General features: G+C 44.1%; 1 protein-coding gene across 5 annotated transcripts; it reads left to right on the forward strand.

The window, feature by feature from the left end:
* Positions 1-27,637: 27,637 nt before the first annotated feature.
* On the forward strand, positions 27,638-60,676 carry prox1a (prospero homeobox 1a). Of its 5 annotated transcripts, none has more exons than XM_071479225.1 (5): positions 27,638-27,865; positions 35,893-37,968; positions 41,902-42,009; positions 47,171-47,365; positions 59,586-60,676. In XM_071479225.1, exons 2-5 carry the CDS (start codon positions 35,959-35,961, stop codon positions 59,769-59,771), a joined length of 2,499 nt encoding a protein of 832 aa, XP_071335326.1. In that variant the 5' UTR covers positions 27,638-27,865; positions 35,893-35,958; the 3' UTR covers positions 59,772-60,676. The 5 variants fall into 5 exon arrangements, with proteins under 5 accessions (XP_071335326.1, XP_071335324.1, XP_071335328.1 ...); XM_071479223.1 differs by lacking the exon at positions 27,638-27,865 and adding an exon at positions 32,324-32,976; XM_071479227.1 differs by lacking the exon at positions 27,638-27,865 and adding an exon at positions 32,324-32,500.
* The last annotated feature ends 11,026 nt before the right edge of the window (positions 60,677-71,702 follow it).

Consider the following 71,702-nt stretch of genomic DNA (forward strand, 5'->3'; position numbering starts at 1 on the left):
CTACTGCTCACAGAGACATATGGCCTCCATGATTTTTGGTGAAAACAAAGATCCCTCAAAATTGCTTTAAATTTGTAAGATGCAAAGTAAAGGTAAAATAAAGCTGTGAGAACAGAGTGTGGAAGGAACAACAATGTTAACCTGTTTCACTCTTTTGTTGTGAAGTTAGTATTTAGCAAAGGCTTAGCATGTAATCGTACGCTGTTTAAAACTCTCATCAACCTGCTGTGTCTTTTACATTTGTGGTGGCATGACCTGCTCTTCCATCTTGCAGCCTGTTTCCAGGATTTGCTGTCCCCTCACCGTGGCGACAGTGATATTTTTGCCCTACTTAAGCTCCAGATGCTGAGAGGCTCCTTGTACTGGCACTGCTGCAAGAGGGCCAAAGAGGTTAATGCACCCAGGGAGGGAGAAGCAACCAGCTGTTGGCCTTCTAATGTTTAAAACCTCCTCCCCTCCATCCATCCGTCCCTACTCCCTTCCATCTATCCTATTCTTTTTCCCTCCCTCTACCCCTCAAAGGAAGAAAGCTCAGGCAATAAAAAGCGTTCAAATGGTGAAACATCTGCTAGGAGCATTTCAGTGCGGCCAAGAGCGTCTTAACTCCTCCTGAGCAACAATATGAGGTCATTTTCTGGGCAAGGGCGACAGGGACTTAGAAAGAGATAAGAGGAGATAATGGCTGGATGGAGGACTTGGGGGCTGCAAATGTACAATCAGGAGGTCCACACAGAGATGGGGTTGGGTAGGGAGGGACAGGGACAGGAGGGAGAGAAGGAGGGAGGAGGAGGCTCTAGGAGGCCAGAGGAAAGTGGTTTGGTAAACAATGCCTCCGCATTAGCATGATAATCTGAAACATGCCTTTATTTAGATAAAGATGTAGGTTATACTGGGGGGGTAGTGCGTGCTTTGCAAGTGTCTGTGTATTTCTGTGTGCAGGAGTGTGTGTATCTGTATAAATCTATACGACTGTGTCTCCACATACATGTGTATGTGCACTTCAGACATGAGAAATGTGTAATAAAGGAGCACTTGTTCATGGATGCATGGACATACAGTTGCAACATAGCCAGTCTGAACGCTAAGCAGCTTATGTTGGGCTGTTACAGCCTGTCTGCATTACACTGTTTTACCATTCAACATTTATGACTGACTTGAAATGCCCTCTGTGTGGTTCAAAACCTGGATTAAAGCAGGATGACAATGTAACTTTTGAAAACATAGCTCCTGAAATAGCACCGTCTTCCTACAAATTAAATACCCGTGTCATTTGATCCGGGTGTGAATGCCAATTGCACCCTTTTCCATTGCCGACAAAAGCCCGATGTTAGCAGGTCTTAATGGGTTTTTTGACCAGTGGAAAAGGGGCTTTGGTCTGGTATGACTATTAACTTATAGTGGCAAATTTTGGGTAAGAGTTAGTTAAACAGTGCTGTGTAATTGACATTACTCAGTTTACAGACTTTGACTGCTCTACTTGTGCTACTTTTACATCACGTTTTCAAAGATAAACATTTTCATGATTTTATTACAAAAACTAGATGTCAGCACGCCACTCTCTACAAAGAAGCATGTTTCATATACCCTGTTAATTGAGAATCTACTGTTCATTACAGCTATACTGTTTGTAATACTGTGCAGTATAACAAATATACAACACATTAAAGTAGGATTATAAAACCCAAAATGTGAGAATCCATGATCAATTGGCAGAATTATGAGATTTTTGATGATGGGTAAATTTGCCTTTAAGTATATGCAGTTGAATGTTGGACATTTGTCTCATTACTACTGTCAAACATGAACATTTTTCTTTGTCAGACTTTCTAACTTTTACTGTTCATTTTACTCATTACTACTTAATCTGATCACCTTGTAGACCCTGTAGGTTTAGTTTTAATAATGTTTTGATGCTGTGCACATTAATGTATTGTTGTGTTTGGAGTGAGGGAAGGCATGTGGTGTCACTCTAATTAACTTGGATAGATATGTTAATGTGCTTCCAAACACCAGTGGATGTTGTAGACTGAGACAGAAAAGGAAAAGTAAGAAGAAAGTAATGGAGTCAGTGTGTGTGTGATAAGACGACACACACACACACACACACACAGAAAATGTGGTTGCGTGCGCGCATGCACCGCTGTTGCATGTCCTCATCACATGCTCTTGTCATGTACTCTAAAAGTGAGAAGTAGCAGCAGCTGGGATCACCACTACGTCTGGACAGGCAAGACGGACCTCGAAGTGTGTGTGTGTGTGTGTGTTTGTCCTTGAGTGTGTTTTTGCTTTTTTATGATAATGATATCTTGGCCATCTACTAACATGCCTGCACAGTGTGTGTGTGTGAGTGTGTGTGTGCATGTGTGTGTGTATGTGTGGCTACAGTCTCATTTAATGCATTGATATGGCACATGAATATGTGAGTGGTGTGAAAAATGTGTGTGTGTGTGTGTGTGTGTGTGTGTGTGTCAGTCCAGGCGCCACTTGCCCTGATAAAAGCCCTTTGACACTCAGCTGTTTAACAGCTCAAACTGTCTTTGCTCAGTGGATTAATCACACATAGACACACTCCCACACACACAGCTTCAATGACCTCCCCGGCACCTCCAGCACACTCTCCCCAATTTAACAAGGAATAACTTGTGAGTATGTGCGTGTGTTTATAAATGTTGCATGCAAATTGAAGCATTTACACACATATCCAGTGGCCTGCTGAGGGCGTCCTACTCCATACGGCCCCTCTCTTCTGCATTTTAACACTGTGACAGGTGCTGGTCCAAGAGACAATGGAGCTCCTCCAGAGCTGGCAGCAGCACACCAGACAGAGAGACACACAAAAAGAAGAGGCTTTTGTAACTGTGATCAGACAGAAGAGAGAGACTTTCCAAATCTATTCTTCCTCCCAAGTTTTGCCTAAATTCAAAGGTGAGAATAAGTGGTTTGAAAAAAAAAAAAAGCAAGAAAGGAGTGTGAGATACTGTAGAAATGAGAAATGGAGACTGAGTAAGTGAACTTGAGTGCCACAGAGAAAAGGAGAGGTAAATAAAAAAGGAGCATGAAAGATGTGGAGCTACACCCTGCTCACAGCTCTTTCAGCTCAAAAGGAGACTAAAAAGACTGTTGAAAGTTTTCAGCGAGCCTTTGATTCCACCAGTTTGCAATGTGACTCCTCGCAAGCACAAAGACTAGATGTCAGAGCACTTCTGTCTTTTGCACCAGCCGCACAATACAAACCCTGGCTGCCAAATTGGATTCTGTGGCTCTGATTCAACATGTTTGGTGGTTTCTGGCAGTGTATTTTTAGTAAGAGTGTGATGTATGTTTCCTGGGTGAGAGCATATACAAATAAAAAGCTCCCTCTGGCCTGTAGCCTGCTTCTGAATAAAGTTCATCTTTGGCAAGCAAACACACACATCGATATCAACGCCCCTCTTTGAATTCTTAGAAAGCATTGCCCATCACTGGTGCAGTCAGTATGTGGTTGTGTTTACATGTGACAGACTTTAACTCCCACAGGGGTGAGTAAGCATTTTCACACATTCTAAGGCTGATAGATGTGTCACTATTCAATTATTATTTTCTATTTCATTATCATAACTCCTTCAGAGATGGACCCAGCTTTGACCTCTGACACTGTTTCCCTCCTCTCACGTGCTTTCACCACCAGCTGTTGAGTTTTATTTCTGTCCAAAGCCAAAAGCCAAAATCACTTTTGCAAGTAGTGTCCAGAACACAGAGATATACCAAACATTATTGGTTACTTTGGTAAGTTCGCTGGAGTTTTTCATCACTAGTATGACTAGTATACCTCATAAAGCAGTACACAGTATTACAGCAGTTTTTGGACTTTTCTTTTTTTTATCATAGAACCCTGTCTTAAAGGTGCTGTGAAGACTGAAGCTGTTTAAAGTCCCCAGTATACATCACACAAAGTCAGTGTCTGAAACCCCCATCCCTTCACCCCTCCAAAATCAGAAGTGGAGGAATGCGCCTGCTTATTTTTGCAATTTTCCATAATTGACAATCCAACAATGTGCGGAGATGAGAAATTATGAGGGTTCGAACATCTCTCTCATTATCTCTTTTTTTCCATCCTTTATACTGCCACCTACAACAGAGTGCAAAACAATAAATGCATTTGAAGATAAAGAGTATAGCATTATCTACATTTGTGTAATTAATCATGTCTGTCTCATGTCTGTCTGTCTCTACGACAGGAGGCTTTTAGGCCCGTTTTTGAACTTCTGACGTCACTTCAAACTAACTAGTTTGGCCTTTATGGGTGTAACCTGTCATTGGGTGGAACTAAACAACCACAGTTTGGCATGTATAAAGAAATATGAAAGGAAGAGTAACTCAGAGAACAAATAAAATCTATCAACTGTGTCATTAATGGCTGTCTTAAAATTTGAAGGTCAGCTAGGTGGCCATCTAGTTGTCATTTTCTTTCTTTCAGCCTTCATGAAATATCTGTGTAACAAACAGTGGTAATACTTTATTTTACATGTCTAGAATTTCAGAATCATGTCCTAGGTGGTTTCCTGAAAAGAAATATGTAAATTGGTACAAAAATAGAGAAATGTTCCATTTATACCAAAGTAAATATTCATTCCTTATTCATTTAGTTTGTTGGCAGCTTGATTAGGAAATTACTAACATGTAAAATAAACCATTGCCTAAAATATCTGCACTTCAGCATCAAACATTACCAGTGTATAATGCACATATAAGAGTGTAAGTAGCTACTAACAACTGTGTTGTTAACAGCTACTTACTGCTATTGCTGCTTTAATCCACCCCACCAGTCTACTTATAGTGTGGTGGCATATGTTGCACATTTTATGCTTAATGTTTTGTTCCGTCCTTGTGTCAGTGGTGCAAGTTTGCGTGTGTGTGTGTGTGGTTGGGGAGGGTACCAAAGTGTGTGTACTTGGCATGTCGCTGGGGCCAGGTGCAGGGCTGGGTTGTAATCACGAGTATGGGTTCTGCTCAGGATAAACAGGGTCTCTTTCTCATCTCTCCAGGGGCCACCATTTCCTGGTACTCTTTGTAATGGGAGGAACACGACATCACAACAGCAGAAAAGATCAAACAGTGGTCGTTCGCTGAGTCAGGGTTAAGAAAAACCTTCAGTCGACTCAAAAACATGCGTGACTGATGGAGGAAAATCACCGGCGATGGGTGGTGGAGGCATCGAGCTTCCAAAAGGTAGCAAATCACGCAAAGCAGGTGTCATAAGTATCTTACAAGTTCATTTTCAAGTTGGCACAACTGGTTCACATGTTAACCGGTTCTTTTTTTTTTTGCTCATATCTGGGATGTGTAACATTTCCTGTTGCTTTTTATTTCCATTATACACCATTTGTTGTTATGGTGTTTGTTTCCATCACAACAGCACTGAAAAACCCTTAGATAAGATCTGATTCAGTGTGTCTGACCTTATTTTCAATCCTTCATCGAACCCCGGAGCACAAAAGTCTTTATTCTTTCTCTTCAGAATTCCCCCTTCAGCCTGTGATAACCTGCTGTCCATCCCCACCCCCCTCCCTCTGCCTTGTGGGGCAGGAAGCGGAGCAGCTCAGACGTACTGTACGGTCCCTCGCGTCTGGGCCGGAACCAGGATGTGTTGCTAGGCGCAGGGATGATTGTGTCAGCACTTGCTGGCCGCTTCGTTTCCTTACAGGTGATCTCCTGAATGGACAATGACAGATATACGTTTCCTGCTATTTTTCACTTCTGCAGGAGGGGATCAGAAAAACACAGGACTCTGTGACCACGGGGCCACCACCTCTGCAAGCAGGCTCCCAAAGTTAGCAGAGCTTCAGACCGGGTGAGGCAAAGACACATTTAGTCGGTCAGCCACAAGGACCTCACAGTGACCCCTCACCTCAGTCTGGAGGTGGGTGTAGGGCTCAGTCAGTGGTGGCTACAAATCCGGGAGACGGTGGGGGTGGTTGGATGATGAGGAAATATTGAGGAAGCCACTCTTGATTTCTGACGCGTTTGATGAACTCTGATGGATAGAAGGTCGAGGAGGATGAGAGGGTGATGGCGTGGCAGGAGGGGAGACAGCGAGGAGGGGAGTGGGCGATGGCGTGTGGCAGGATAGCGGAGGTCGTTCTTTTGATTTATGGTTTTTCAACTTTTTCTAACTGTGGAGACTGTGGAGTGTATGCACGGCAGGGGAGGGGAAGGTGGGGGGAGAGGGGATGGGAAGTGAAGGAGGGATGCAGCGGGGTGTTGAAGTGGAGGGGTGGTCACACTCTTTTGATTTATGACTGAGGTGATTAATGCCCAAGGATATTACCCCTTGGAAAAACTGCTGGCCCCTTGACTGAAGTTGTGTTTTGCTACATGTCTGACAGGCAGGAGCGATTTGGCCTCCTTTTGTTTAGTGACGACAATATGAAGAGGGGTCATCTCTTGTTCACAAGTCAGGAAATATCTTTATGATCAGTTTATAATGAGTATGAACCATGAGGATTAAACTGGTTAGACTGATGAAGATTACATTTTATTGAGGAAACACATCTGTTTTTTCTGCTACTGTCATCAGAGCTGAAAATGTGTTATTCTGTTTTGAAGAGATCAGCAATAAATTTGCTTTTGAAAGGAAATGACATAACACCTGAACGTGTTTGAAAATGCTTCCCACAGTGATATCACATGAATGGCTGCTCCTTAAGTCATTGAAATTATATTAAATGCACAACACACAACTAAATATAAACTGCTTTCCATATATAAACAGTTTCCTCTCATTCACACTGCAGCTCTCTGGGCTAGACAGTCAGTCTGGAGTCTGCACATACGAACAGTGCACCAGATCTTAGGATTTCTTGTCTTAACATGATAGATGTTTGTATGTGTAAACTTATTGGATCACTTATTACTTTTTTCTATTCTTCTTTGACACCTTTACTAGTCTAGTCTATGTTTACACTTCAGGACAAATGTAATGTATGTCCAAACCTTTATGTTCTTCAATGTGCATATTTTATTTCTGCCTATCCCCCGCAGAGCAACAACACACACACACACACACACACACACACACACACACACACACACACACACACACACACACACACACACAAGGAGATGACAGGAAACACTGAGGTCAGCCATGGTCTGGGACCTCTGCACAGCCATCTTGTTTTTAGAAGACATAAATCACATGAAATCCACCGGTTCCTCTCCTCTTCAAAGGCTTTTGTTTCACAGCCTCGGCACAGAGGTTATCAGTGGGGCAGCAGCAACAGTGTGTATAATAGTCCCACTTACACTGCCTGATAAGATGCATTGAGAGTCCGCGACTCTCACTTTAGGCTGTCAATAAAACAAGCGAATCAGAGTGTTTTTACAGGCTTTGAATTATATCACATCAATGTGACAGCGGCACCATTTTTTGACGCAGACTTGTCTGCCAATATAAACCGTGGAAGAATTGTTTGGGTTCCTGTCTGTGGGTTTCTACGAGTGACCCTGTCTGGGTGATTAAATGGCTCTTTGCTGCGGGTTTCAGCGCCATCATCCCCGGCTGGATCAGAAGGTTATACACACAGCGGCATACAGTAGATATTGATGTCGTCAATAAAAGTGTCTTGGAGTTATGTCAGCCGACTAGACGCTCCAAGGTTAAGCGGTGCTAAGCACACCTTCTCCTCCTCGTTAGACACTGTTTGTCTCAGTGTCAATCACACCATATGTCAGCCTCTTTTATGTTTGCTTGTTCACTCGCAGTGACAACTTTTCTTGCTCCCACCACTGTGCCCCCTCCTCCCCGCTGCAACACACACATCTAATGGTAGGTCACCCTCACGGTTCTGCATGTGTTGAACCAAGGAGCACTGGTGGGGGGGGGGGGGGGGGGGGGGGGGCATCGGCTATTACTAATCACTAACACTATGGCTGACGGTAGTGCTGTGGAAGCAGTAGCCTAGCAGCCGTGTGATCTCCAGCTAACCTTGCCCACGGGCCTCTTTTGTCTGCACGCCGCACACGGCTGGCTCCATCCTCTCTCTGTTATTGAGTGGGTTGTGGGGGTGGGGGGGGGTAAATCAATGGCGAAACGCTGGCACTGTTCTCAGGACAGTGACCGAGGCCCAGTCTGTTGGCCCCCTTTGCCTCCCTTCCACCGAACTCCCCCCTTCCTCCTGCCTCCCTCAACCGGTCTTCCACCCCTCAGTTACAACCCCCCCCCCACCCCCCAAAACCCCTCCTGTCTGATTGACACTTGAAAGGTGGCCGAGGACGGGGCCGGAGGCGATGTTCCACGCTCTGGAACCCTCCGTGCAGGGGAACAGCTGGTGACATCTGCAGAGAGGCCCACAAAAGGCAGTTGAAAGCGTGCAATCACGTCCCCTCCTTCTCTTCTTCCCTTGTCTCCCTCACTCTCTCCTTCTCTGTCTCCCCCCTCTCACCCTCTGTCTCTCTGTAACCCTGCTCTCCCTCCTCGTGCTTTCTCTTTCATTCTCTCTGCTCCTGTCTCCCTCCCTCTCTCTGCCTCAGATGTCCCCTCTATCTCCTAAGAGCTGGCCCTTTTGTCTAAAGCAGTGATACAGGCACCCATGCGCCTTTGAAATGCATGCTTTAAACTTGAAGAGCTTTCGCTGGAGCATGTGTGTCTGAGCAAAACGAGAGAGGGTTGACAGAGAGAAAAGGGGAAAAAAGGAGGGGGACAGAAAGTGAACGCCTGTATGTTGTACAACAGCAAAACAGACACACTCTTCTCTCTTTAAAACAAACTCCCTGTAGTCATTCCATTTATTTGTCTGTCTGCTTCTTCACTGAGAATTCACCCAGTGTCTCTGCGTTTGATCTTCTTACATGGAAAACTATCGGCTGTATTGATATCCACGTGCACACGCCCAGTTAAAAGCTGCCTTTTAAGAGGCCCCATTGTCCCTGTTCAATGGCATTACCCCGGCTCAGCTCACAGTGAGTGCTTGGGAAGCGGAAGGGGGTATCGACTCCCGTTAAAAGAATCCAAACGCGTTCACTGACGAGACACACATCGCCCACAGGAATGTCAAACTTCCGACCCGTTGCCCGCTCCCTCCCTCTCCGTCTTTCTCTCTCATCACTCCATTTCTCTGTCCTAGAGTCAAAGGCTAACACTGTGCTATCTGTCCTCTGCCGAATGTTTTTGAGATTTTTCTCTCAAATGGAGGTAATCATTCTAAAAAAATTCATGTTATAAACTTTTTGTCGAACTAAAATTCCTCCATAGTGGTTGTCATATGCATTAGAATAATTTGGAGTATTTGTGCATTTTCACATCATTAGCAAAATAAAAGTTGACTGGCTTTTCTACCTGGATACACCTGTCACTTCCGGCCTCCTCCTCTCCTCCTCTAAGAATGTAAAGGAGAGGTCAAAAGGTCGGCGTGCTCCAGGTGCCCTCCTGGCATCAATATTTCAGAGCTGTGTGAATCCCTCCTTTCAGGGAGCCGCTCTCGCTGACTGAAGGTATCTTCAGGACCCAGGGGCCGGCTGACGGATGAGCACAAAGCACCCGTCAAGCTCCGAGCAGCACCGCAGCTTGCACTGTCCGCGTTATGAGTGTGTGTTTGTGTGCATGCGAGCCTGTGTGTGTAAGCGGAAGGCTCGGGCAGCTCCCCTGCGGTCTCCTTTGTTGGGCTAACCTGCTGTTTGAATGGAGTGGGAGCTGTGAGTGACAGAGGAAAGTGTAGCTGGCTGTAAAGTGAGATATTGACCTCTCAATCGCCATGGAGGGTGTGCTGGGGGAATTAAAACGGTCAACATTTGTGTGTGAATGTGTAGCATGCGTCTTTGAAGGTGTGCAGGGCCTATAAATAAGACCGTAGGCCAAAGGAGGGAAACTGGAAAGTGTAGATTCACTTGATTATGTGCTTGTGGTTGTGCACAAAACGTGTCTCCCAGTGTTTGAGAGTGAACTGTTGCTGTCAGGTGAAGTGACAGTGCACCCAGCTAGCTGGCCTAGCTGCTCAGTAACATGAAACAAGATTCCCCCCAATGATAATATTCAGTTTCAGCTCTGCCAGCACGTCCTGTCTGCCCCTGTCCAGAGCCCCTCCAAGACAAAGGGGGAAGGAGCCTGGCGGGGGAACAGTAGCTTCTTGTTATTATGACATGTGGTAACATGAACTCCTTGGAAGACTTCTCCTGTCATCCTGGCCTGAGGTCCTCTTTATTCCACGGGCAGGGGATGTGGAGGTCACGACCTCCTGGACAGATTATGCTGGAACATGTTGCGCTGTGTTGAAACTGACTTGAATACGTTTATTGGCTGAGCTGGTGACGGCCCTTTGTGAGGACTCCCTCGGGAGGCTGAATACAGATTAGTCCATGGATTGACTATTTATATCAGATTGTTCTCAGCCGGAGTTTTATCTAACATCACATTACTCACTGTCTTTTCTTTAGGTGGAGGAATTTGTGAGCTAAAATCAGAGGATCATATGATTCCAAATCCCATTTTCTGAATTCTGATCTTTGTTATTTTGGAGCAAAGTGGTATCCTTGAACTCACTTTAGCCTTAAGTGTCATGAGAATTTGAACCAAACTTTTGAAATGTTGTAAAGGAAGGTATAGGCAGCGTTACGCATGGCTGTAATAAACAGGGTAGAACAAGTACAGGTTGCGAACTGTACACAAAATACGATGTTTGCCAAGCGCCAAAAAACCTGGAAAAATCTGTCGCCTTGGAATGAGAGACAATTAGGAGCAGGCTTCAGGATTTTTTTTCAATTGGGCAAATTGTGTCAGTGAGTATTGGCCATGTTTCATGCTGTTTGGACAATGATGCTAATGCAAAAACAGCTGATCAGTCATGTGAGTTAAATGTTCACTATGTCAGCACTTATTTGAAAATGGTGTTTCCATCCAACCATTCCATTAAACGTATTAAATCCTTTTCAAAAAAGGCAAAAACAGCAAGTGTAAAAACATTTTTGTGCAATTGAAGAATTTTTTTTTTTTTTTTTGGAATTTTTAATTTTGCCATTTCCATCAACCTTCTCTAATTAGATATTTCAAACTGCACATAAAACTACACTGATGGACACATGGCCTTTGACGTGCTTTTGATTATCACCTTTTAAAGTGAAACTGTGAAAAATATTCTGGTTAAATTAAGTAGTCCTAAGTAATAATTCCTTTTCATTGACATCAAATGGCACTATTCTCTCATATGCTGAATGCATTGTTTCCTATAACAGCTATTATCTTATTGATGACCTGAGACACCTCCTGCAATTAAAAGGTGCCTGCAGGCATCTGTTGCAAACCTTTCCAACAACACTCGCACTCTAACGTTTTGTAGCAGACACAACAGAAAAATACTGTTGACAGTTAAAATATAAAAGGAAAAAAAAGATCTAAATGTAATCTTGAACTGGCTGTAAGCTGAGTCAGAATGATTTTATATACATACATTGGTGATTAAATGTAAGTATTTGTTTAGATGTTTACATGACATTGATGACTTTTGATGGCTAACTTCTGAAGTCCTTGAAAACATGTCATAAAGCATGTGACAACATGCATTTTCTCTCAACACTTTTTTTCTCCTACTGGTCAATCTACTAGACAAAAAATGTCAGTGACACTCGGCCCCTGACAGACCCCTGCTATTTTTAAAGTCTTGTTTGTTGCACTATTAATATTCTCACTCTGTAGTCTGTGGCAGGGTTCAAAGGCGCACGCCACGGTGTAGGAGATGACAAGTCTGCTGTGGCACTGAGCGAGCCAAAAAAGTGACAGCAACGTGGCTGCTCTCTCTTGTTAACGAAATAAATAAATGTGCTCTGAAAAGCCAATAAGCGGCGGGCGGGAAGCGGAGCCAAGGATCGCTGCGTCAAAAACAACCGCTTCAGCCATTAATCTCTCTAACTCTCTTAGCCCCCCTTCTCACTTTTTCTCTCTCTCTCTCTCCTCTGAGAGAATTACTGCCATAGATGTATAATTCACGGTGGTTTGGCTTTAGAAGGCAGTGGTTCTGTTGGAAAACACGGTGACAGCCAAGTTAGCGCACCCTCTCATTCAACTCAGCCACCTGTTCACTGGGGAGGGGGCAGAGAGGGACGCTTGATTTATATTTCATCTTTCCTCCCAGTCTAATGACTTTGTTGCGCAGTCAGGCTGGAAATCGTCTCATGTATTAAAGATGACAACTTAAAGGAATCCTAAAGCCCTGACATGATTGAGCACTTAGGCAGACACTTTTGGTTGTAGTTTAGATTGCTTGTGTCAAGTTTAACTTGTCAGGTTTCTATTCCCAAGACCAACTCATCATTTCAAGTCCAATCAGTGTCATCAAGTTTAAAAGATTGGCAAAACTTTGTGCATTTATGTGTATTAAACTGTGATGAACATTATGGCAGCTTTCCCAGTCTTTCTCCATGTAGCAGTCCTCATTCAAATAATATTATTTCATCATCAATCAAGAGAGGTTGAGGAGATTGTTACAGTGAAGCCTTTATTGTTTGTGTGTTTTTAGATTTATGTGTACCTGTATCAGTGTAGCTGTACACGTGCGTGCCCATGTCAGCGTCATTTATTAGCGTGGCATGATTTTTGGAGGTGAGGAGGAATAGCAAGTTAAGGCTTTGGCAGCCGCTCACTCTCGCCCATCTGCGCGGCCCCTGCATCAGTCTCAGGGTTTCCTCGCCGATGATGAGGGCTGTCAGGGGCTTTTTAACCTCCTAACTGCTGCTCCCCACCGGCCCTAATCACACATTAATGACATCAGGAAGACCTCGGGGCTGGCCGCGTTGTTGCCTGCGCAGACAGAGTACTGATGAAGAGGGCAATTACCGACCAGCAAACAGCATAACCTCCACTGATCTGTACAGGGGTTATGGGCTATTAGCGCGCAGGTTACGCTCGCAAGATACAGCAGAGGCTTAAGGAAGGATCTGGTCCTGAGTGTAATTGGGGAGGAGTGTGTGTGACTGTGTGCATGTGTGCATCGGTGAGGAGGAGGAGGGACATTTATTATTCTTATTAAAAAGCAGTTTTCAGTTATTTGGTCCATCTATTTTTGCTTTTCTTCCTGGATCTGTGGCCAGATTTTCACCTTTGACAAACAAGTGTGTGATTACTGATTACTATGCACAAGGAGAGTAAATGTGAAGCACCTCTGAGTGGGAAAACTACTGGGAAAACTATTCATATTTCATCAAAATGTCTTTGATTTCTCTCAGACAAACACACACCCACACTAGTCCCTTCACACTGACGTACACACACACTCACACACTGTGCTCTCAGTCCTGTCCGTTTCCTCACTCGGAGATGAGTGAGAGTGTTTGTATGAAATATTAACAGGCCATTTGCTCCTCTGCGCCTCTGTTTGAGAGCTGGATGTTGGCCCTGTGTCTCTGGTCCCTCTTTGAGGCCATCTGCTGGGTACGGGCACCAGGGAGGTTTCCGGGAGGGGGCCCTGTCACCCAGGCAGGCCAGCCCAGAAAGCGGCACCGCCCTGGGGATCGATACACCCGACCTGCTGGGTGACGGAGCATCAAAGCTCTCCAACCTGCCAGATCACTGTACATGCTACAAGGGCCACTGATATGTAAACGCTGCTGCTTACCATCAGGCCCTTGGGGATCCACCGCAGTCTTTGTGCCACTTCTGAGGGGCTGTTTTCAGTGCAGTTTATGTGCTATTTATGTTAGCCTTTGTAGAACAGCAGTTTGGTCAAAGAGCCCTTGACAAAATGCCCAGGATCCCTTTGGAGAGATTTTCATTTCCTTTAAAGGCTGCTTCACATGTTTGAAAAACTACTTAGAAGATCTTTTTTTATTCTCTCCCAATTTGTATTCTGAAAAATTAAGTTTAAATTAAGAGTAACAGGGGAATTGTGGGAAGAAAGGCTCAAAGACGTCCCTTCCCCACTGTAAGAATAGGCAACACCGCCACCAGCAACTGGCATTAAAATGAAAACTAATCACAAAGGCGTGTCAATAATTATTGCCACTGTTTTCTTCCCATACAGTAATTGTAGCATTTCATAGAGACACTTTGCTTTCATGACATCAATCAAATATGCTTTGGAGCAAGTATATTCAATCTGTGTGAATATGTGAGTCTGTGTGTGTGTGTATGTGTTGACATTTGATGTCCTTGTTTTGGGTAATGGATTTGTCCCTGGCAGAGAGAGGGGCTGGGCCAGAGGCGGTCTTATGAGGCCCCTGGGTTAAGGAGGCTGCATTAGCCCACTGCTAACTGATTACTGATCAGACAGCTGGTGCACACACACACACACAAACACACACACGCATATCCACAAACATGTCTGCGTGCATACATAAATATATGTGCACACATACATACATGCACGTGTACAGGCAATCACAACTGCGCTATTACCGTAATTAAATGCTCCTGAAATGATGAAAAGTAATCGTATGAGGTTTTAAGAAGCTCTGCTGTTATTTCTTTGCGTAGTAAAGCTGGTAAAATCTGTATTTCTACTGCTAGTAGTCATTCACTTATTTTAACAGGTATTAAATGCACTGCATGACCGAAATAAGCCCTATATAAAAGCCCTGCAGGAGAATATAAAGATTAGATATGTAATATAAAGAGGTGGATTAGCATTAGCACTGAGGTATCATCACTATACTCATCTGCATTCCTGACCAACACTGGCCATCTCTCAGGCAGAAGAGTCTCTCACACACACACGCACACACCACCAGGACTTATTTTAGTCTCGTATCCTGCACACACATATACATCTACAAGCACACACTCTCACACTCTCTCTCAGCCACACACACACACACGCACCACGTCTTGGCCCTTCTCTGGTTGGACGGCGTGTGCCAGGACACCAGTGCCATGAGTGTCCATGTGTGACACTGGCAGCACCTGGGGCCTCACAATAAAAATACAGATGATCAGAGGTCTTATTCACAGACCAGCACACCGCTACCTCTCAAACACAAGAGCGGCCGGTATGATCCACTGGCCCTGATCTCTGCATTCAAACATTATCTGATCTGTTCTTTACTCACACTAAAACAGGAATCTAAAATCTGACATTGCCTAAATATAATGTTCTGTTCTGGTGTGGATTAAGATTTTCACCAAATCTAAACTCACATAGTCAGTATTTTGGCTTCAGCGCCAAGGATTTGAAAAACTCTTTATCCATAAAGACGGCATCCTATTACTATGCACTTTGAACTGCATTAAAGAGGCTGGATAGCCAGAGCACTAAAGCCACAAATGGCTCATGGAAGTGTGACACACGGAGAAGAATAGCTCTGATAGTGTGTTAATGGACGATTTTAGTGTCGGATTACACCCCATGGGAGCAGCTATACGGTATAGTGTATGCTCACAATAAGGCTCAAAGGCACTCTCTCTAACGCACACACAAACGTGTGCACAAAAACACACACACACAGAAATATTTTGTTGTTAAAGAATTGGAATGTAATTTATAAAATTCAGATTGGATTTCATTTGCAAAGAGATTTAGATTTGTGTGTGTCAGGGTTTGCTTAGCAAAAGAGGGGCGGGCAAATGCTGAAACCATGTGTCTGCATATATATATGTGTGTGTGTGTATGTGTGTATGAGAGACAGTGTATGTAATGGTTAAATAAGGCAGATTGAGGTGTTAACATCATTATTGCACATTTCCTCCCATGAAATAAAGCATTGTTTCCTCTCTTGCCATCACGATGGGAATACCATAATCCCAGATTAAAAAGGATGGGTTAGCGGACACACAGCAACACACAATGAGCCTTTTGTGTTAGTGTCTTTGCGTGTGTGTGTGTATTTATGTGTGTAAAGCGTTATTGTTTACTGTACAGCTTAAACACCTGCGACAGGGGGAGGAATGTTCTCATGCACGCACTTCTGCAATGTGCAGCTCTCTATTCATCTCCAACGGCATCGTCAGATGTGGACACATGGTCACAAAACAGCAATACAAGTGTCATATGGTATTTTAATACAATGATTTGTGACAGGAAAGGGCTGAATGTTGTGTCAGTTTCCTGTCAATGTGTATTTTTCTCATCACTTGAATGTTCCTACTAGTGCAGCCTAAAAAATACACAGATAAATGAACAAAAACCGAGCAGATTCAGTATTATTCAGTATCATCCTCCATGTCCGCTCCATATGATAGAGATTTTACTTAACCGTGTCCCTATGGGGTCTCCTAGGCCATGAGCAGGGGCTAAGTCCCCCTCTAAAACTGTCATAGTTCTTGATCAGTCATGCAAGAGAATCCATGGGTCACAGTGTGGGCTGGAAAAAAGCAGCTCACAAGTTGCTCACTGTGACAGATGTCCTCTGGAAGATTTCTCCATCACCCCTCTCCCACCACCCCCACATCCTCCCTCTCCACCTCCGTCACCCATCCCTCCCTCCTGACTCTCTCAGTGCTTCTATAAGCTGGGAGAGAGCAGCGAGAGGTGATCCCGGCCTGCTTAACCTACTTCCCAAGACCTTGCTCTTAAAACGGGTATGTGTCTGTGTGTACGCACGTATATGTGTGTTTATTCATCAGGATAAACTCCCAGGACTTGTCTGGACGCCTGTATCTGGGCCTGCAAATGCTTCTCCTGCACTTTGAAATCATGAGATCTTTCACTCTGACACACACAACAGTGTGAAGTAGGATGGAGTCAAGCTTTTCTCACTGAGCCCACGGTTGAAAATGCTATTGAATACAAATTTTTTAAAGATTTTCCTGTTTTTCCATTTCTTCATTTCCCTTCAACCTTTATTGTGTGAGTAAACAAAATCAAAGAAACGTGGGTTTTCTATCAGCTGAACTGTGTCTTACATCAGGGTGTGTCAGCCTGAGGATCAGTGGATCACGTTTATTTATTGGTGCAGTTATCTGATGATGATCATGTTTACAAATGAAGCAAATAGTCGATAATTAGATTTTTTTGATGACTGATTTATCAATGAAAGCTTCCTGCTGCCAGGTTCTTAAATGTGAGGATTTGCTGTTTTTCCTGAGTCTTGTGTAAATGTGATATGTTTGGGTTTTGGACTGTGTTGATTAGACAAAACAAGCAGTGTGAAGAGGTCACACTGGGGGTCAGGAAAGTGTGATAGTCATATTTGACTATTTTCTGGTATTTTATTCACAAAACAATTAATCAACTGACAAAATAATCAGGATGACTGCATATCAAAGTAATTGCTGCAGCTGATGCAGTCCTAATGACATTTTCATGATTCATATTAATGTCATGCAATCTTCTCACAACACCTGTATTTTCTTTTTCTTCTCAAATCTTTACTTTTCATGTGAGATATTGAATTATTTTTAATTGTCATTAAATAGACTTGAAAAAGAGAAGTTTCTTCTCTTACTCTGTCTGCAGCTCACTTTGTCGTGAGATAAAAAGGTAGAGAAAACCATCGCTATCTGAGGAGTATGTGAAGTTAGATGTTAGATTTATTTCAATAGTTCAAACAAGAAGAAAAAATGTTTCACATGTCACCCTCCAATTTCTTCCAGATCAATAAATATAAATTATAGGTATTTTATACATGCAAAATGTCATTTTCCTTAAAATTCTCTATACGATTTATATCAGTGGAGTATTTACTAAGATTATACTGACACCTTACTTGGTTTAGATGTGTGGATAAACCCTCCTGTGTTCTGCTATAGCTATACAGTATACAAAACTAAGAAAAAAATCCAGTAAGGATCATTTAAGAATAATTAATGTAAACTCTTGACAGCAGTAAAACAGATCATGCCATGTGAAACCATTTTTTTGTTTAGAGCTTATGTCTGTAAAGCCGAAGTGGCCCCGTCTCTGCTCAGACACAGCATCCCCGCCACAAAAGGTTGGATTAGGGACCTTGCAGTAACTAACTCTTCCATGTCATTTGCAGTGAGACAAAGATCAATCAGTCAGATGAAGGGAGGGAGTCTTTAGATAAAGAGAAATTAAACAGAGGGAGGGAGCGGCGACGGGAGGAGGGAATCTCTTAAATAAAGAGAAATTAAACAGATGAAGGGGATGGTGTCTTTAAATACCGCTCAGCCCCACTGTACGGCCTCCCTCATCCTTTAATGTAATGAGAAGAGGAGGAATAAAAGGCTTGGCCCTAGGATGAAAAGGTGATGGCATTTTTTTATTCTTCTTTTTTTCCCTGAGTGGTGAAAGCCTTATCCTAATGTAGATTAGATGTTAAATCTGACACACAGAAGGTTGAAGCTTTGGTTAGAGTCTGTTCACCTCATTTCACTTGGCCTGACCAAGGGTAACAGGAGATTGTATGATGTTCTGATAAACATAAAAAGAAAAGACAGAAAGGAAGAATCATTCGCAATATGACCCTAAACTTTTATTCTTCTTATTCTTGCTTGGGCTTCCAAGAAGTGTGCCTCTGTGTTATTTCCTGAGACTAGCTGAAAAGAAAAACCTGGATGTAATATTTCACAAAGTGGGAAAGACATACTGCACATGTAACACATCACAATCACAGTGTCTCTTCATCTCCTCTGCACTGAATTTGAGGATAAATGCCATTTGTTGGTCAAGCAGGTCATTAGTGAGTGACAGTGAAGAGAAAATCTGTGTACGTGGGTGTGTGTGTGTATTTTGGTTAGTAACCATCGTTGCGAGGACATCTTTAAAGGGCTGTTTGTGGGTTAAGGTTTGGTTTTCAGGTGCAGGTTAGAGTTGGGTTAAGTTTAGGGGTGAGGCATTTATTTGTGATGGTGAGGGCTAGGGTTAGGGTTAGGGATTGCATTATGTCTCCACAACTAAAGTAAGACCGAAATGCGTGTGTGTGTCTGTGTGTGTGTGTGTGTGTGTGTGTGTGTGTGTGTGTGTGCATTTTTTCTGTAATAATAATCCCTATGAAATCCAGATTTCTCAATCCGGTAGCTCAAGCTGACACTTTAAATAAAATCATTCTAATCCCACATGGTAAGAGAAATGAAAATGAGGAGATTAACATGGGGAGAGGGGGGGCATCCCCCCCTCCGCTCATCCTTGTACCCCTATTACTTCCTCCACTGAGACTGTCCTCTGCTCAGGGTGAGAGAGAGCAGTACAGAGTTTATGGCTGGTAAAGAAGACTGAGAGGTATTTGGTCTCCAGTTTTTGTTTTTGTTTTTTTGGTGGGGGGGTATATAGACAGTGTCTGCTGGAATATGTGTGCATAGTTTTGTGGGTGGGCATGTGTTCACTTGTGCACACGTCTGTCTACCAGGGGAATACAGTAATTGGACACTGGCAAGACCACTGATCCAATCAAATGGTAGGGAATGATCTCTCCCTTCTCTCTATCGCCCAGTCATCCCTCCTGATAAAAACCCAACACACTCTCTCCCAGTTCATTCACACACATAAATTCATGAATGGGTGGAGTTTGAATGTGTTGGGCTCTAAAAGCATTTTGCATTCACACTGACACCCATGCTTGTCTATGCCATCACTCTGAGAAAACAACAATATGATAAACCACGCAAAACCTCGCACGTAAACAATTATTTCTGCTAACTTACACCAGTGTTTTAGATTTTTATAGTCAGAAAGAAGCGCATACTGAATGTAAATACAACAGACAACACACTGGTAGACTGTGATCAGAGCTGTGTTGAAAGGTAATCCTCCCAGTTCAGGAATTCTTACATAACACAGCAGAGACGGACATCAATTTACTAAAAAACACAATGAGAAACAGAGGAAAACAAGATCAAATGACAGATGGAGAAACCTGGACAACGAGGACTGTAAAGATGAGAGCTGGAGGTGCATTCTAACCTACATACACTTTTTTCATGGAAAATATTTTGGCAAGTCACAGTGGGAAAAGCACAGGTGTAAATAATAAAATGAATGATGGCTGAATTCAAATCAGCTGCTTCAGTTTCAGGACCCTGGTATTCATGCTGGCTCACTGTCACACTGTCATACTGGGACACGTAAATAGAACAGAACAGAGACATTGTTAACGCTCTTAGTAACACCTGATAAAATAAGCTAAGAGTTTCCACTCACTACCTCAAAAAACAATATCACTGCTGCAGGTTCTTTTGCATTGACTGAAATATCTTAGTATTTTTTACAGAAGAACCATGTCATGCGTCACAGCTCCAAGCTTCGGACCTTATGTGTGACTAATGCAAACTGATCAACTATGTAAAACATGGATCTTATTTTCATATTTCGTGTTATCATCCCTATTGGCACAATTACCATAGTCCTCACCATGTTAACAACATGGCAACAGCTAAAAGCAAGTCGGGTGGGGGGGGGGGGCAAGCCCTCAGACGATCAGACAAAATAATGACAAAATAAGCAACAATCATTGTTGCATAGTTCAAAATCTCTCACATGAATTAACCAAAATTGTTCTCATTTTGGAAGAAAATAGTGTGTTTATGGAGAATCCCATCATAGGCCCCAGGTTAGTCAAACTTATTTAAGTTGATTAGTAAACTTATTACCCACACTGCCGGTTGTAAATCCATCACAGTCGACAGACTGACTTCCAGGTCCAGCTTTGACCCACCGTACTTACTGTTGTTGTTATACAGTGGTTACAGTGGTTTAGAGGGACTGTCTAAACTGGCATGTTTGCAAACTGTCTTATCTTCTGACTGCTGGTTTCTTGCCACAGCAGACTTTGTTGTATCAATGTTGCCATGTTCCCAAATCTCATCGACTCCTTAAGTGAGTTAAATGTCACCAAAACTGCTTATTGCCAAAACTATGAAGATGAGACCAAAGTTACAGTTAACCTTGGTGCACACGATTATTAATCACAAACCCTGTAAAAAATTAAATTAAAAAGAAGAATAAATATTCCCCTAATGCTCTAGGTTTCCACTTGCACTGTCAATGTTTGATAAATACTAGTTTGCATATCCAAAAAAGCACTGGAAAAGGTCTTCAGTTTGGGTAGTGAACACTTTATAATCACTGTTTTTACGGCTTAATCCAGCTCTTGTCCTCATCCTTCCTGCTTCCTCCTCTCTTTATCTCTCCATCTCTGCCTCTCTGCCGACCTTCCTCCGCGCTCTCTCTCTCTCTCTCTCTCGCTCTGTCACCTCACCTCCATCTCAGCTTTTCATTTAGATGTTTCCCTTGATGCCGTATTTCTCTCCTCGCTTTTTGTTAACCCTCTCCCACACACACTTTACCTCCATATGATTCATTTGCCCTCTCTCCATCTCCCTGACTGTCCTCGCAATCTCTCCCTCCATCCACCCCCTCTATTCATCTCTTAAGCACATCCTTTTTTCTCCTTCTCTCCTCCATCTCCACCGCCATCCCTTCCTTTTAAAGGATAATCTTCAGCTAAGTGGACAGCACTTCGCTCCCTCTCGTTCCCTCTTAAGTGACCATACGATAATCTCAGGACTCTCGGTTGAACCCCCGCACAGAGGGGGAGAGTGGACAGATCAGAAAGCCCAGAATGGAAGCCCTAAACTGGGTCAAGACAAGGCCAGTGCCTGGGTCCTCTGGGTCAGATTGGACCAGAGTGGGATGGAGAAAAGGCTGATGCCAGAGCAAGTTGGAGAGAGATCATCAGAACAGATGGACATCATCTCTCTATACTTCTATCTATCTTGCTCTCTATTTCTCTTTAAGGCTGCATGATCTCAACTTTGAGATGAAAAGGCAACAAAATAAAGAACTGAACTATTTGTTTAGAGCTCAGACAAAAGCTCATCACTTGGCTGATATGAGGATTTGTCGTGTTTTTTTTTTCTATCCGGACACACAAAAGAGACTGAAAAGAGGAAAAGAAGATGCATTTATGTTGCCGGGGGTCGGTTAAAGGACATTACACCGAAAGCCAACACACAATACACACACATATTCAGAGGTTGTGCTGAATGCACAAGATTCATCGTGCCTCCTTTCTGGAGAGAAAAGAAACCCTTAGTCAGTTTGCACGCACACATGTACACACTTGTCTGTTTTTTTTTTCATCCTCTGTCCTCTTTACGGGTCAGCGGGTGAATAAAGCTGCTGTCACTTTCCTCTGGGAGGCATCACTGACAGGCAGGCTGACCACGATAAACTTCCGTACAGGAAGAGGAGATTCCTGCAAGGAAAAGGCCAGGAGGATCAGGAACAGCCCCAGGCATCGCTTGTCCTCTGGCTTGGCTAAAGACACTCAAAACAGCAGAGTGTGTGTGAAGGAAGTTAGTGTCGGGGTGAATAAATCATCAACCATCATTATGCCAAATAAACAGGATAACTGAATTTTAGTTGTGTACCATTGTTCAACCACTTTTTTGCAAGCCCCAAAATAAAATGGTTACTGCTCTTTAACCCTCTTCATCACATCCATGGTCTTGATCTCTTCCACAATATTTACTGAGTTTACTGAATGCTAACATGTTTGAACTGAATGCTAACATCAGCACGCTAACATGCTCACAGTGACAATGTTAACATGCTAATGGTTAGCAGGTGTAATCTTAACTGCTGTCATCATCTTAGTTTGGTGAATATCTTAACATTTGGTAATTCGATTAAACAAAGTACATCTTAGGCTGATGGGAATGTCACTACTTATGCAGGTATTCGGTCATAAGTCAAAGTGTTGAACAAAGGGACATATTGACCTGATAATGGTGCTAGAGATATACTGTTAAGGGGTGACCAAAGTTCATACAATTTATTCTGAGTGGGACATGAATATTTGTGCCAAATTTCATGGCAGTAAAGCTAATAGATGTCCAGAGGTTTCACTGAAAAACACAAATATCAACCTCATGGTGGCACTAAATGAAAAGTCAGGGATCAGCAAAGTCGATAAGATTCATTCTCTGGGGACCATGAATGTCTGTAGGATATTTCATGACAATCCATTGAGTAGTGTTTAAGATATTTCAGTCTGGACCAAAGCAGTTGACCTATTTTCCTTATATCTATGTAAAAAAAAAGTTCACACAGAACTGTGAGGCCTCATGCTTTGAAACGATGTATAATTCAACAACTTGCATGAGAACTGAACAGATTCTGTCATAACATACAGTATGTTACAGCACTTTTTAAGAAGGTGCAGACAACCCAAAGGACACTTACACTAAAACCTCTACAGGATATTTTCAAGATAGAGAACTTCTGGTAATATATTTTGCAAAATAGGGCAGAAGTCTTGTGCATTTTCACCAGATTTTACCTTCATCACGCCAACGCCACAGGTACTTTCCCTGCAGTGTAAAACACAAGCTGCACCTGGAGACATAAACGGTCCATCTCAGAACATTTACATGGAGGAGGGGGCATTATTCGTAGAGGCGCTATTCATACCATCAGAACAAAAGAGACAGCGTCCTATTATTGGACTCTCCTCTGTCCTAATGCTGGATCTGTACTGTCACAGGTGCCACTGCTGCTCATTTATAGTCAGGTTAGCCCATGGTCAAGGCATGGAGCTGTGGTGTGACATTCACATACACAAACACACACACGCACTGCATGCAGCTGAGTGAAAGAAGCTGCTTATGTGTGTATAAAGAGAAGATTACTCTACTGTCTCTTCTAGGAACTGCCCAGTGTGTCTGTAAGTCTAATGCCTGCACAATGTGTGTGTGTGTGTGTGTGTGTGTGTGTGTGTATGTGTGTGTGCGTGAGAGAGAGAGAGAGAGAGAAAGAGATGCATGTGTTATCGTGCATCCATGGGTAGATATTTGAGTTTTTAGTGGTTGTACCTCATGGTCCTGACCACTGTGGCTCAGTAAATATTTTCCTTTGACTTTATGTTATGGTAATGAATGAAGTGCATGATTGCTCATGCATGTGCACGTCTGTGTAAGTGTGATTGTGCGTGTGTGAGTGAGTGTGTGTGTGAGAGAGCGTAACAGTGAGATCTTTTATCTTTTATCTCGATGACAATGATGCCACAAATAGGCACATGCCTCGCTATTCTTGTCCTCTCAAGGCTCCTCTGGTGTTCTGGTGGATATACCCACTCATACAAGGGGTTAGGGAGAGATTTGGACTGTGTGTGTGTCTGTGTGTGTGTGTGTGTGTGTGTGTGTACTTGTGTACACCCACATGCAAACACTTGTGTGTGTGCTCATGCATTTATGTACATGTGTTTTCTAGGTCAGTGGTTCTCAAACTTTCACATCAAGGACCCCTAAACTTCATTACAGCAAGTGTTTAAAATAGTCAAACATTCTGTCATTGTGTTACCTATGGATGAAATTATAGTGAAAATAAATCACTCCCCTTTTTTGCTGGGGAGTGATTTATGAGGGGGTTCCTAGGGTTCCCCTCACTTTGAGAACCACAGTTCTAGGTGACTAAAGGAGCAGTTTTGTTCCAAAAACCATGTGTCTCCTTTCTCTAACAAAATGGCTTTTCAAATTAAAACACACTGTTGCATATCAGTAAATTTACTGGCAATTCTGAGCCTTTTACTTAGACTTTACATTTTTGGGGGAAGTAATGATTTGTGAGGCTGCATGCATAGAGTTTTTTCTTTTCCAGTGTGGGTTTTGTCTGGTTTTTCTCTATAATAAGAATCTCAAGTGGAATGCCAAGAACCAACCGCTGTGTGGACTGTTTGCTTAGCTTCTCCCTCTGCAGCAGTAAAAAAATCAAGGGAAATAATCAGCAGATAACCCAACGCTTCACGCATTCTTTATTCTTTGTTCACTTTTATGTCTCTGTTGGGCGGTGAAGGGTTTAGTGCTCTATTATGAGCCTGTGCACTTGGCTCCACTGGTCAGGAAGTAAAATCATCTCCTTTTCTTTCCAGAAACATTATACTTCCTCCAGAGGGGGTCATGAAGGAAAGGTGCACCTTCTCAGCCAAATGCGGCACACCCTGAGGTAAATGGAGCAGAGGGAGCTGATTGGCCCAGAGCACCTGAACCAAGCTGGCACACGACAGGATGAGGGTGTTGGCATCCTCCTGTTAAACGTTTGCTTCCTGCTGTTTTGCTGCTCTCTCTTTCTCCCTTTTTCTTTTCTTTCTTTCTCTCTTGCTTTCTCTCTCTCTCATCCAACTCTCCAAACAGGAAGTCATTGGAATGGGAAAAAAGTGTTAAAAGAATATTGGAACGAGGGGGAAGGGGTGGGGGTGGGAGTGGAGGGTGTTGTGTGTTGTTCCAAACAGACAGAGCCGTGCCCAACCTGACCACTGCGGCAGATGAAATTCCAAAGATAGATAAGTTAGACAGAAGAGGAGGAGGAAAAATTGCCGGGATGGAGCGAGAGATGAGCTGGAGGAAGGGAGGAGGAGGAGGAGGGTGGATGAAGGGGAATGGGCTGGAGGGGGGGGTCTTCTCTAGGGTCGTGCTCGGAGGGCGTCGGGCAGCACGAGAGGCAGGATGTTATGGTTTATTCAGCCCAGGAGTGGGGGCGACGTGAACAAGGTGTGCCTTGCCCTCAGCACCAGCCTCAGCGTGATTTATAGCAGCGCTGGCAGACGCCTCTGTCCACGGGGAAGTCTTTGAAAATGCAGAGAGTGTATGTGTGAGTGTGTATGTGTTTGCATAAATGTAGGCATGTGTATATGCATAGTACATACTTGAGGGTGTATGCGTTTAAATGTGTGTAGTATTTCTATGTGTTCATTCACTTGTGTACATGAGCACGTTATTGGCTGCTGGTTTTTAACCTGTGGTTGGAGCATGTCCATGCATGGCCCAACAGAGGATAGATGGTCAGGCTGCTCATTAATTACAAACTGCACACATACATTACGCTATATAAAAATGACTGGACCTTATAGGCAAAGCACAGCAATGTAATTAATATAGCAATGAAAACAGTATTGGTAGTGGCACTAGTTTCAAAATGAAGTACACACTGATGGAAGACGTATTCAGATTCAACACTGCATTGTAAAAATACTCTTACAAATAATAAAGGTCCTGAATTCAAAGTTAAAGTGCAGAAAGCTAAGTATTATGCAGAAAGGTCCCTATCAAAGTTATATTATTATTACTGATGCATTAATGTATAAGAATCATTTTAATGTTGTAGCTGGGTGACATGGAGTTGGTTTCAACTATTTTCATACTGTTTGGCAGTTTCATCTGTAACGAGGCATCATAATTTAATCTTCATTTGCACAATAATTGAAACTGTCTGATAAGTGGAGTGCAGCGAAAAGTACAAGCTTTCCCTCTGAAATGTACCATGGTATATGTGTAAAGTAGTATAAAATGGAAATGCTCAAGTAAAGTACATGTACAGTATTTGTACAAGGCTGGAAATATGTTTACTCTGCTTGAGATTCAATTTTCAATCAACAAGTAAGACAGAAAACATCACTCTCCTCAATCTGTGTGTGTGTGTCTGTGTGTGTGTGTGTGTGTGTGTGTGTGTTTACAGGCCAATTACAACTGCATCACCCTCCTCCTGACCTCTCCTAACGCAGCCATGAAAGGTCAGTGAGAGGTCAAGAGAGGTCACCAGCGAAAGGCAACTCTGCTGAGGACGGCCTGCTGGGTGCTAGGCCAAACATCCACACTTGGGGTCAAAGGTTATACAGATACATAAACCTGACAAGAGGGTGCCAACAGGTACAAGACGTGTGAATGTCCACTGCTGTAACAGGAGAGCAGACTGTTGCAGAGAGCTAAACTTATAACCAGAGACTAATGTATGTGGTGAGAGAGGCACTTTAAAGCTACTTAAGCCTTGTACATGTCACTTCATACCCTATAGAAAGCCTCTCTTTATAGTATTTGGGGAAGTGCAGAAAGGCTGAAGCACAGGTAACTGATCACTAATTAGCCTACTCTTAATTGCCTCAGTCAGCTATAGAGAAAGCTTTGTGTGGCTTATGAGAGAGTGAGAGTGTGTGTGTGTGTGTGTCTGTTAACCAACCATACAGTCGTAGAAGCTATTAAAAAGTCATTAACCTGCGTTTTATTTGAAGCCCCCTGCCCCCGTCCGTCATAGCCCTAATGTATTTTCCGTGAGGGTTTTTTTTTTTCCTTCAGATTTAATTTAGCTACTCTTTGATTTTACGACTTGCCTCTGTTATTGTAGGATATCTTCTCCTTTCCTTGTAATTTTATTTTATGACATGGAGAGAGTCGAGTACAATACGCCCCCCGGGGAGGACCACTTACCTCCACGCCAACAAATATAATTAGCGCTGATCAGAGGAGCGAAAACAGACCGCCGCTTATCTGCCACGGCCCGTGTCTTTTTTTTTTTTTTTTTTCTCTCTCTCGAAGCAGCTGCAGTAGAGGATAATGGCTGTGAAAATCTGAAAAAGAAAAGCGCATATTATGATATTACGTGCAATACTTCATTGAAAAATGTGCAAATTCATTGGGTCTTGTTTGTGAACACAAAATACATGTAGAGAGGAAAACACTTTAGACATTACACGACACATTGAAAACCACTTTTTGATTCGGCACTCATTTAATGCACGATCTAACGCGCGTTTTAAATAAATTATAACTTTTTGTAACTGTTAACCCTTTATTCCTTCAAGCGCCCATCAAAATACCCTACACCGTGGGGCAGTAGAGAGCAGCGTGGGCCAAAGAAATGAAATCAAGCCAACTTGGATGTATGCCGGATGTAGCCTATCTGTTAGGCACACACTCTCAGAAAACAACTCAAGTCATGTTCTGGAAAATATGCAGTCTAAGAGCGGCCGCATTAAAATAGCAATATTATTGAACGTAGTTTGGCGTGGGTTTAACCTCGCCTTGAAACGCACACAAAGTAAACCGAGGACCTGCTGTGTCCGCGGCCTTGCGGAGAATAAAACAGGCTAAGTCACCGCCAGAAGTAAACAGCAAAAGTCCTTTCGTGTTTACCAAGTAAAGTCCTCTGCTCCATGTTGACAGGTGAGAGTTCATAGGAGCAAAGTTGGTCCCCTACCAATGGAGCTGCGAGCCTGAGTGTGTAACCCCCAAGAAATGGTGAGTGTGTGTGAATGTGTGCGTGTGTGTGTGTGTGTGTGTGTGTCTGTGTGGACTGTGTGCGTGTGTGTGTGTGTCAGACAGAGGGAGAGATAAACAGGGAGAGTTGCTGAGGGGGCTCTTTGACTTTGAGCACATAAGCCCTTATTTCATGGTGCCATTGTTTGTTTTAAGGACGTCAGGCTTAATACAGTTCCAGGCGATTTCCCAGCATGTCCGTCCGCCCAAGCACCTCCAAGGCGCTGAGTGTGTGTGTGTGTGTGTGTATGTGTGTGTGTGTGTGTGTGTGTGTTCGTTCGCTTGGGCGCGCTCCCGTGTGCGCGCCCGCCCTTCATCCCTGTTGCCTCACTCCTGTCATAGGCAGGGATTTTAAACATTTGTAGACTTTCAAGGTTGTTCATGAGACATTTCGCAGCGACCCAGACTTTGCGGAAATTACTGAGCTGAACTGCGGGAATTACAAATACATACATGTCATTTCGAGGACTTTACACACGGTTTAGAATATGCTGAGAATATGTGGTTTTAATGAGTTTGACTGGAGCCATATTCCCATCAGCATCACTGAGCAGCATTGTTTTAATTGCCTATTACCTCTGCATAGGTCGAACATGAAGGGGGGGGGGGGGGGGGTCATAATGTTAGAGCAAATGGGTTTTTATCCAAATGCTTAAAACAGGGTCTGTTAATATCTAGAAAGATGTTGCAATACTGTATTTTATCAGTCAGACCTGTGAAGGACCATGTGTGTGTGTGTGTGTGTGAGGAAAAGTAGGCTACATATGGTCTAGACCTAGTCTAGTGTGTGTGCCTGTAAATGTAAATTCTTACAGGCCTATATGACAGTACAGAAATACGTTTCCGTGTATAGAATGTTTATAAAGGCAGAACTGTTTTCCATGTCACATTTTTTCAATATTATATTGTCATCGTTACTCAGTGCTTGGTTCATATTTCACTGTTACCATGTCTTTATATTGCGTCATACATTTGCTTCTGCAACAATTGCCAATACCCATCCATGCAAATGCAGCATGTTTTAATTTGAGTGTGAGTGTGTGTTTGTGTAGTATACTGTTGTGTCTCATCGAATGGCTTGCAGGCCACAGAGGAGGAGGATGACCAACTTCTCTCTCTCTCTCTCTCTCTCTCTCTCATACACACACAGACACACACACGATCGCCTCCATAATCACCACTACTTGTAGCCTAGAAAGAGTAGACAGAGGGATGTGGGTCATCGGGGGCAACACTGTGCCAGCTATCACGGCTCTGGCAACCAGAAATAATATCACTAATAATCACATCCATGCAAATTGCTGTTATTTTACACGTCTTCTTATATCATGGTCAGGTCACACACAGACTCCTTTTTTGAAATGGATTTTGCCTTGACAACAGAAACAAGTGCATATTCTCCTGCAGCATCCTCATCTTTGTCATGGTAAAAGCTGAATACATCAAGTCCTGCACACAGGGCCCAACAAGGACTTAGAGGATGTGAGAGTCAGACGCCTACTCACTTATTACATTCGGGCAAATCCTGCATCCTCCTCTCCTCTCCTCTCCTCTGTCCTGTCTCCTAAACCTTTTTATTCAGGGACCCGGAGACCTCTCCGGAACAAAACAGCTTTTAGCGCTACCATCTCTCTCTGCTTGTGTTTTCGCAAATAGCTCTCTCTCTTTCTCTCTTTCCCTCTCTCTCTCCCTCTCTCTCTCATTTCTCTAAAAAAAACATGTCTGCAAAAAGAAATGGAGATGTTGTAGGAGCTCATCAAGTCATTATCTGATTAAGGCCATTTTTTTATAACCGCTGCTGCTCAAGAGATAATAGTAATTCTTTCAATAATAATTCAAGCAACTTAAATTCAGGAAAACTCTGCGCGGTTGTGTTTGTGGATTTCTGCTTTCAGTTTGCACCTAAATGAGACGGAAAACAGTAGAAGACAACCGTCTTAAAAATGCTACAATAATAATAATTATAATAATTATAACAATAATAATGATAATGATAGAAACACATATGAGCCGCCCTTGATCCAAATTAATTCTGAGGAAAAATAGGCCAGTGACTCCTCTCACTCCACATACCATCATCACCGCGGGCTTACTTGTGGTCAGAATAAAAACGTACCTTTATTACACCTCTGGGAGAAATATTGTTTTCACTGCCTCCCTCCTTCTGCGTTTGAGCCCAACTCTAATAAATATGTCAATAAATTCAGCCATCAGTGCGCAGTGCCAGAGCGCATTATCAGTCTTGGGCATCGAGGTGTGTCGCACTCGACCCAAAAGAGAGGGGTGGGGGGGGGGTGGGGGGGGGTGAGTTTGAAATAAATACACGCGTTGATCCACCTGGAATGGGCCGCGATAAGAGCAGCCAGTGTTAACCACCACGTTTCCTCTACACCTCACCCGAGTCTTCCTTTTCCAAACACGCGTTTCTTTAATGTCCCGGCCTGTTTTTCCAGCCTGTGTGCGCACCGACGGCACCCAGGGGAGCCGAGGCCAAATCAGCCACAGGCCAGCGAGGGGAGCAAGGGGCCGGGACACCTGCTTTGGAAAAGACACTCTAGACACTAAACTTTGCTGACTTCGTTGCAATTCGTTCGTCCTAAAAAACACTTGCTTGCGACATGGAAAAGAGACTCGCCTTTTCCTTTTTGGCACCTGACAGAGGGGCATATGGAAAATAAGATTTCTCGTTAAGTGCTTTAGGATCCTGTTTGCGTAGAGCATAAAAAAAAGAAGATTCTGTGAGCAACAAATGAATCCAAAGTGCAAAGCTGGAGGGGGAAAAAAAGAGCAAAACCACACACATCTGATGTCCACAGTGCATGACAAACTTTTTCTCAACTGGATTCACCAAACTGGAATAAACGAAACTCATTTCGCCGAGAATAATAATAATAATACTAGTAATAATAATAATAAACGATTTATTAAATGCATTCATAAGTAATGCCTTGAATGCCCTTACTCCCAGTTGTACGGTTTCTCTTACTGCAGGAACGCAGGCTGAGTGGAAATATAGATGAATGTGACCTCGATTATCCAGAAACACGGTCACACCCGATGAAAAAAAATAATTCTCCACCGTGAAGATAAATTTCAGTGGCACCAAAAAAAATCAATTATTTCCTAATAATATTACTAAACAATTAGTGTATACACCTGTTGTGAAAGTGGAAGGCTAAAATATTTGCAGAGCGTAAAAACTGCAGTGTAATTACAAGTGTGTAATTCGTATGGACGCAGGAGGGATGAGGGCGAGCAGCCGTCATCCTTTCAGAAATCAGACGCGTCGAACAGGTTTGTATGTGAAAAGGATCAGATGTCACTGTCCGCAGGGTCCGGCGACACAGGTGGAGAAGTTTCCAAAGGGAGGAAAAATCTAATCATTCCTTCAAATGTTTAGTTTTTAAAAGTTAAAGGTGGATATTTTTTTTTGTGTCCATTTACTATCAGGTTTTACTCCATCACCTCTGATGACAGTGCAGTCTTTACGCACGGGGATATGTTGGTGGCAGCAGGTTGTGGATCCCAGTGACAGACGTTTCATGATGATATTGGGCTCTTAAACTGAGCATTTCACAAAGAGACGTTTAGCTCTCTGGATAATCTGAATTCCAAAGCAAAGCTGGGAGCCTCTGTGCTGCTTTGCTTGCTCACAAATCTGACTTTGCAGCAACCAATGAGAAAACTCTGCACGTAAAATATCCCTACATGCCACTTTCAACCTCCAGTACCCAAGTGACCCACCACTGTTAGTTCCCTTGAGAAACGGTGGTCTAAATGTGAACCAGTTGTATTTGCAGAAAAAAAAAATAAATACGGATGTTTAAAAAAAAAAACAACAACAACATAATAATATTTAGACATAAAAGGATCAAATTACAAAGTTGGTAATCATTAAAAATGACTGGGCTTGATTGAATGTTAATACATTTTAATGGTCTCCCATAAACATAATCGAAACGTGCATTAACACAAGCGTGGAAAAGCCGCTTGTCTTGTAAAATGAAGTGTTAATTTGTCATTTTACTGCCACAAGGAAAACTGGAAGATGTCTAGAAACACTCGCATTAAAGCGGCGCTAAACTGCCTGTCTTAAACAATTCATCTGGTGTTCCATTCATCTTAAAATCCTGTTTCTTTATTCCTTAAATATAATGAATAAATCTACACCAGTGATATAATCTCACGGGTGGCCAAATCTACTTGTTTTATGAATTTTCTTCGCAGTCATTGTCGCGATTGTTCTTATTCTGGCTTCTTTTCAAAGGCAATAACACTTCATTTAAAACCTCTGGCACTTTATCATTTATTAGAAACTTTCCAATTTAAGACTTCAATGCAAGAATAAGTAACATAATAATTTGAAGTCTAGGCTATGTGTTTTTTTTTTTATTGCGGATTGTGATGGTGTGGTGTCAAAGTGCGGAACGATTCTTACTGGCGCAGTCGGTGATTTGAGAAGAAAGAGATTAGTAAGAGTGGTATTTCCTTTTTTCCCCCTTCTCTCTCTCTCTCTCTCTCTCTCTCTCTCTCTCTCTATAGTTGCAATGCTCAAGTCCCCATTCTCTGGTCAAGTTCAGTGCGTTGTTCTCCGGACCGGACGGACGCCTCTTATTGGTAGGTTGCGACAGTTACATCACGCCGCTCATGACGCGCACGTCTTCCTGTTTCCTTCAGCCGCGTCTTAAAGTGAATCTTAGTGGCGGAGGAGCGCTCCAGCATCCAGTGCTCCAGCATCCAGTGCGCCTCGGAGACGCACACACACACACACACACCGTCTCTCTCTCGCTCTCTCTCTCTCTCTCTCTCTGTGTCTCGCACTCTCTCTATGTCTCTCAGTCACAGCAGAGGATAGAGGGAGAGACCGACGCGCAAGAGCTCTTTTCATCTTCTGTGTTTTTTCCTATTTTGTTCCTTTCGCCCGCGCCGCTGACTTTACTCCAGCGCTTCCTTCTCTGAGAAACTGTTATATCCCAGCATCCAGCAACACGCCGAGCTCTGCGTATATTCTCTCTCTCTCTCTCTTTTTGTTTTTTTTTTTTCCTTTTTTTTTCGCCGTAGGAGTTCAGGTTGTCCCCCTCTTCATCTAAAGGGTAAGTAACCTTGTCCTCGGATACCTCCCTCTCTTGTTCTCGTTCTGCCTCGCCTGCTCACGGTGGGCGGACAAAAAAAAAAAAAAAAAAAAGAAAGAAAAACAACAAACAAATCAAACATCATTAACGGGGAAATGTTATTCTGGTGAACCACAGCTAATCGTATCTATGCGGCGTTATTTGCTCTGTTTCGTCCTCTTCGTCTTGATGTGTGCTAAGAGTTGCGTGAGCAGCCCGTGGTTTTTTTTTTTTTTTTTTGCGAGGATGATTTGCGGACGGTAGCCCAGCCTTCCCCATCAAAGCGGAGATCAAGTTGATTTGCAACTTTGAGAAGTAAGTTAATAGGGAAACGTGTGTGTGTGTGTGTGTGTGTGTGTGTTTCTTTTTTACAACGACAAACGTGATTCATAACGTGAGTTGGTATTGGACAGAAACTTACATTTACTTCTCTGTGCTCTCTCGTGTGAGCGTTGGAAACCGTGAGTTTGCCATCACCTTACGTAGTCTCTGTCCTGTGGCTAAATCTTTTTATTTATGTCCTGACACAGCTCGCCAGATCCTGTGATGTTTTGTGAATTTGGCGAGCGTCTTCTGCGGCAGTCCTCCCTGGAGCACTGTGATAAAACGCCGCCGGTGTATTGTTGTGCACGCAACTGCGCCTCTCACAGAAGTTGATATCTTAGTCTGTCCACTGGCAGCCAGATGTAGGCTACAAACAAACAGGCTCAAATGATGGAGTGTAAGAGTTAAGAGTGGAGATCTGTAGCTCGGTGATCATATGTGGAGTTCATACTTGCTTAAATTGTTGAAAGGTTTTTCTTTTGGGGGAGAGAGAGACAGAGAGAGAGAGTGTGAGTGCGCATGGGCAATGGAAGACAGGTGCGCGGTCGGAAAAGACAGGTGCTGGTGACTATTTCAAGCTCATTGTTAAGATCCTGAGGCAATCAAGTCAAGGTTTTTTTTTTTTCTTGGAGATGTATCACGTCCTGTCTGAACTGCTGGATATGGCTGTCAAGACTTGGGCCAAAGCCATTTATCAAAGTGTTTTATTTTTGAGTCCTGCTGTTACTTAAGTAGGAAAAACATTTCATCCAACAGCAAATTTGGACTTTTACAGTTTTATATTGTCATCCTAGAAAATGTTTTTTTTCAGAGTGACAAACCTGCCAGTCCGTGTCACTTGTGCGGTGCATCACACTGCACAGTTTCTAACAAAACCAACAGCAAAGTTGTGTGTGAGCGCTTGTGTGTGTGTAGAGTATGTGTTTGGTGAGACTCAGTGACAAGAAAGATGCCTTTTTATTATTAAAAAAAAGAAAAAGAAAAAAAGATTACTCACATGTAGTGATAATGTGACGATGATACAATTTCTCTTAGTTTAGAACAAGCAAATAATCATCTAAGGATAATGTTGTTAAGTTGAATTTTCCCTGAAATGTACCTGTGTCTATAAACTAAATGTCTTCTCTTAGAATATTATATCAGAATTAGATCTGAATTAGTCATGTGACATTTTTACATTTAAGATTCAAAATTTTTATAGCTACGTTGCAGCTCTATCTAAGAGTCAACTTGAATCAGAAACATTTGAGTATAAGTGCAACGTTTAAAATTTAAGGAAAGTTTTGCCTTGTATTTGTATTTTCTTATATATATTTTCTTATTTTTGACTGAACGTCTTTGATTCTTAACAAGGGCTGGTGTTTTCCTGAAGAGTGTAAAAAGAAAAATGTAAATTGTTGCACCACTTTTGTCACTTTTATGCTAAAAAGAAAAACATTGTTAAATTTATAAATTTACTAGTGTCAGAAATATTTGAATTTGTTTAAGAGAGGCATATAGATTAAATAGTTTCTGATAATATCATTACATTTGAAACTGGATGCGTCTGATATGTCTCAGACACTGCCAACGCTGCTTACGTAGCATTATTGATGCAGGCCTGTACTGACAAAACGTTTTGCTTTCAGAGAGGCATTAGGGTTTTTGTAAGAGCGCTTTAAGTTGCTCCTTGCCAGAGTTGACCCTTGTGACCTATTCATTTGAGCAGAATTAACTGCCCTTGCCAGATGAAAAGACAAACAAAAAACACAGAAGTGAGCTCACGCTGGCACCAAAATCAATAGGCCTATTTTGTCTTTCTTTTTTTGTGTCACTCTCCCCATTGCTTAAGATATGATGGCCATATTGATTAATGTGAACACACAACTTGCATTTTAAAATTACAAAATGTGCAAACATGGTTTAAAATTAGAACATTTTGTTGAACTGAACAAATGATAGCTCGCTTACTGAATAGTATTTTGTAAAGGGTATATAGCGGCATGTGCGATGTGCATTTCCTCCCCTTGTATACAATATTTTTTTAGACAATCTTTACCCTATTTTTAATTTTTTTTTATTTTGTTAGTTAATAGCTCCTATGTTGGCTCACACCACACAAACATGGAAATGAGGACAAGTACTTAAGTAATTATCATAATTTTATGCAGCTTTGTGTTCCGTGGGAACTGGTTCAGTGTCGCATGGCGTGTAACAGGGGACAGGATAAAATGTAGGACTTTGCCCTGGAATGTCAAGCCCAGGCCTAATTCTGACCCCATCTCGCCTGTTCCCTTCACCCCTCTGTCATAGGCCCTTACCGCCTAAATGTAATCATGGATGTCCCTGTCCTTGTAGAAACATAACAGTGATTGCCTGCTGACTTGAGTTTGTATTCATAATGTCGGTTAATGCAGTTCTCTAGAGGTAGGTTTTGATTGTTTCAGTCTATCACAAACTTACAATTTTTAATGTAGATTTAGTTTTGAAATTTAATCGGTTGAGGACACTGCCTGAGTGAATGAGTGAGTGACTTTGTTTCTGAAAATATTTTTTCACTTTGTGAGTCACGCATCTGTGAATTTTTGCCCACAGGTACTCAGAGATTTTGATCCAAAAGGACTGGGTTTGTGGGATATGGCCCAATAGCAGCAGCCCGTGATGCCGGACCATGACAGCGACTCCCTCCTGAACAGACAGACCAAACGAAGACGTGTGGACATTGGTGTTAAGAGGACCGTAGGAAGCACAGCCTCCTCTACAGCAGCAGCCACAACAGCAACCACTGATAACATTGCCCGGGCCAAAGCAGCCATTTTCAGTGCCATGAACTCTCTGAGCTCCCACTCTCACCACGGATCAGACACCGACTCCATGGAGTGCTCTGTTGTGCAGCCACATGGCGGGCCTGGCGTTGTTACAGCCAGTGACAGCGAGTCCAAGTCCAATGTACTCCGAAAGCTTCTGAAGAGGGCCAACTCATACGAGGACACCATGATGCCCTTTCCTGGCACCACCATTATCTCGCAGCTTCTCAAGAATAACATGGCTAAAAATGGAGGAGGACCCGAGAGGGGAGAAAGAGGAGACAGGGGTGACAGAGGGGAATCAGGCTTCCCAGGATCAGGGCTCTCCAATGCAAGCTCAGATGCTCCCCAGGAGGATGCCTGCAGTAACTCTTCCCAGGACAGCACGCCTCAAGAGTGCTTGTCACCATTTGGCCGTCCTCCTGGCCTGGCCACCTTTGACATCGAACGTCTCAATGATGAACACCTGCGTGCCAAACGAGCCCGTGTGGAGAACATTATACGTGGTATGAGCCACTCACCCAGCGTGGTGGTACCTGCTGCTTCCCGTCATGAACGTGACCATGAGATGGATGGAGAGCGGGACATGGAGCTAGACTGCCCACCTCCTCAATCTCAACAGCAGGCCCCCAGCAGCCCACGGGGAGGTGAGGTGTGCAGCAGTAGTAGTAGCAGCCGAGAGAACAAGCGTAAGCAGCGTCTGCCTCAGCAGCAACAGCAGAGCTTCACCCAGCTGGTGTGCCAGAGGAAAGAACAGAAGCAGGAGGAGCGACGGCAACTGAAGCTGCAGCTGGAGGACATGCAGAAACAACTCCGCCAGCTGCAGGAGAAGTTCTTTCAGATCTATGACTCAACCGACGACTCAGAACACAATGACCTCCACAATGATCTCCACAATGACATAGGAAACATGTCTGAAGACAGCCCAGCCAGGTCTGACACTGGTGGCGATGACCGAGGTGGAGATGACTTGCGCTCTGACAATGAGATGTCTGACCTGGACCCGGGTCATTTCCTGGATAGGGCGAGGGCATTGCTTCAGGAGCAGGCCCTGCTGGCTGACGGAGAGAAGCCAAGAAGAGAGGGGCTCAGCCGGAGCAAAGGACAGGGAGGTACAGGCTCGTCCATGCATGCTGAAGGTAAACAGCTGGCAGAAACACTGAAGCAGGAACTCAATTCAGCCATGACCCAGGTAGTGGACACAGTCGTTAAGGTGTTTGCCAAACCTCCACGCCCTACACCTCAGCAGGCCTTCCCCCCGCTTTCCATACCTCCTGAAAGATTTCCTACTGCTGTCAATGGAGATAACCCTAATTTCCACACTGCCAACCAGAGGCTGCAGTGCTTCGGTGATGTTATCATTCCCAATCCACTAGACTCCTTTGCAAGCATGCCCGGGATGCCAGGCGCCACCAATGACCAAACAGAGGCCCTGCCCCTAGTTGTGAGGAAGACACCCAGTGAGCACCACCATCAGTCCTCAGCTGTGGGAGCCCATGGCGGTCACCACCACCCCGCCCTCCATCCTTCCTCGCTCTCTGCCTCCATGGGCTTCAGCCCCCCATCCTTTAGACACCCTTTCCCGCTGCCGCTCATGGGCTACCCTTTCCAGAGTCCCCTCGGTGCACCCACAGGTAGCTACACAGGCAAGGACCGTTCCTCTCCAGACTCCATGGACCTGTCCCGGGAGACCACCAGCCTGAGGACCAAGATGGCATCAGGTCACCACCTGGGGCACCACCACCGCTCTTGTTCACCAGCGCACCCTGGCAGCACAGCCGAGGGCCTCTCCCTGTCCCTCATCAAGTCCGAGTGCAGTGATCTCCAGGACATGGCTGACATCTCACCTTACTCAGGCAGCAATGTATCCTTTAAAATAATCGGAATGCAATGTGGTGCGCATGTGTGAGAAAATGTGTGTTCTGAGGGGGTTGACAGGCAATAATAAGTGAATGTGTGTATGACAGATGTTTTAACCCTACGCGGTCCAGTTCAAACCAGCTCATGCCTGTGTAAGCCACAAAAAAATCTGATTTCAGGTGGTAGTTCCCTGCAGAGACCGGTGCGAAACATTGCATCTGAACTACATAGAGTTAAAAATCAAATCTTTTTGAGCCTGTTTGAAACTAGCCTAAGAAAGTGAGAAATTGTTGATGAATCACTTTTCCTCCCACTGCTGTTCTCTTCTCCATTTACTGCATTGTTGTATTTATTTTTATACTCATACCTCTTCCTTCTCACAGCACCATACCACCTTTTCTTCCATCTTCAACCCTGAGTGCTTTAAAAGCTCTCTTGTCACATATCACTTACTCAGGAAGATTAGGTCCCCACGACATTTACTGCCCCAATTCCTTTTATTAAAAAAATGGCTTGAAAGGCCAAGGAGGCAGATAGCATCCTGAAACTTGGCACACAATGGTGTTATATAGCCTCCCTTATAGTTTAACCCCAGTGTGCCCCAATCATGCCCTGCGGATAAAGAGCCTATCCCCTATGGGAGGCTCAATTGAATCCCCCGGGGGCTCCGGACTAATAGCTTAAACAGATACATTCAGTCCCTTCTCTGTTTTCCCCATACCTCTTTAGTTCCTACGTATTCAACACCCCTTAACCCTTATGAAAGTTTGATTCGTGTCACATCAGGTGTCCTTAGAAAACCTTGTCTTCAAGTCATTAACATTCATTACATGCTTAAGAAAATAATCCTAGAGCTTTTTACCTGATGTGGACTTATTAGTTAAGAGAACATGTATATTTAACACTTTGGATCCCTTGTTTTCGCTATTGTGTGCACCTGAGTGCCTCGGCTTTTTCATGTGTGTGTGTCTTTTTGTGTGTGCGTGTCACAAAAGGTTCGCCTGAGGACTCAGTAAAGATGTATATTTATGATTGCTTGTGTTTTCTCTTGTGTTCCTCTTATCATCCATCGCTGTTGTAAAAAGCCCACAATCATTGTCGTTTCTTTTCTCTTTTTTTCATTTCATAAAGATCTGTCAACAGCCCGGGGGGCCCTTCGGCTGTTGCTTGGCAGCCAAATACTTCTTTTTTTGTTTTCCCTCCCTGCAAACCCCCCTCCTCCCTGTCTTTTCTTTGAAGCGGACGTTAACAGGTGTTTGCAGCGAGCTGTTTATCTTTCATTACCTCGCCTTGTCTTGTCTTCTGACCCAAGGGTGAACGCTTTCCAGAGATCCATAATCCTTTGCTTCTGTGGGCTCCCGATGGAGGGATGAAAAGAGAAAAGGGAGAGAGAGACATACAGAGACTGAGAGAAAGTAGAAAACAATCAAACAATAACCACATATGCCAGATGCTGTGGCTTTTATTGTAACATTTATAAATTCAGGGCATTAACAGATGTACACCCCTAAATGGAAAGAAAAGGGAGAACAACATGTCCACATGTGTTGTTTTTCTTTTTTTTTTTTTATCTATTTTTGATTCCCAGAGTTTATTCCACAGGTTTAGGAACAAAGTTTGGCATTTGCAAGACATTGTTTTGTACAATTGCTGTTATAATTAGTGTGACATTTATGAATCAGTTTTTTGTATTTGTTCTCTCTCTGTTCATAGCTGTTTCTATTGATGTAGAATTTTTGATATTTCTGTCGTTTTTGGGGGTTTTTTTTGTTTTGTTTTTTTTAAACCTCTGAAGTCAAAAACAGCTTGTCAGACATTTTGCGAGGTGTGTTCAAGTTCACCAGCTCTCGGCAGCGTTACGGAGCAGATGGCTGCTATCAATTTCCTCATTTGTTCTCAGTCTGACTCCAAATTTTCTTGTCCTTACACCTGGAATTAGGGAGTGGAGCAGCTATTTTCCTCTCATGACTTTGGGCTTTGGGGAAGTGTTGCGAGAATGATGATGTCTTGTCAGATGTGGCAGGCAAACAGTGGGCCAGCTGGTATGAGTGCACCATCATGACAAAATAATAGCCTTGCACGCCACCCCTAAGTCCAATCACAATTACATTTGCAAGCTGTGAGTGAATTGGAGATGAAAATGCCTCATCAGGAGATATGAAGCTCCTTAATTGTCATCTGAAGGGAGGTGATATTGCGTTTATGGCTGGAGAGGTAAAACCTCTGTGTCTTTGATTTAAAATAATTTTTAATTTAAATGATAAGAGAAAAGCGATGTTAATCCTAATTGAAAAAGGAAAAACAAATTAGTCTAAGTGTAAGTGCACAGCTTTCACAGCAAACAAATCCCACCTTGCCCTACTGAAAAGAGCTTTCTTTTTCCTCTGTCTCTCCTTCTCTCTGTCTGAGGATCCATTGTATCCCCTCCACTTGGAGCAGATGGTGTGGTGTGGAGAGTGAAGTGCTGCTCTTTTGGCCAGGCCTGACAGAGTAACACCAGTCTGCCAGGGTTTCCCCCACAAGACCCTCGCTGCGTATACAACTAACTCTCTCCCTCTCCCTCTCTCTCACTGAATCAGACAAAGTAGACAGGGTCTTTAAGGAGCCAACCCAGCGTGGTTCAGCATTTGCTGGCTTTGCTGTGTAACCCTGAGGCCAAGGGCAATCCAATCTAGCAGCTGATGCCTTCTTCCCACTCTATAGTTACAGCTACATCTGGACACTTGACTGATTTTAACGATCACAGCCACCCCTGTAGATCATAAATAATGTCACGCAATGTATTTTGTCCTCTCAAGTGTGAATAATCTTCATGAAAACTTGGGCTAGTGTCTTCTGTGTAATTTAAAGCCCTGTCTTGCTTGTGCTTGATGAAAACCCATGTTGAAACAGCCTGAGGTTTTCACATGCAGCCCACCCCCATCCCTGTTCCCTTTTCAATGTCTTATCCTCCAGATTGATATTATCAGATGCATTATACGGCCGTTAATTCACCATGGAAATGGCTTGGGCCGTTCGGTGGCGCAGATGTGTTTCAGTCCCCCCATCACTGGCTGAGTCCAAAGCCTCAGAGCCCCTCTTCTCCTTCTCCTCCTCCTTCTTTTGCTCCTCCAAGGGTTTGGCAGCGGCAGAGAGGCTGGGGGGCAGGGGTGGAGCAGAGGGAGGAGGAGGGGGATGTAATTGAAGGTTGGAACCATGCTATCCCTCAAGGTGCCCCCACCAGCCCATCTCCATCCTCTCTGCTGTTCAATCCAGGCGATCCATTAGGAGGACAAGGCCTCTGACATGTATTTGAATATGGCCTATGCGAGTGTGAGAAGGTTTTTCATGTTGCTTGGGCCAGTGTTTGGGACTATCTCCTAGACCTTGTTTTGTCACTGATATGAAGCCAACATCAGACAGTCATATTCAGGCTTGGCATGTGTTGTCGCCAAGCCATTAGGCCTTCTTGCCCGTCACTGGCGTTAACTGCTGTCTTTGTCTGTGATATGCAAATGTCGCCTTTTTTCTTCTTCCTTTTTTTGGGTGGAGGTTAGCGCAGGGTGTAGGCAAAGGCGTTTGCTTACTTTGACTGTGAAATGAGTCTCCTTATGTAAAAGCATCGGCTGTAGTGCTGGCCAGCGTTTTATTTACCGTGACGCTCCCACACCTGATACGGATGATGCTAATTGCAAGCAAATGGTTTTGCTTTCGCACACTGTCTTCAGCCTCCCCCCACCCTCCACCCCCCTCCCCCCTCCCCCTCCTCTCTCCCAGCAACCCTGCATCCATGCCTGAAAGGAAATTTGGTTTAACCCTCATCCAAATGATCATTTCTTGCCAAACTTACTGCCAATTATTAGCAAGTACATATTGTATTTCTGATAATATCAGAAGCCACATTTGCTTGTTTTCCCTCCAAACAATTGTTAATGTCCTTAATAGCAGCTGTTTGCAGATCCAGGAGGGTCTCTCCCCCAATCATCTGAAGAAGGCCAAGCTCATGTTTTTCTACACCCGCTACCCGAGCTCTAATATGCTCAAGATGTTCTTCTCTGATGTCAAGGTGAGTCCAAACATGTTTCTTTTACTTTGCAAACTTTGCAATCTCTAAAGTTCTCCTTTTTAATTTAGGTAGAAATTACTCTGTCTGGTTTGCTATTTTCAAACTCCTTTGTGTTACATTTATTTTCTTTAAACTGTGACTCTTGCGCTGTGTTTAACAAGTGTAACGACAGATAGCACTACTTCACCTCTGTTTTCTCTTTTCTGTCTTTTGACGTATTAATTCCTCGTACATTTGTCAAAGCACCTGCTTTAGAAGAGGAAGTTTGATTTATTGTGATTTGCCAACTTCAGTTACCATGAACAGTGTCTGCTTGTCTGTCTCAAAATGAGGCCCTTTCCCCCACTAAGTTATGGTTTTATGCAAAAGATGAAAGAAGAGGAAGTTGAATGGGTTTACATGAGGGAGCTAGAGAGCCTATGAGTATTCTAAAGATAAAGAGCGGGATGAGTAATGGAGGGGTGGAGAGGGCAGAGAGGAGGATGGAGCCTAGAGACGGAGGAGTGGTTATCTGAGCAGGTGTAGGGAGGATGGTTTGATAGAGGGAGGGAGAGGAGAAAGAGTCGGTTTAGGGAACATGGCAAGGATGAGCGTTTGCTCCACTGGGAGTTTAATGAAGGAAATTTGGAAAACAAAGCACAATATGTAAGCTGCACAAAAAAAACAAGAACAAGAACACAATGGCTGTTGTAGTGTGCTCGACCGTGGTTGTTCGTGTTGTTGTTGTTTTGTGTGTGTGCCCCTCTCGGACCATACGGAGGGGTAAACACTGTGACAGATCCAGGCCATCTTATTCAAATCAGAAGATAAAGGTTCCCTTTTCTCCCAGCTGCCCCCTCTTGGATGCCATCACCACCAACCATGACGGGCAGCTCACATGTCTTTCTGAGATTTTTCATTGGTTTGGTTGAAAATGGGGCCAAGTGTGGGCCAAGCCGGAAAGCACCTGTAAATGGTGATTCATTACAAAATCCCCCAATATTACAGTAGCCCACTGATTTGACATTTTCTGTTGTTAAAAATTGCAGCAGAAATCACTATTTAAGGCCTAACCCACTTTATGACACTGACTAACCATTACCAAGGAGGTGGCCTCCTCATGAATGGCTTCATCAGATACTTAAACAAGGTCAAGCTAGTTAAGGGGATTATGAGACACATTGGTTTGTTTTTGTTTTCAGTAGAGAACAATGGACTCAAGCTGTAAGTTAGTAGACATGTATGGGAATGAGACTGACTATCTAATTAGATTCAGCCTGCGCAGCCTCTTAGTGAGTGGCTTACCTTAGACAAAAGTCTTGAAGGCTAATCAGGTCTCGACTAATCAGGTCTTGACTGTTGAGAACCTAATGAACGTGGGAAATGGGTTGCCCTAACAACTGGGGGGCGCTCTAACTGTTTTTCCCCTTGATTAAGCTCCTTTCAAGACGATTGTGACTTTTTTTTGACTTTTGGTGTTTTTGAAATGTTTTGACAGAAGTGTCATAATACCATTGTTGGTGCTGCTGATGGCAGCCTATAGTATCATCCCACCAGCTTTAAGACGTCTCATTATTATTGCAGATACTTTTATGATGAAGGGCGAGTAATTATAACGCATTAATGAACAGATTAAATAAATATATTCAGTTATTTAATAAAGTCAGCTGAAGTTATTGCCTTTGTAATGAGACGCTGCGTGTAGATATACTGTATATCAGTTATAGGATGTTTGCACCTTGATGTGTTGTAGATAGATTTCTTTCATTTTTAAGTAAACGGCCTATGACAGACACACACACACGTCCTGCATTCATCTCTCTGTGGCTCTTTTAGCAACAAGCCTCAGTATATGGGCCAGTCATGTGCTGTGGAGTAGTGGGGGTCAGGAGGGTTTTCCCTTTTCTATATGTCATTCCTTCTCTTCTCTTTTCTTTTTTTTTTTTTTTTTTTTTTTTTTTTTGCTGATGGTGTGGCATGGTATGTGTGCCTCGGCGGTACCGGGAGAAAGAAAAGCCAGCGGCTGGATTTTGAGTCGCCGCAGTAACAAAAGCCCGCTTTCCAGGGCCGCTTTTTGTGTGCAGTCAGCCAATAGGCAGCCGGAGATTATCTCCCACAATTCACCCCTGCGAAAACAGGAAACGTTGGAAAGCCCTGATGACTGTGAAGGGGCTTACGAGAGAGAGAGGGAGAAAGAGAGAGAGAGAGAGAGAGAGAGAGGGAGGCCCGTACAGGCTTCTCTGTCTTTCTGCTCTACTCTCCAGTTGTTCTGGATGTAGCTTAGCATTCTGAGGTCATCTGTGTGCTTTCTGCTTCATTGTTGACCACTGTGTCACAGAAAGTGTTGGCCAGAGACACACTTTGGCTTTTCATTCAAATGCTTCTCGGCTAAACATTTTTTTGTCCTAAACAAACCAAAATACAAAACTGTAAAATCAGTTTTACTCTACATATTATTACGTTATCTGATATGTTTGTGGAAGTTTGGCACTGATAGTCACAGCGCCTGAATGTTTTAGGCAGGCGACTAATATAGTTTAGACCAAGGATACTTGAGTGTTTTCCAATTCTGGACTTAAGTATGTGCCTTTGCATGAGCAGGACATATGTGTGTGTGTGTGTGTGTGTGTGTGTGTGTGTGTGTGTGTGCGCGCGCCACTTTCTATCTTGTGCTGTTAGCACTAAGCGCTGACCTTTCACAGGCTCTTGAGTGTGAGTGTGAGAAACACGCTCTCGCTGTCTCTCTCTCATCTGCCTCTCAGCCAGGCGCACGCACACACACACACACACACACACACTCTCACTGCATTTCATGTCTGTGCTGGCTGACCCCTGCCAGCTCTGATTAAGGAGTTGTAGTGATGTGCTTCTTTGAACCGATTCCCTCCTTTTACACTGAACACACTCGTCCTTAGCTGCTATCAGGGGGTCTCTGTCCCCCCACCAGCAACTTAATGAACCAAGACTGCTGGAAGCTGTAGGGTGACTTGCCAAAATTGAGTCCCTGACTGTGTTGAGTGCAGTAGATGGGGACATAATGTAATTTAGTGTATTTACCTGCGCGTATTGTATATATTGTATGCTTTGTGCGCTCTGCGCTGTGATTGAGCCACAGTTGCACAGGTCCTAATACATCTTCTCCTGAGCTGTCGGTATAATAAAGTAATCCTTGTCCAAAGTGACAAATCTATCCATCACTCGGCTGCAGTGACACTAAAGGTCCCCTGCATGAGCGATGGTAACTCTTTCACTGACTTTAATCTCAGTATGTAGCGCTGAGTCTCACATGCGCTCAGATGCATGTACGCACACATGCTTGCATAGATCGACACCAATACACGTATGTCTCCCCAATAAGACTTGTCCTGATCTAACGTACAAGGAATGGTTTATACCACGCTGACAGCTTGAGTGTAACAGTGTGTTTGTGCTCTGTCACCCTCCGACTGTCTGCTACATTGTGTGTGTTTAAGAATAGCCCGGTGCAGCCGATGTATTTGTAAGTGTCAGTAGTTTGTTTGTTTGACACTCCGATGTCACGACCCCAGCTTGCTGACTGCTCACGTTCCGACCCTCTGCCCCCCCCACAAGCAAAACGCCATTGTCCGACAGCGCTGACCTGCACCCGTCCTCCTCTCCTCCCTCCCTCCCTCCCTCCCTCATTTCCCCATTTATGCTCACCCTGCACTTTAGGACAGCCACCCCATGCTACCCCCCCCCCCCCCTGCACACACCCTCCCAAACCCCTGCCAAACAATGTCAAGCGGACTTATTCTTTTCCACTCCGCCATTATGTCATCATTCCAGAAAGGCACAGCCCTCTCCTTTAGCCCCGTCCCACCTTGGTCCAACTATCTCGCCTCTTCTGATTCGCCAACGTTTCTGTCTGTCTTTTCTATTCCGTTGCCTCGCCCGCCCATCCTCATGTGCTTGCGTGTGTTTGACTGCCATCCCAGATCGCGAAGAGTGTGCGTGCATGTTTGTGTGTGTGTGTCTGTGTGTTGTCGAACAATAGCCAGAGCCTAATCTCCATGTCAAAACCGCTCTGCCTCCCCAGCGAGCAGTCCGCTCAGCGTTTAGTAGCGTTTTGTCCCCCCATTCTTCCAGCACCACAAAAAGAGCAGAGGGGAGGGAGGAGTGAAGGCCCATGTGTGTGTTTGTGTGTGTGTGTGTGTGTGTGAACGAAGGGCGTGGGTGATGTTTTGGGGTATCAACTTATCGGGGGCCAGAATTTTGAATTTGTGAGATCAATTACGGAGGAGTCACTAAAGTGAAGTGAAGGTGTTATTTTTATGCGTTTAGGGGCTAGGAAGGATCCTGAGGCCCTGAGGTCCTTATCTAGTGGTTTGGATGTTTAGACAGTTTGTTTTCACTGCTGAGACCAGGCGGAAAAAAGAGCCGGGACCAGCCGAGGGTCTTAATAGGTTTACCTCGCCCTATTGAATCCAGCCAAGCGGCACAGATCAGACAGCCACAGCCTTCTCTGCAGCGCTTATCGTCTCTGTCTTTCCCTCTCTCTTTCTCTCTTTCTTTTCTTTCTATTTTCTTCTCCTTTCTTCCTGCCTGGGAGGTGCGGACAGGGGAGGAGAATCAGGGTGTAATTGGTGAACGGGGTTAAGTACATGTTTGAGCCCCCTGCGGGCCAGGGCGCTTCAGATGATGACTTAATCGTTTTTCTGGTCAATTATGTGTTTGCGGTCTTACCCCCCGCCCGCCTTCCACCTCTCCCTCCACTCTCAGGGTTATGATAGGGGGGGGAGGTCTGCTCCCAGTGGGGAAGATGAACCACACACACTCTCTCCTGCTCCCCCCACCCTCCTTCTTGCTAACTGTCTTCCTTAATGTCTCTATTATCTTCCCTCAGTCAGTGACCTGTGTCCTCTTATTCTTGTCTTTTATCTCTCTCTTTCTGTTTCTTCACACTCTGTTAAGTCAACCCCTCATGTCTCATCTCCCTGATGTGAACTGACTTGCTGTCATCCTTCAAGTCTTCCCTTCCTCTCATGCTCAAATCCAGTGACTTGATAGGGTTTAGACACTATAGTCTTCCCTCTTCAAGCGTATTTACAGATCCCATGTATTTCCACTCAGAGTGTCTGAGGATTTCAAGAGACAATTGAGAATAAAAGTCCACAGACTGACATCCTCAACAGTGCTAACTCCCCCTCATCTCTCGTTCCAGTTCAACCGCTGTATAACCTCCCAGCTGATCAAATGGTTCAGCAACTTCAGGGAGTTCTACTACATCCAGATGGAGAAGTTTGCCCGCCAGGCCATCAACGATGGAGTCACCGGATCCGAGGAGATGAGCGTCAGCCGCGACTGCGAGCTCTTCCGAGCTCTAAACATGCACTACAACAAGGCCAATGACTTCGAGGTAAAACACTGTGTGTGCTAAGTGAGAGGAGGAGCTGAGAGCTTAATGTGGTCCATATATTAAAAAAAAAAAAAAAAATTCAAATTCAGCGATGCCTTGTGATGCAGACGGGTAGTGTGACACCGTCTCACTGTGTCCTCTCTGACAAAGCCTTGCTGTGACTGCTCTCAATGCTGAGTTCAAGTCTCTTATACATCCTGCTGCACTCTGCACACTGTACTATGACGTACCTGGTTGCTTTCCTGTGAACAGCATCTCCTAAACAATGTCTTTTCTCAGAAATACCTACGGATTTTTAAAGAACAGTTTTGTGTTAATCTGCAAAACTCGAAATCACCACATAATATGAAGAAAGTGTTGTTTCCTAAAACATGCATCACAGAGATGTGAGGAACTCTCATCCAATGAGGAAGAAACCTTGCTGACACCTCGCTGGTTTTGCCTCTTCCTCACTGCTAATTTCCCCTTGGTGGTTCTTAGTGTGTGCGTGTGTGCGTGTTTGAGAAACCACATTTCACTTCCCTGTCCTCATTTACCTATCATCTGTGGTGAGATGTTTATGCGTGCATTGTGTGCATATCTTCCAGTGTATTGTAATCGTAAATTCTCAGCAGGCAACTTCACCTTTAACATGTTTCATTTGTCAAACTTCTCCTTTTGCCACCTTATCATGCGTGCGTGTGTGTGTGTGTGAAACGTTTCAGGATCGCCAGTGCTCTCTCAATGTCAGCTGACAATAGACCTTTAAAAGGCTTGTGTTAAGAAGGACCTGGAGTGATCTGGGCTTGTGTGTGTGCGCGTGTCTGTGTGTGTACTTGTTATAGAGATCAAGTCTATGTGCGTTCGTGTATGTGTGTGAGTGTTTTGTTGTTGCTGCATTTCCCAGTGTCCTGTTCACCTCGAAGGGTACAGCCGTCCCTTGGACCGGCCTGGCATGCTGGCAAAGCACTTCTCCAGTGTGTGTGTGTGTGTGTGTGTGTGTGTGTCACTTTGAGGGGGGAAAAAATCTCACTGTTATCAAGGTTAAGCGTCCTACTGTTTTAGTGAGAGGAAGGGGAGAGAAAGAGGGGGAGAGGGGGAAGAGGGAGATGGATAGATAGGGGATAGAGGGTGAGAGCTCAGAGACAAAGGAGAAAGCGATGAAGGGAGGGAGAAAGGGAATCGAGGGGGAATGGAAAGGGGAGAAAGAAGGGTAGAAGGAGAGAGGGGGGGAAAGAGAGATGACGTGCAGGAGAGAAGTGCCCTTGCGAGCGGTGGGAGTTTTGCAAGCGCTCACATTTAAAGTGCTTCACTCTCTTCCTCTCTGTTTCCGTCTATCTCTCTCTGTCCGTTATTTGTCCACTGGGGCTCCTCTGTGTGCACCCAAACACACACACTCTCACACACACTCACTCACACACACACACACACACTTCCCCACATCCATCTTCAGCCCTCTTAAGGGAGGCTTTGAAAGACTCTGGCAGGCAGAAGCACTTGTATATATGAGGTCTCAATAAGCCCAAAGTCCATCAGAGTAAAGCGCAAAGAAAAATGACACCATCCCCTCTGTTCAGCTGCTCATGACCAGAGCAGAACTTATTTGTTTAATGACAGCAAAATAACTTTAACTCACGTGGACAGTGACCCCTCACCTACAGCCTTTTTTTTTTTTTTTTGACATTTTACACTCATTCAGAGCAGCCTTAAACAGGTGTAGCAGTTTTGATTTTTACATGACTGACGGTTAAAGCAAATTGGATTGCTAAAGGATAATAACAGTATTTTTTGAGTCTGTTCTAATCATTGAGGTTTCATTTTTTCCTGGTCCTGGAATCAGTGAGTGTTTTTTTTTCCCTCCAGAGGCTTGTTTTCTTTATTCCTATCAAATTATGCTCTGCTTATGGTAAATCACCTGACACCCACGACAGGAAATGGAAGTCCCTGTTGGGAGATAATATATCTATGTCCGTGTGATTTGGGGACAATGTTGTTAGAGCAAAATTTGAAGCTTTACATCAGACATTTCTAAGACACATACAGCTCTCCACTTAGAATAATAATTTGTGTCTGGCATGTTTTTTTTTTTCTTACAAAAAGTTTAACGTTACACATTTTCTGTCACCAAGAAATCCATGACCTGTGAATCTACAAATATTTTTCATTACAAGTTTCCACATTCCATGTTGGAATCCAGTTGTGTTCCAGTTGTGTATTGGACTATTACTGGCCTCCAAACTATTTGTGAATTTTAAGGTGAACACACAAACTTTTGCAGATTAGATTTGCAGATTCAAGTATCAAACTCTGCACATGCATCATTCTCGGCAGTTAAAAATCTAACTATAGGAAGCTCGTATTGCAGAACAGTTGGACCAAATGTAAACTGAAGGTGTACGTAACTTTTATTGTATCTCTGAATGAATGATTGAAATAGCACCAAAGGATTCTTCGATCGGCCACAGAAACTATGAAACTGCAAGAAAAAAAAAGAAAAAAAAGTTAATACGCAGCACCTGATGACTATGCCGTGCCTGTCCAAGCTGTGGTAACATGCCATCTTTTCCCCTTCTTGCATGCATTTCCTGTCACACCTCAGACAAGACTATCATTCTTCTCCTGGCACCAGGAAGCTACTGTTGAAAAAGGCTTAAGGGGAACAGCCTATTTGCATACATAAATGTGAAAATTTGCAAGAAGACAGACAGAGAGGAAAAGAGTGAGCGAGGCCAGGTGAATAAGTCTTCTATTGGCCGAGGAGCTGCAGTAGTTGGGGGAACGAGGGTGGAGGAGGGAGGGGAGGTGTTTTGCATATTAAGGTTTTTTTTTTTTTGCTGGGCAGGTGTCTGAGAGATACAGGAGCTGATTAGAGTTTAACACAAGGAAAATTTGCCCAGCCATGCAAATTCTAACCCCCCTGACAAACCAACCGCCTTGGTGAGCACGAAGACTCTGCGCCTAAGTGTTTGTGTGTGGCTTTTTGGTGTATGTGTGTGTGTGTGTGTGGGTGTTATTTGTGTGTATGACCGTGTGTGTTTGTGAGAGCGGGTGCGTGGGTTATGTGTTTTTTGCTGTTTGATGTTTGTGTGGGAATGATGTGTTTGTGTGTATTACATATGTGCACGGACACATTTGTTATGTTTTTCCGTCTTATATGTGTGTGTGTGTGTGTGTGTGTGTGTGTGTGTGAGAGTGTGTGAGAGTGTGTGTGTGAGTCATAGAGGTAATGTGGAGATGGAAATGTACTGGTTGTGTATCAAGATGCCCCCAAGGCCCTTTTCTGTGGATCTCTCCCCTTTCTCCTCCACCACCTCCTCCTCCTCCTCCTCCTCTTCCTCCCCTACCTGCCTGCACCACCACTTGAAACAGGAGCCTACGCAGATTCAGCAAGCGCACAAACACACACACACACAGTGAGTTTTCCCTTTGCCAGCTTCTGCATCATCAAAGTTCCATCCACCTTGGTGGCGTCTTTGGAATGAATATGTCCTCTGTTTCAGTGATCTCTCACACACACACACACACACACACACACACACACACACACACATATAGACACACACACACGTCTGTGGCCTTTCTTGTTTGATGCTAATCTGCTCTGTCACTGTGCTGGCCTAATACGCTCCCCATCTCCCTCCCAGCTCCTCTTTTGTCGCGATTGTTTCCCCTTTTCCTTTCATATCCCTCCTCCCTCACTCCCTCTCGCCGTTCTCTCTTCCTTCTGTTGCCTCTCTCCTTTCATTCTTTCATCCTCCTCTTTTGCATGTCTTCCGCTATCCTCCCCTCCTCTCCCTCGCTTTTTCCCCCCATTAGGAAGTTTTAATGGCATAATTGTCACATTCCTTCTGGCACAATGAACACCAGCGGTAATTAAAGAGCTTGCCGTTAATTACCTAGACCCTGGCTCTACTTTCCTCTTTTCTCAGCCCCCCTCCTGATCCCCGCTCTTCTTCTCTTTCTTCTCTGCTTCTCATTCGCTCTGTCCATCACCATCAAAGTCTTCCGAAACACACCCGGCCTCCCAAAGCCTTGACTTTGAGCAAGCAGTGCTTTCATGTGAGGACTCAAGTGAAAATTCTCGCTTAGTGTCCTTTTCTTTTTACTCCGCAGCCGCCTCTGTCTGTCTTTGAACCCCCAATGACAACACACATCATCTTTCATAAGACAGGAATGTGTGTGACCTGGTAATGGGTTAGACACAGCAAGGGAGAGAGGGAGAGAGCTGGGGTCTGATAAAGAGGCAGTTTTATGATGGCTCTGGGAAACTCTCGGATTTCCATAAGACAGACTAGGCCAAGTTTCCTCTGTCAGTGGCCACTCCTCCCACAGAGGACACACACTCACGCATACATGCCAGCATGCACACAGCTCGGCATTTAAAAGAGGAAGTCCCTATGATCTCTACATGAGAGGGTGGTACCAGCAAAAGCGGTGAGAAGCCTTCGTCTGCGCACACACACACACACACACACACACACACACACACACACACACACACACACACAGGTATCGTGTGTCCTCTCTTATCAGCTGCTCTGTCTCCATTTGGAAAGATGTGTCACCCCTTTTGTCCCACTTCCTCTTTTGTCCATCCATCTGTCTATCATCCCTCTATTTGAAATGATAACACCGTGCCACAGACACACACTTATCCACTGTGCTTTTATTCATTTTTTTCCACCAAAAGTGGCAAATAATGACAAACTTTCTAAAGTTAGACTTTTAACTTTTAAAGTTTGAAGTCCTTCTTTCCTCATTATCCTCTCCTCCTTCCTCGTTCTTTCCTGCCTTTCATCCCACTGTCTCTATCTCTCTGTCTCTCTCCTTCCCGCTCTCTCAGTGTCTCTCCAACTCTCCATCCATTACCAGAGCCACAGAGAGCTGAGAGCAGATGCTGTCTGTCCAACCGCCGTGCCCCATAGCATTGTGTGCTTCACCTCTCCTTCCCCCCTCTCTCCCTCGTTTCTCCTCTTCAGTCCCTCTCGGGGCTCCATTTGTTCTCCACCCAGAGAGGCTAATGTCTGTTTTCTCCTCCTCCTCCTGCTTTTTCCCTTCCTGTCTTGTACTCCTTCATTCCTGGTCTTTTTTTTTCTCGCCACATACGGCATGGTGTGTGTGTGTGTGGGTTACGTCTTTGACCGGGCTTCGACCTCAGGGAATTTGAGGTGAAAAGGTCACGGCTGTTGCACTGGATGAACAGGCCAAGACACAGACACAGATCCAAACATGTGTAAACATACATAAGTACCTAAAAACACACACAGGTTTGGCGTTTTCTCTGAAAGGCTCTAGGGTTTTCTTTGAAGAGCGATTGAAGGAAAAAAAGAGGTAGAAGATAGAAGGAGAGAGATGAAAAGCAGGCCGTATAGATTTAGGTTCAGAGCTGCCAAAAATACAACCGATACAGTTTGCCAGTGGGTTTATCAACAACACACACACACACACATCCCCTCACCCTCTTCTTCGCCCCCTAAAATCTACAGTATCTGCTGTCATTCCCCTGGTCTCCTTCACTCCCATTGAGAAAAGATCTCATCGCGCCAGACATCCCTACTGTACATGTGCATGTATCACTGCTGTCATATACAGCAAATAATAATGAGGAGAGTACTTTCTGTCCTTGTATACATACAACCGTGTGTGTGTGTGTGTGTGTGTGTGTGTGTGTGTGTCTGCACCTGCTTTTCCCACCTGCTTTTTTTTTTTTTTTTTTTTCTCACCATAAACAGATTCACGGGTTAGATAGATGATCACAGATATAGACTAAGACAGAGAGACTGTTTGAATCAATATATTTTAACTATAACTATCTTGGAGCAAAACCAAAGCAACTAAAACCAAGACAGCATGTAAGGCAAGATACCACTAAAGAGAAGTGAGAAAATATGTTTGTTTTGGGGGAACAAACCTTTGAACAAGAACACTGTTGTTCTCTTGGTATCTGCTGACAGTAGCAAATGTATCTGCAAAAGATTCGAACAAATCTTCAGATATTACACCAGACCCTCACTGTGTCATGAGCGTCTTTTCCAACTTGTCTTATGGCTTTTTAACTCTCTTAGTGAGAAGAGTTAGGGAAAGAAAAGAATAGAGAGCGGGATCATCTGCTTCTCTGTGAATAGCCGGGGGCTATTGAGGGCCCCCGTTTGACATAGCCTGACAGGTCTTTTCTTCACCATGTGGTGTGTGTGTATGCACATTTGTGTGTGTGTCTGTGTGTGCGCATGTAAAGCCACTTTATTCTGTGCACTGATTAAATGACCAGAGCTGTGTTTAAAGCCCGGGGCGCCAGGGGTAGCAAGGAATCACTTAAACATAAAGAACTACATGATCCCCCTCCCTCCTTTTCTCACCTGCTCTCACACACACAAACATATCCTCTCGCTGCGCTCTGCCAACACTTGATTCTCCCTCCTCCCTGCTTTTCCACCAGTCCTCCCCCCACCTCCTCCTCCTTGCTTCTTCTCCCCTCTCCTCCCTCCTTCTTCCCCTCCTCCCTCTGTCCCTGGTCACCTTGTGAGGGGCAGCCTGCTCTGTGGCACAGCTGCTGATTATGTCATTATTTCTGGACCATTTTGGTCTCCCTCCGTGTGTGTGTGTGTGTGTGTGTGAGAGACTAATGAAGCGTGGCAAAGGGACTCATGCCAAAATGACCAGGGCGTGCATCAGTGCTGCAGATGTGTCAAAGCAACTCCCCCATTCACACACACACACACACACACACACACACACTGCTGATGCCAAACTCTGCCTCCTTCAATCCAATCTGCAGTTTATTATTTTTCTTTCTTCTCCTGCCATCTTGTTCCCTCACTTCCATCCTATCTCCTTCTATCCACCCATCCATCTTCCATCCTCCCTCCTTCGCTGCAGCTCCTTGCCCTCCATCCTTTATTGTTTGCCCGCCCACCCACACCCTCCTTCCTCTTACCCCTCTATTCTTCCTCTCCCTCCCTCCCTCTGTTCTCCTCCTCTCCAGATGTCCTGTTCCTATCTTCCAGACTCCCTTGCTCCTTTCTTTCCCTTCTGCCTCCTGCTCTCTCTGTCTCTCTGAGCCGGGCTGACTTCCTGACCTCCAGAGGCCCCTGTTACAGCGCTGCGTGACCCCCCCTTGTTTAGATTGCTTTCTCTCAGCCTGTGTCCACCATAGAAGCTCAGACAATGAATTTTAAAGTCTCTGAACAAGGGCTGAACTGTGCTTCCTCTGCTGTTTGTGAGTCTTCTGAGTGCAGAATATTTCCCTGAGGGAAAGAGAGGGAAGAGCAAGAGGGGAGGGGAAAGATGTCAAGGGAGGCCGCGATACGATATGAATTCTCAGCCGTCTAAAGGTGGGGGGTTGAGGCAAGTAAAGGTGGAGGGAGGAGCGAGGAAGATTGGATAGGAGAGCGACTTCATCAATGTCTTTGACCCTGTCCTGTCCTTGACTCCCTAGCAGAGGTGCACCTTGAGAAGAGCCCATGTGACGCTAGTGCTCATGTTCACATATGTACACACACACACACACACACACACACATACATGTATACACAACAGTGCCTCAAGGCTCCATGTTCTCAAGGCTATCAGTGGAGTGAGGGTGGCTGGTGTTTGCTCAGCTTTGAGGCCCGCTTCCCGTCCCAGTGGTCTCCTAAGCGCTGGTCCACACTTCACAAATGACAGATCTGAGATCTGTGAAAATGAAGAAAATCAAGCACTTGAGAAAAAAAAGAGGCTTAGCGAAGAATCCTCTGCGACTCTGCCCAAATCTTTTCCAAGTTGGTTGGACTCTTCAGCCAGGGCACAGTCTTATCAGTGGCAGAGGGGGTTGGGGACAAGTGCAGTGAGGGGTAGGAAGACAGGGGACATGGGTTGTGTTTGTCTAAAGTGACAGTGTGGGCCAAGGGCTTATCAAGGCCTTTGTAGATTATCGATTTGAGCAGATATGTGAGGCACAGGGACCTATGTGCGAGTGTGTGTTCGAGGTTCGGGAAGCTCTGGCTTGACTCACTGAAATGTCACCGGTCTGTTTCAACTCCTGTTTTGAGACTTGTATTTCACTGTCGGCAGAAGTTAGAATATACTTAAGATGCAATCACACAAAAAAGGCCAGATGAGCCCATCTGGAATTCAGTGCATTACAAAATCTATAAATTACCTGTTTCACACACAAATACAGTGACCGAAAACCATGGGAAGTGCTGGTATTCCCAGGCTGAGTTGTGGTTAGGAATTAACCTGGCTGGCAGTAGGGGCTAAATGTTGTGTCCCTGCATTTCATCCTTCAAGGCTACAACTCGTTAGCACACACACTCACTTACACACACAGCCTTATCTTCCAGGGTCTCGTCTTGTTTGGCCAACGCTGTGCAAATAGAAGGTGCAATACATCTCCTGACAGTTCCCAAAAGCAAGGGGGAGAAACACGTTGGCCAAACAAACAGCCAACCCTGAGTCACCGAGAGAGAAGAGATTTCTCAGGCTTTACTGAAACACATGCAAAAACACACACACACACACACACACACACACACACACACTTGCACGCAGTGTGTCTAACAGTAGCCTTTATTTGAAGGCTTGGGCCTCTGGCTACCTTTTTAAACGTTTGTCTAAGCAGTCTTAAGACAGGGGCCGCTGCTGGAGTGAATAGCTCCCAGCAAGCCGTCCACAGGCTCCTATTGTCCTCTGTCATATTTTATTATCTCATCAAAAAGCAGGAAATCCGATTCCCTCTCTCTGAAAAAGAGCTTATCCTTCTGTCTCAAAGCAACCTGTCACGAGAGACGGAGATGTAGAGAGGTGGAGAGAATGGGGGAGAGGGGGGAGTGGGTGAATGAGAGTGATTAACTGCCTCATTGCTGTCAGTAGTCCCTCAGTCTTTCTTCCTTCTTTTCTTTCTTTCTTTCTTCTTGATTGGTATTTAACCAACACACAGCACGAGGCAAAGTTTAGGGTAAAAAAGTGTGTGTGTATTAGAGACCAGCATCCCTCCCCGTCTTCCTCCTTTCATATTGTGTTACATAGGTGTAGAGCAGCAATAATATCATTTTTCATGAAAGTTTTATTTCCTGTTTGGGTCTCTGTGTCACACATGAGGAAGTTAGCCCAATTTTCATCATCTCCTCATAGAGTCAAACTCATGGTTTACTTGTTATTTTCACATTTGTCCATTTTTGTTAACCGATCAAGCATAAAAGGGTCATTTGATTGTGGCTTCGAAATGCAAACTGTTGTCCGGGTGGACAGTATTTCCTGCTGTGTTGCTGTGACATAATCGCCAGCTCATGAAGTCGTCAAAGTCAGGTTGATGAGAACAATTGTGGCATATAGTCGTCTGTCTCTACACTTAAAATTAGTCATCATAGAGATAGTAAATGGCTTCAGAAAGTTGTCTTGTCAAATTTGGGTACTGGACAGGACTAAGCAGACTTATGTCATCGTTTTCCAAAGGCTCCATTTTCCTCGTCCACACTGAAACATAAATCCAGCATTTTCAGATTTATCTACTCTGGAGACTGTTTTGGAAAAGTCCCTGTCCAAGTGAGAAAAAAACGCTGGCACAGTGTGGACTAAAAGCCACAGAGAAAAAGGTGTGTTTTCAAATTTAGCCAGCATAGTGCGGATGCAATCTCAGTCGTCTCGTTCCTCACACACACACACACACACACACACACAAACACACACACACTATCCCTCCCTCTCTCCTTCTCTCTTTGTACATCTGTCCTTTAATTTTGGGCTCTGCTGAAAAGTTGTTAAAAAGCCCTATGAAATATGTATGAAGGATTGTAAGCCACGCGATTGGCCCCATTTACCGGACAGCCCGGCGAATGAACGGCCACACTGGATAATCCCCCACAATGCTTCTGGAACAAAGGCCCAACAGCTGACCCTAGAGAGAGAGAGAGAGAAAGATGAAGAGGGGGGGAGTGAGAGGGGATAGAGTGGGACAAGGGAGGGGTTGCAAACAGTTAAGGCTCACTGCTGGTCAGGAGGCAGCTCGCTCACATACACAACTCACACGTACTCACAAAACAAAGGCTTGTGGGACAGGAATAACTCCCTCTGTTCTCTAGCTCTGCTCTCTCTCCTTAGACTCTTCTCAGCCCCTCCTTCTCCCGCCATCTCTCTCTCTCTCTCTTGCCGTCCCTCCCATTCTCACTCTCTCACTCTCTCAGTCAAGAGGATCTGAAATACCAATACCCTTTTCTCCTTGACATTGCTTTCTCCTTGCAGTCAGCGTTTTGCTGTCCTTTTATAGTCAAAACGTCAGGAGAAATTCCATGCAGGAATATTCTTAGTAATGCGGCACTCCCTGCGTCTAACGGCTTGGGCGCTATGCTGCACTGGCCCGTTAGTGAGGTCTTTTGGGAAAAGCGTGCGCATGCCCACATGCACTCTTACTGTACAAGGCATACACACAAAGTTGCCCTCAAAGTGGGGTCATTGTGCCAGTATTTCAGAGACGGCAGGAGCCCAAACAATGAATTATATCCACTTCTATCCCACCAGAGGGGAATTCAATATTTGGGGAATTGGGTTAGCTTGTGTTTTCTCTCCCTCTTTCTCTGTCAAACACACACACACACACACACACATAAAGCGCACAAGCTCCTTATTCACAATTCACCTTTTCACTCAAGCAGTGGACAGAGATATGAACACACACTCACACACACCAGACACACAGGCATCTTAGCCTCCATTCATCACCCCGAGGGGGGCGGGTGGCTGTCCCATGTGTGTATAAGTGTGCATGTGTGCATGTAAAGACGCCTGCCTGTGTGTTTGACTGTGTGTGCACATGTCCGTCTATGTGCGCGTGTGTGTCTCTGTGTGTTCCAGTGGCCACTAACCTTGCTGTGTCCTGACACTCCTGATGAGTATCTGCAGGACACTGGAGGAGAGGAGCGGCGTGGAGTGCGCACTGTCAGGCATTTGGGCAAGCTGCTGCTGTATATGTGTGTGTGTGTGTGTGTGTGTGTGTGTGTGTGTGTGTGTGTGCGCGAGCATCAAGGGAGGTGGGCAGGGAGACAGTCAGCATTATCCAAGCAGGTGACCCCTGAAGGCTGCATCGCCCTGGAGCATCGAGTCGAGGAAAGAGACTCAGCCAAACACACTAGGGTAGCCAGTGTGTGTGTACAGCGAGCGTTATGTAGAGCTCTGTCACAGTACAGGATGTGTCATCTCCTTGGCACAAGGAGGTGTGTGCTCTGGTGTGTGTGCTCACGCCTGCATGAGCGTGTATGTGTGTGTGTGTATATGTGTGTGTGACAGAGTGTTGGCTTGGGGGAAGGTGTCACAGATCTTTGCCAGACTAATCATCTCCATGGTGTCGGTGAGCGCTGCTGTCAGGGACACTAAAGAGGCGGCGTGTCTCCCCGTTCCCAAAGCATTTAGTACTTCCTCTTTCGCCAGCACCTCTCTGTCGCTCTTCACTCAGCTCCGCTGTCTTGTTTGGTCACAAATTTACAGTGGGACCCATAAAGATGTCACGCTTGCCGGGTTGTGGGGAGGGAAGTGCGGGGTGTGAGAAACCTGAGAATTCACAAGAAGTGGCTTTTCTCAGGCCGACGCCTCAATTGGCTTTTTAGGAAGTAGATACTCAAGAGACGGGAGATTTATGGTTTTACATCCACTGTGAAAACATCACCATGTTCTACAGCTGAGGAGTTGACAGTGTTGAGGATAGTGCAAAGAAACTACTGCAGTGCTGGAGGGATATTTCAGGTGTTCAGGGCTCTGGAAGTAAAAGTCACAGTGTTTGCTGCACTTAGATCAGATGGACATGAAACTGTCCTCTTTGAATCACCGGTAAAGATAAGAAACTGTGGTACGAGATGAAAAGGTGAACTACGACTCCCAAGGAGCATTTCATTTAGAAATATACAATCACTGAGCTAAGAATTCAGTTGTGTGCATTGCTAATGGTCAGAGGTTTTTGCAGTTTAAAACAGTGTTTTCTTTTGTTCATGTTCCCAACCACAAAGCTTTCTGGATCTGAGTTGTTCCTCTTTACTGGCACATGGGTATGGCAGCATTTTGGGCCACCCACCATATGAAATTGACATATAGAAATTGGATGGAAGTGTGATTAAAATAAGACTGGTAGCCATAAAATAAAGCCTTTAGTATTGTTAAATTATCTGAAAAACACCTGTTTTCAAAATTAAGGATATCATAAAAGGGGGGAAGGTTGATAGTTCTTGTAAAAATGATCAGACGTATAATCAATTCTTTTCTTCCTGTTTCTGTAAAGGTGCCTGATCGCTTCCTGGAGGTGGCCGAAATCACACTGAGAGAGTTCTTCAACGCCATTGTGGCCGGCAAAGATGTGGACCCGTCCTGGAAGAAGGCCATCTACAAGGTCATCTGCAAACTGGACAGCGAGGTTCCTGAGATCTTCAAGTCCCCAAACTGTCTCCAAGAGCTTCTACACGAGTAAATTTCTCCTCCTCCTCCTCCTCGCACGATGCTTTGCGCTTTTTTTTATTTTCTTTGATTTCATAGAATTTCAGGATGATATTCTCTTTTGTTTTTATTTTCCCCAACTCTACGTATGATTTCCTGTTTTTTATTTTTTTTTTATTTTTTGAATGTATGAAAGTTATGAAGTAGCATTCCCAATCTGAAGCCTCTGTGGCAGTTCCTAAATGACCTAGCTATTGTGTTGTTGTTCTTATATGATAATTATCATGATGGTTATTATTTGTTTTGTTTTTCTAAGATTCTGATTAACTGAAGAGACTCTAATCTTACTGGGTGTTTTCTGGACTGTGTGAACCCTCATCTGTTTTGGCCTGTGATATGATCAACACTAACTGAGTCCTCAGTGTGTGGAAGGATTTCCTGAGTTCCCATTTACACTACTAAGAATATAGGCTGGGCTCCTTAAAGACTTTATTCAATGACACTCAAGGGTGTCCCTCCAATCCAGTGGGTGTCCATATGAACTGTCCCCACAAAGAGCAAAGTGGGTGCCCAACAGACTGTGCTACTGAAGATGTCCCTTACAGGACAGTCACACACCCACACACATGCACACATAAACAAGGCCTAGTGAGGTTATTGACTGGACTAAGACTGGACTCGTAGTACTGGTCTGTACTGGTCTGTGGGACTTGGACTGGTTTCAAATAGCTACTGAGCTCTACCATGTTTTGAAGTGTGTTTTCCCCGCAAGTAGGGCATTGTGTTTATTGGGTGTACATTATTATTTTGATTATTATTATTGTTGTTGTTGTTAATGATTATTATTTGTCATCACTGCTTGCTGAAGATTGGCACTTCGAGATTTGTTTGTCCCTTGATGCCGTTGCAGAAAAAAATAAATTATTGCTATTAATATTATTCCACAAGAGTTTAGATTCTGAAATATTTTGCCCCCATTTCCCATCCTTCTCCTTACTCTTGTTTTAGTTTGTCCATCTCTGAAGTGGACTCATTTTTGGTGGGGTTCTGGGGGTGACTTGCTTAGAAAGTGTTTCGATTTGGGTTTTAATTAAAGGCCATAACAGTGGGCTCTATATGTCTGTACCCACTAGCCTATCCTGCACAGGACCAGTCTGGCAACGATGCCGGTGGAGGCGTTTTGTTCCAGAAATGCACGACATAAACAGTGCAGAAGTGGCCTTTTGGTGCGTGACTTGCTGTCTTTTAAAAGGCTACATTTCCATAGCCACTCCAGCTTTGATAACTACATTGCTCCCACTAAATGAGCCATTTGTTCAGCTATCAAATAAATCTTATTCATCTAATTATCTGTTCAATATTGGTGAACATACACAGTAATCACTGTGTAGTTTGTTTGTTTTTTTGCCTTTTTATACAACAGTTCAGTAATTAGCTCATGTGTGAGAAGAAGTCAGCCTGTTTATATGGCAGGCTTTTAATATGATTAGCCTATACAAGGTGTAAATTACATTATGAAGTTATTTCAATAGCAGGTGATACTTGAATATATCAGGATACTGTGGCAATCTAAAGTACGGTGATGCTGAAACAATAAATCATTGAATCTATACAAATAGGAGCATCATAGACAGGATAATTCAAGGAGAGCAAAGCGAGAGGTGAATATAAGCTGAAACACAGACGTTCATTAATTCTGCTTCAAGTGGAAGTTACCCCACAAACAACACACACACACCCACACACAGCTCCTTCCCTCCATGTTCACCTGCCTTTGAGTGATCTAGCTCGTCTCTCAACGCAACAATGCTAGGTCAAAGGTGAGCACTCACCCCAGGGGTAGATGGAGAAGCTCTCAGCACTACAAAGAGTGCGGACAATGGCACAGAGCGAGGAGCGACACGCACCTGAAACCCTCCTCTCTGTCCCGCCGTCCCATGCTGGCAGCTTTTAAGACCCAAAGTATGATTCTGTTGAAGCCACTGTGCCCAGTTTGTTAAACACCATTCCTTTCACTTTTACCTGAGATACTAATCCCAGATTTTCCACTTGACTTGTACATGTAAATCTAGTGTTTTATTACTTTCATCCACCCTCTCAGGCTTTTAAGATTTTTTAAGAAGCAGTTAGTGTTAGCTGGCCTTTTGATGAGGTAAGTTTGAAGCAATGAGAGGATCTGAATACTTTCTAAAGTGCGTGCGAGCTAGCTGTTGATCTCACCTTGGCGACATTAGCTTTTAGTGTGTCTGTGTGTGTGTGATCAAAAGATCAAAAGGGGGCAGGTTGCTTAACCTGCTGACTTGTCTAAGAGAGACAAAGCGCCTGACAAAAGGAGGCAGAGAAAGACAGAGAGCTACTCCCTCCATTATGTCACCCCCTCTCCTCCTCCCCAGACAGTGTTCTTCTTAAGATCCGGAGCCCTGAGAGAGCAAGCCGGACACTTTTCTCACTGAAGGATGGGCTAGGCCCTTCATGTCTCAGAGTCTCAAAGCACCAGCCAAGGGCTCTAAAGCGCCACAAACAAAGGAGAAGGGAAAGGACACTTTTATCTGATGCACAGATTATTATCGCTCCCCATCCTCCCCCTTCCTGCAACCCCACCCTAAAGTTAAAGAGTTCCTCCGCCTAAAAAGATTACTTCAGGATAATGAAGACTTATGTGCAAAAATAAAAGGATTAGCAAGACCTTAATACCACGTTGAAAATATTTTTGTCAAGTTTTCCTTTACTGGCGTCATTTGATTTTCAGGATAACATTATTGAAATACATATATAGCCTTTTTTAAGAAATGTAAAATATAAATTTATGAAAAAAATATATACTGTAGTGGAAGTTCTTTGAAAGGCACTGTTAGCAATTGTTTCATAAAAGAAATCTTGAGGGTATTTTTAGTGACGGCTTTGTTTAAATCTGTATTCTGAATAAGTGAGTTGTTGGTAGATTAGGAGCAATAGTTATAGGTTTTTTGCAAGTTTTGTGACCAGTTTTCCTTTTGGTTTCTTTAACTTTTTGTATTGTGCTGAATGGCTGTCTTGAGATCAGAAAAATAAACTTGGAATCTGTTTTCAGAGTATGAAATATTGTTGTTGCTGCTGTAAATACTGTCAGGATGAAACAAAGAATAGCTGTACAGTTTTTTTCTATTATCACTCAGAGTGCTAGAGAAGGGTGAGAGTGGTTAAAAAAAGACGGGTGGAAAAAAGAGAGATGACCCGTTCTCTCCAACTGGACTCATAACCACTCTTCCAAAAAACACGGAGGAGAGTTTTTTTTTGTTTTTTGTTTTGTTTTGTTTTTTTCCCTGCCATGCCTTTAACGGGGGTCTGTTTCCCGTCGGCAGTGCCCTTGAAGTTGCACCAGCATCCGTTTCTTTAATTTTTGCTGACAGAACAATGCATTAGGCTAGCAGTCGGGTAATGATGATGTCACAGAGCGTCCCGTTGGCAGTCCGCGGACCCAGTCTCGTCCAAAAACAAGGGCAGACTGCCACCGACGTAGCTCTAGATTTGACCCGAGAGAGAGACAGGAACTCATTGTCATCAGAAGTCTAGTGTCATGGAGGGGGCACATGTTGTACAGTAACAGTTTAAAAAAAAAAAAAAAAAAGAGAGCGAGAAACTACAGACAGAAAAAGTTTTTTTTTACTGGGTTCAAACAGTTGGGAAAAGTCTGGACTTTTGTGGAATTTCTGTACCCTTTGCATTGTGTGTGTGTGTGTGTGTGTGTGTGTGTGGATGTATATGAGTGTGTGTCTGTGTGAGAGAAAAGACCGATTATGAGAACCTGTGAACCAGTGAGTGACACAATTCTCAACACTGTGGCCCCTCCCCCACCCCTGGGAGTACCATCCTGACATGTAAATGATTCTCATTAAGCGTTGGCAACATGTGTTTGGTGTGTGTGTGTGTGTGTGTGTGTTGCGATAATTTCCTCTGATCTGTTTTCTGACCTGTTTGAAAGGGGTTTTTGTTTCTCTATGCTTTCAGTAGTAATTCTTTTTTTTTATTATTATTACATCGCTCCTCTTTTTTTTTGTAAATATCAATGATGTGGACTTACAGTGATAAATACTGCCTTTGTATAACTTAGCAATATGTTATGTAAATAGTGTTTTGTTGATGCTTTTTGTATGACATTATTATTCGATCCCAGTGCAGTAATTCCAACTGGAACAGCCATGTTTCAAATACAGTCTGAATAATTACACACAGGTTGTAAAATAAAACTCATTACATGGCTGCTTATTTTCTTTTATTGGTGTCTATTTGTCTTGCAGATTTTGTGTAATTTATTGGTTTAATTTATCCTAATTTATTTGATGTTGTTTTCTTTTGTTTTTCAAACAGGGAAGGCTGTACTGCATTTCATTAAGTAGAACCAACTTAAAATATTTGAATCCTTATCTACCTTAAAGTGAATACAAAAAAAATAATAATATTCTAGCGTGCTCATTCAATTGACAGAAATGATTAAATTGAGATCTTGGCAGCTAAATGGACAGGACAGTTAAAAAAAAGGTTGTTAGGTTTTGTTCCTGGACAGGGCCAGTGGTGGGCTAGAAAGCTGAAACTAGTTTGAAGCAGTTTTGTATTTTCTCTTGAGATTTTTTCCCCTGTATTACTTTGGCCCAGCCCACAAACAACCAGTAGTCAAATTGCCTTTCGTGCCTTCACCCTCTATGAACTGAATGTATGTGCAGTATATATGCAAGCTTGTGTAAAATGAATAAAAAATGGAAATAAAAATGAAAAACAGAGCAGAAAAAATCTGCTGTTTGTGGTTTATTTATATGACCTTCCACAAGGTACATGCACAGTATATTTTTTGTGTGTGTGTGTGTGTGTGTGTGTGTGATGGGTGGGGAGATATTAATAGAAAGAGATTTAAGTTATATAAAAATATAGTATTAACTTGACATCTCTAATCTTGCTTATCAACTTTTTCAGTTTCCAGAGCAACACTGATCACAGTTGATGTGTTCACTGTATAGATACTGTACAAATCATTACTGCTTTGCTCCCTCAGTCATTCAATGCACTAATGAGGGCTTTGGCTACACTGTGCCAACCTCTCAGCCTTGTTCTCTCCACAGGCTCCACAGACAACTGCAGATGCCGCCTCATCAAGCTAAATGCAACCTCAACCTCCAGCATCGAAACTGAATAAAGAAATCATCGAAAACGGTTTTGGGAATTAAGATTGAATGATTTTGTGAATGAAGGGAAATTAAAAGTTTGAGAAAAACAGTGGAAAGACAAACTGCTTGTTCTAACTACAGCTACAATTAAGCTATTTTCATTATCAGATCATCTAATCATTTTGTTTGTAAAATGTCAAATGTCAGGAAATTCTCACACGAGAAGCTGAAATCAGCACGTTTAACATTTTCATTTAAAAAACGACTATAGACATTAATCAGTTATTGTAAGTGATCGATTCATTGTTGCAGCAATAGTTCTAACCAATACATTGTGTGTGTTGTGTGTTTAGTTGTGAAATGTTTTAATATCAAACAAATTACATTTTGGAAAACCAAAGGAGAATCTAATTTCATTCAACAAAATTTGCCATAATTATTTTAACAGATTTTGATTTTCTATACATCTTTGAAAGGAAATGCTCGACACCAAACCCACATACATTTTATGTTTTGTGAGTGTGGATTTTATTTGCTGATGAGTTTGGACGTCTCTGAAGAAAAATACGGGACTATTTCAAAAAGGCTCAGTGTGTTCTCTCTGCGTCATTTTGCTGTTTTCTTATCATGACCTCCGTTGTATTTTCCACCACGCCTGCCCGTTGCACTGTTCCTTTTCTTCCTTTTGTTCTTGCCTGACTGCTTTTCACTCCTTTTGCTTTGATGCTCAGTTTTGGAGTTGCTTCTTTTGTGTCTTTTTTGCTTGCTTTTATTTTTTTTTTTCTCTCTCTCTCTCTCTCTCCCATGTTCCTTTTCCCTCTCGTCCTCCGCCTGCCTCCCTCCGCTTGCCTTAACCGGAGGCTACAGCTCCTTAGGTTGGGCTGAGACAGCATCTTTGTACAACACCAACCGTCTGCTCTGTAATCAAATACCATCTGTCGCTACATCTGAAGACTCACTCTCTCGCTTCCTCCATCACACACACACACACACACACACACACACAGACACATGTAGGCACACACATGCACACACATTGTTCAGGAGAGGAAAGCACAGATGTGGTGTGTGTGTTAGTGTGCGTGTGTGTGTGTGTGCGTGTGCTTTTTATGTACAATGACCCGTGTACTTACAATCATTCCACCTGATTCATTCTTGGCCTGCAGGGAGGAAGTCACTGGAGTCACTTTCACCACTTCCTGTTTTTTCCACCTCTCCCATTGGGGGTTCAAAGGTCATTGTCTTCAGGTATCCATGTTTGTTCTGTGTCAGCAAGACCTTGGCTGCTGTATCAGACAGGAGATAGTGGACTTTAGCTCCTCAGTCTTAGATCAACGTCCCACTATCTCAAAGGCTGCCAGCCTTTCCCAATGTTTGCCCAATGTTTGTCCCTGCTCCGGCACAGAAAACTTTGACACGGTCCCCAAGGTCCCTCTCCAAGTCCCCCCTCCCTTCGTGGTTGCTTGTTATCACACGCTCAGGTTCAAGAACATTTTCCATTTGCTGTTAAGTGTGCATTTTTTTGAGCTGGAAAGATTTAAAAGTGTATTTTACAACTTGGCTGCAGTGGGGGATTTACAGCACGCCAACCCGACAACAAAAAGAAATCTTTTGGTAAATATCACCACACATAAGCACTGATGTAACTCCCCATGCTGGGGAACCTTTGTGACGAAGACACACAAGGACTCAGGACCTCTTTTCGATTTCTTCTCTGTGCGATCCTCCTACCAGCGACCAAAATGAGCTGTCCACCGTTTGAACCATTTTGACACCTACTCCTCCAAAATGACTGTGGGCTTGAAACTAAAACAGCAGAATATTACTAAAGTTTTATTTACAGAGGCTGGCAATCTGTATTTATGCATGCAGCTTTTTATTTGCTCAACAGCAGATTCCTTTTACCACACCATCTCCAATTAAATTTTGAGCACAAAAAATTATTCCAGTTTCAATCAAAAACCATGAAAACAGATTTCCACATTGCACAGACTGATGGATTCATTCTGCATGTGTTAGTAATTAAACACTGGATTTCATCTATTGTGGATGGAGCAGCACGCTGCATGCTCCAGAGCCACTGGCACAGTCTGGGATTGACTCAGGGTTGCCCACATTTGGCATCTGTGATGGGGACACCTAGTGGTCAGTATGTGCAGCATGTAGTTACACTCACTGTGAGCCCTTTTTGATGTCTTCCTCATCCCATCCTTATCCTCTTCTTTGTTCTTTCTGTCTTTGTGCAGTTTGTTCTCCATTCTTTTTTATTCATGTAATCATTTGCTTGTTCTTTCTTCTACCCCCTCCTCTCTTTGCATCTCTACCTCTCTCTCTCTCTCTCTCTGTGTATGTGTGTGTGTGTGTGTGTGTGTGTGTGTGTGTGTGTGTGTGTGTATTTGTTTTGTGGAACTGGAAGATTCCAGTTGGACAGATCATTGTGCCCCCTTTTCCTCCCAGCCACCCGCACCCCCCCATTCCCATCTCCCTCTCTCTCTCTCTCTCTCTCTCCCTCTCTCTCCCTCTCTCTCTGGAAGGCTTCAACGCAACTGGAGCCTCGGAGGCTCAAGAGAGGAGCCTGGGAAAGGAGGAACAAAGGGCCGTCCATCTGCAGCCATCACCACTCTGCGCCTCCTCTCCTCTCTCCCCCCTGTTCTTCCCTCCCTTGGTCCCCTCGCCTCTCTTCCCTCTCCCCACTGGCCAGCGCCCCAAATTAAGACTTCAGACAAGAAAATGGGCTCACTAAAAAAGGGAGCGAAAAGCGAGAGAAAGAGAGAGAGAAGGAAGTCCCTAACAAGCCAAGAGGAGCAGAGCGACAAAGCCTCTGTTGTTGAATGGCAGGGCCCCTCTGTTGCTCTGCGAGGAACTGTCACTGTGTCAGCTTGGACCCCTTGTTGCAAGGAACACAAACCATAATGAACACACGCACACAACATACACGCACAGGCAGAAACATGCTGTAGAGGACACTGTTCACACACTCATACCTGCAAATAAAGATGTATGAGTGCACCCGCACACACAAACACACACAAATCACGTCATCATACTGATGCTCCAAGTTACAAGTATAGGTGAGAGGACAGCAGCACCACTGCACACCTTCCCTTGGACTGCAAAGAGAGGCGGGTGGAGCAAAGTGAGGAGAGAGGAACTTCCCTTAAAAGTGAATGTAAGTGAAGGTTTGTGAGTGTGTGCACATGTGAGAACGTGTTGGAAGCAGACAATGGTAGGATAAATGGCATATAAATTATATGAGGACACCCACTGATACACGGCTTCTACAGTGCAGTGGGGGGCCCAGGGGCAAACACCTGTTATATGGTCTTATAATACACACACACACACACATGCGCACATACACGCACGCACACACACACACACACACACACACACACACACACACACACACACACACACAGTAGAGTCTGGTAAATTTCTCAAAGAAAGATCAAAGACTGCAGGTGCCTCTGACATGTTTTGACCTCAATATACTCTTTGTGTTTACTTCAAGAGAGGAAGAGGTCATGAGGAATATGCGTGTATGTTTGTATATGTGTGTGTGCGTGTGTGTTTGCGCATAACTGTGCATTGGGGGGAGAGCTAGAGACTGTACTGGTTTGGCTTCTTCCAGTCTAAACTGGGTCTAGTGGGTCCAAGACAGATGGCACACAGGGCAAAGCTGGTCTGGGCTCTCTTGCTGTCTGTCTCTCTCTCTCTCTCTCTCTCTCTCTCTCACACACACACACACACACACACACACACACACACGTCTCTTTTAATAGCCATTATTGGCATCCTTTGCCTCTTCCAGATCCCTGAATCAGAAATCACAGAGGCCCATTATATTTCCTATTGACCCATTTGGCAAGATGGTGGGAGCATCGAGTGCTGGATTAAATCGAAAGCAGTTTATAATCCCGTAATTCTAATGTTTTAATTACTTAGATGAACAGGAGGTGTTTGAGCAAGGGCTAATCTCTGAGACATAAGGGAGAGAGACAGAGAGAGAGAGGCGGGAAGAGATTTGTGTTTCTCCTTTGCAACACACACACAGGCTTACTCGTGGAATATTAGCAGTGTATTAAAGTTCATCACCTGTTATCAACACAGATTAAAAGATTCACAGACTTTATTATTCATATTAAGGTGAGGCCCACAGTGTGGAGGGGCAAAACGATTACCAAGATGAGATGTCGCTGTGTATTGGTATGTAATTAACATTTGCATCAAGCTAGTTTTTATCCCCCACACCATATTTTGTTTTTAAAAAAAATTGTGTTTCTAGGTTAAATTCCATGAATTATTAAGTATTTTTAATTGGAAGCATTGAGTGACATCCGTGGCTGTAACTGATCCTACAATTGTCTTTGATAACCACCCCTCCTGTCAAGTCAATCAGGCTGTAGGACAAAGGCTGCTAAACCAAGACTGATGACCTCATGCCTCGGGTCTGCTCCATACCGAAGGGGTCTTAACACCGTTCAACTTGCCTTTTGTGTCTGGGGACGTTTTTCAGATGCTGCTGAGTACCGAGAATCACCTCGCAGTGTCTCTCAGGGCTCGGGGTGCACGCACATACAAACACACACGCACGCACACACTCACACATGCGCCAACACACATCCCCTTGATCCATGGGCTGGAGCGTTGAGCCAGGAGTGAGCCTTAAGACAAGGAGTGACAACCGGGACAGCTGCAGGGGCTGGAAGCCAGTCTTGGCCCCCCTACCCTACCCCCTTCCACCACCACCACCACCACCACCACCTCCCGCACTGCCTCCAGCCAGCCAAACAAGCCATTGTTTCTGGCCAGGGCCTGTGGTATTTCATTTGTCATGAAATGGATACGGACACGAGACGACCATGAGGCTCTTTCTCCAAAAAAGACACCGCTACTGCCACTGTTACTGCCGCTGCCGTGGCTGCTGAGCCGAGATTGCTAACTTGCCTCATCCTTAACCTTCTCGTGCAGCTTGCCCCAAGCACCCTGCTCTGAACTATTAATAAACCTGCTTTTTACAAGGTAGAGAGAGAGGTAGAGAGGGGGGTGGTCCGAGGGGTATTGTTTTCTGAAGGGTTGTAAGAAGAAAGAAAAAGAAGGAGAGAGAGTGTGGGAGGGAGGGAGGTTAGCTTATGTGCCAATCTGTTTTTGTCATCCTTCATGATCTTCACTTTCTCAGGTTTCTCAGTGGACATTAGGCAGGTTAGGCCTGTGAGCCAGGTAGGTCATTAACATCCTGCTCAGCTGTTGTCAATCTCTGCTGAGAATGAGTTTGGTTCTGTGTGCTTTATGAGATAAGGGCTATATTAGCTGCCCAATAATTGGCAAACCTTTACACGTACACATGGCTGCTTGACGCTAAGCTGCTTGCGCATGCCACATCTTAGAGCAATTTTCAATTCACAGCAAAAAGGAAGAACTGACAGTATACTTGTGGCATTTATGAAAACAGTAAAGATGCTAAGATGTTCATCACCATTGCAGCTGCATCATCTGTAAGTTCCCAAGTCCAAAAGAGTTCATGGGCATAAAAACAATACCCTTCTATCTCCGTCAAGGGCATTCCTTGGCACAACAATAGGACCATCTCCTCTCCCCGTATTTTCCTTTCCTCCCCTCCCTCCTCATTCTCCAGCCCCTCCATCAAAGAGCATTCCAGCTCCAGAGCCCCCTAAGCCCTTCACTTTGGGCCTGTCCATGTGACACGGCACGCAGACAGTCATCTTTAAGAATTGATTCACTCTGGTATCCAAAGCCTAGGGAGACTGGCTGCCAAGATACCCAGCATAGGCGCCACTCATGGGGTCCAGGTACACAACAGCTGCTCCCCAACAATAAAGGCAAAAAATGGGAGGCACTCAGGGGGAAGATGCAGCCCTAACCTCCCTCTCAAGCCTGAACTGGTCACCTTGAGCCAGTTGTTCCCTGCCTGCCTGCCTTCAGAGACGACAAAGGATTGGGTCCAACTTTGGGATGAGGGTGGTGGAAGGGGGTGGCTATTGAAAGACACCTATAATTCACAATAGAAATGGAGAGACAGTCGCAGGGGAAAAGAGGACAGGAGAAATATTTTTCCTTCCTTGGAAGAATTGCGGCTGTGGTACCAAGATGGTACAGAGTGACACATGGAAGACCATAAATAAGACAATGGCATGTTGTTTTCTTCTGCGGCACAATGTGTAGTAGCCTGGAGGTCAAGTGAAGGAGATGCAAGCCCATCCCAGAAACACACACACACACACACACACACACACACACACACACACACACATATGCACACCCAGAAGTAACAGCGGGTATGTTGTGGTACCACAGATAGGGATCACAAATCATGCAGAAGGAGACAGGAGAGATATTACCTCACCTGAAGTGTTTCCATAAACTCCCGTGTACCAAAGCCTTGGGAAGTGGTATCACTCCTCAAGCAGGTCGTGACCCACACCCACAGTGATTTATGATGATACAATCTAGCACATCATCCATCATAAATAAGGGAGATTAAATGAATAGACTGAGGCTGTGGATATAGTAATTCCGCCACCAGAAATTATGTATACCTTTGAGCCACTGTGTAGTGTTAACGCTGAGACATTAATTCCACTTTTTTTCTTTTTTTTTCCTAGGATAGAGAAGTAAACACATCTCTCACTTTTCTTTGCTGGAAGTTAAGGAACACAGCAAAGGCAAGAGGCAGAAAAGAGGAAGAGGACAGAGGAGAACAGCAAGAAGAAGAGAGACAGACGAGGACAGAGAGGAACTTGGCATCATCGGTCTTCCTGTTAAAGCGGAAAGGCAGAAGAGAGAAAGCGAGAGCCATGGAGAGCTCG

Source organism: Trachinotus anak, unplaced genomic scaffold (genome assembly GCF_046630095.1).
Source record: "Trachinotus anak isolate AG129_WGS33_773 ecotype Australia unplaced genomic scaffold, CSIRO_AGI_Tana_v1 ptg000005l, whole genome shotgun sequence".
NCBI lineage: Eukaryota > Metazoa > Chordata > Actinopteri > Carangiformes > Carangidae > Trachinotus > Trachinotus anak.

Coding starts and splice junctions, on each gene's coding strand:
- prox1a (XM_071479225.1), top strand. CDS start 35,959: ATGCCGGACCATGACAGCGACTCCCTCCTGAACAGACAGACCAAACGA. Junction 42,010..47,170: donor TGTTCTTCTCTGATGTCAAG/GTGAGTCCAAAC, acceptor CTCTCGTTCCAG/TTCAACCGCTGTATAACCTC. Junction 47,366..59,585: donor ACAAGGCCAATGACTTCGAG/GTAAAACACTGT, acceptor GTTTCTGTAAAG/GTGCCTGATCGCTTCCTGGA.